We start from the raw sequence: 64,990 nt of genomic DNA, 5'->3' as shown, positions 1-64,990 counted from the left end.
GTGGACTCGGTGGAAACACTTTATGAAAATGCGTTGGTGGCCGGGCCGGGCGGTTTTCTTTTCCTTCTTCATTTTTTCCTTTGTTTTTTCTTATATGTTTGTTTTCGTTTTCACTCTACATTTTCGTACATATGAAAAAAAATAAAGTTTCTATACAAAAGTGCACAATTTTTATGAACAAATTACAACATCTAAATTAACTACACATCTAAATAAATATTACTACACATCTGAAATTTTCCTAATCTTAAAACTAAACTAAACATAAACTAAAATAATCTAAAAAACATGTAAAAACATCTAAGTGCATCGCGCAGGGGCGGAGGGGCCGGCGCCGGCGCCGGCGGGGCGGGGCGCAGGGGTGCGGGACAGGGGAGGGGCGCGGGAGCAGGCTGGTGCTCACAGGGGGCGGCGGGGCACGGTGGAGCAGGGGCGACGGCGACGGCAGAGGGCGGCGACGGCGACTCGGAGGAGCAGGGGCGTTGGGGCAGAGGGCGAAAGCGGCGGCGGCGGCGACGTTGAGCAGCCTGACGGCGTCGGTGGTGGCGGCGACGGCGAGCAGCCTGACGGCGTCGGTGGCGGCGGCGACGGCAACGTGAAGCAGGGGCATCGGGCGGCGACGGCGAGGAGGAGCAGGGGCGTCGGGGGTGAAGAAGTGATGGATTTGGTCGAAACTGCTAAGTGCTTGCTTATATACAAAGAGCATTGGTACCGGTTGGTGGCACCAACCGGGACCAATGCTACCTTTAGTCCCGGCTGGTGCCACCAACCGGTACCAAAGGCCTCTTTTCAGCAGCCCAAAGGGCAGGAAGCGGCGGCCTTTGGTCCCGGTTGGTGGCACCAACCGGGACTAAAGGGGGGGCATTGGTCCCGGTTGGTGGCCACCAACCGGGACGGAAAGCCTTGCACAGCGGCGTGGTGGTGGGAGTTTAGTCCCACCTCGCTAGCTGAGAGAGAACCGCACCTGTTTATAAGGTGCGGTGCGCCTGAGCTATCGAGCTCCTCTCTAAAGCAGGCTTACAGGCCTAACCTCTCTGTACATGCCTGTGGGCCTGCTGGGCCTTCTGCGGGCCTGAATCCTGGCCCATGGATGGGTTTCTAGTCGTATTCACGCCGTGGTGGCCCAGTAGGTGGCATTTTTTTTATTTTTTCCCAGTTTTTTTGTTTTCTTTCTTGCTTTATTTATTTTATTTTGTTTCTACTTACAACGAAATACTTATTTATTTTATTTTATTTTGTTTCTAATTACTTATTTATTTTACTTTATGATAATTCTTTTTGCTATTAAAGTTTCTATCAAAAAAAGTTCTTTATGAAAATTCTTTTTGCTTCTAATGATTTTGAACAGAAAATACTTCGATAATTTTAGTTGCATCAATTTTATATGATTTTAGTTTCAATAATACTAGAGGTTTCTTATAATGTTGAATAGAAAATACTTTGTTAATTTTAGTTTCATAAATTTTATTAAAGTTTATTTTATTTTGTTTCTAGTTATATATTTTAATAAAGTTTATATTATTTTGTTTCTAATTACTTATTTATTTTATTTGTTATTTTTCATGCACCATTTTTCATGCATTTACTAATTATTTGGAGCTATAAGACCCTAAAATTGAAAAGCATTTCAAATAAACTCTGAAAAGGTTGAAAGTTGGCATGGTATCATCATTTCATCCACATAGCATGTGCAAGAAAGTTGAGAGGGTTACGGCAAAAACTAGATGCACTTCGTGTACAAAACGGACAATGGTATCATACTCGTCTGTTACAAAGTTGGCATGGTATCATCATAATAGTTGCGGGAGAAAGTCTTCACTTTTTCTTCGCTTGTGTCATTTGCTTATTGCGCCGTAACCATGGATAATATTCATCGTTTATCAGGATGCTTGGGTCAGCCTTGACTTTGAAGGGAGGAATTTCATGAAACTTTTCATGATTTTCAGACATGTCTGTCTTGCCCTCCACTCCCACAATGTCCCTTTTTCCTGAAAAAACTATGTGGCGCTTTGGCTCATCATATGATGTATTCGCTTCCTTATCTTTTCTTTTTCTCGGTCTGGTAGCCATGTCCTTCACATAGATAAACTGTGCCACATCATTGGCTAGGACGAACGGTTCGTCAGTGTACCCAAGATTGTTCAGATCCACTGTTGTCATTTCGTACTTTGGGTCTACCTATACCCCGCCTCCTGACAGATTGACCCATTTGCGCTTAAACAAAGGGACCTTAAAATCATGTCCGTAGTCAAGTTCCCATATGTCCATTATGTAACCATAATATGTGTCCTTTCCCCTCTCGGTTGCTGCATCAAAGCGGACACCGCTGTTTTGGTTGGTGCTCTTTTGATCTTGCGCAATCGTGTAAAACGTATTCCCATTTATCTCGTATCCTTTGTAAGTCAATACAGTCGAAGATGGTCCCCTGGACAACGAGTACAACTCATCACAAACAGTGGTGTCACCTCTGAGACGTGTTTCCAACCAACTGCTGAAAGTCCTGATGTGTTCACATGTAATCCAGTCGTCACACTACTCCGGGTGTTTGGAGCGCAGACTGTTCTTGTGTTCATTGACATACGGGGTCACCAAGGTAGAGTTCTGTAGAACTATGTAGTGTGCTTGAGACCAAGAATGCCCGTCCTTGCATATTATTGAGTCCGTTCCTAGCGTGCCTTTTTCAGTCAGTCTCCCCCCATACCGCGATTTAGGGAGACCTATCTTCTAAGGCCAGGAATGAAGTCAACACAAAACCCAATGACATCCTCTGTTTGATGGCCCATGGAGATGCTTCCTTCTGACCTAGCGCGGTTACAGACATATTTCTTTAGGACTCCCATGAACCTCTCAAAGGGGAACATATTGTGTACAAATACGGGCCCCAGAATGACAATCTCGTCGACTAGAAGAACTAGGACATGCGTCATGATATTGAAGAAGGATGGTGGGAACACCAGCTCGAAACTGACAAGACATTGCGCCACATCACTCCTTAGCCTTGGTATGATTTCTGGATCGATCACCTTCCGAGAGATTGCATTAAGGAATGCCCATAGCTTCACAATGGCTAATCGGACGTTTTCCGGTAGAAGCCCCCTCAATGCAACCGGAAGCAGTTGCGTCATAATCACGTGGCAGTCATGAGACTTTAGGTTCTGGAACTTTTTCTCTGCCATATTTATTATTCCCTTTATATTCGACGAGAAGCCAGTCGGGACCTTCATACTGAGCAGGCATTCAAAGAAGATTTCTTTCTCTTCTTTCGTAAGAGGCGTAGCTGGCAGGACCTTCATACTGCTTCGGAGGCATGCCGTCTTTTTCGTGCAAACGTTGCAGGTCCTCCCGTGCCTCAGGTGTATCTTTTGTCTTCCCATACACGCCCAAGAAGCCTAGCAGGTTCACGCAAAGGTTCTTTGTCACGTGCATCATGTTGATTGAAGAGCGGACCTCTAGGTCTTTCCAGTAGGGTAGGTCCCAAAATATAGATTTCTTCTTCCACATGGGTGCGTGTCCCTCAGCGTCATTCGGAACAGCTAGTCTGCCGGGACCCTTTCCAAAGATTACGTGTAAATCATTGACCATAGCAAGTACGTGATCACTGGTACGCATGGCGGGCTTCTTCCGGTGATCTGCCTCGCCTTTGAAATGCTTGCCTTTCTTTCGACATTGATGGTTGGTCGGAAGAAATCGACGATGGCCCAGGTACACATTCTTCCTGCATTTGTCCAGGTATATACTTTCAGTGTCATCTAAACAGTGCGTGCATGTGTGGTATCCCTTGTTTGTCTATCCTGAAAGGTTACTGAGAGCGGGCCAATCGTTGATGGTTACTGTAACACCCCGGATGTAACTTTCCATATTTGTAACTCCAACTCTTGCCATTTTCGGCTATGTGTTATGATATTCCCTTCGTGGTCGGGTTTTGTTTTTCGTTTTGCATTTTGTTTTGTCATGCATCTCATATCATGTCATCATGTGCATCTCATTTGCATACGTGGTCGTCTCATGCGTCCGAGCATTTTTCCCGTTGTCCGTTTTGCAATCCGACACTCCCACATGCACTGGCGCACCCCTTTTCGTTTCTTTTCGTGAGCGGGTGTTGAACGTTCTCGGAATGGACTGAGTCTTGTCAAGTGGCCTTGGTATACCATCGGTAGACCACCTGTCAAGTTTCGTTTCATTTGGAGGTCGTTTGATGCTTCAACGGTTAACCGGGTAACCGCAAAGTCCTTTTGTGTGTTGCAGCAAACCCCCCTCCAAATAGCCCAAAACCCCTCTAAGTCACCTCCATGCTCTCGGTCGTTCGATCACGATCGTGTGGGCGAAAACCACACTCCATTTGGAGTCTCCTAACTCCCTCTACCTATAAATACACCTCCCCCTCCGAAATGTCGGGCAAAAACCACCCCTAACCCTAGCAAATCGCCCTCCGCCGCCACCGGACGCGTCAGCCGCCGCAGGACGAACCCGCCACCGCCGCCGGCCTCTCCCGCGCTGCCACGTGGCCCAGCCACCGCGCCCTCGCCGCCGGCCCGCGAGGCCCGGGCGAGGCCCCCGCGGCCCGTACGCCGTCGCCCCGCGGCCCGGTCGCCGCTCCTCCGCGCCCGAGCGCGCTGCCCTGCGCGGGACCCCGCCGCCGACCGCCGGCGCCGCCCGCACCCGCAGCCGCCCGCGCCGGCGACCGCGCCCCGCGCTCCGCCGCCGCCGACCGCGCCTCCCCCCGGGCCCTTCAACTCCGGCCGCCATCTCCCTCCTCTCCACGCCGGCCACCGCCACTGCTCCGGCGAGCTCTGGCGAACCCTAGCCCGAGCCCCGATCCAGATCCGCGAGGAGGTTGACTTTCCCCTCTCCCCGTTTTTCTTCGTCCCCGAACTTTTGCAACATATGGCTCTGTTCATTGCATCATAACTCTCTGCATATAACTCCGTTTCGTGCGTGTAACATATCAAAATGTTCTTCTCGATATGCTCTTCATTTTGTTCCATTGTGCCATGTTTATTTGAGTCCATCTTGATGCCCAAATATCTGGTGCAAGAGTGCTATATGGTGTTAACTGCTGTTACTTATCAGAACTTGGTGATTTGTTATTTTTGTTGCATTTGATGTGTGCATCTTCTGAGTATGAGCTCTACATGTGTTTTGATGTATGCCATGCCATCTTTACAGAGGTGTATGCCATGTATTTTTTGTGATCTATGTGGTGACTAGAACAAGTATACAAACTAGGCTTCGTGATGTTTCTGATTTCAGGGACAGTAATTTCACTGTCTGTTACTGATGTTATTTTGTTGCTATGTATCCATGTGTCTACAGAGAGATCCATGCTCCTTTTGGTGATGTTCAGAAGTATGTTTTGTAGATATAGTTGTGCTCTATCCATCCATGCCCTTGTTTGCAATTATGGAGTGCCCCAGCATGACTCAATATTGCTCTGCTTTTGCTATAAAATATTTCTGGCAGAATGTTAACATGATATTTAATTTTTCCAAAGTTGTTGTAGTTGATCCATACATGCTATGTATTTTCTCTTGCCATGGTTTGCTTCATAAACATTCCATCTTGTTGTAGGTATGCTTGTTTTGTCATGCATTGCGTTTTGGTGAGTGAATCAAGCTCACAAAGATGCCTTCATAAATGCTGTTTCTGCCATGCTCTGTTTTCTACTAAGTCTGGAACCTGTTAACGAAACTTGCTATGTTTACATGGGTGCCATCATATCTTCTGGTCCATTTTGGCTTATGTTCAGTAAGGGACTTTTGTTCTATGCATTTAGTAGATTCATTCAATGCCTTGTTTTGCTATTTTAAGTTCCTGTAGCATGTTGATTGCTTGCTCTGAACATTGCTACCTGATGCTGTTTATGCCATGTCCAGTAATTTCACTAAGTCTGTGAACCTGATATCTTTTGAACTTTTGCCATGCTTGTTTGAACCTGTTGTGGTGTGATCTAGCCATAGCTCAGTGTTCATATTTTGTTAAGCATCGCCTTTAGATTACTTTCATATGCTTTGTTGCTATGTTGGGGTGCGGTAGCATAGTCACTTGTTGCATTCTATGTGCCATGCTGTTAATCGCAAAATTGTGTCATTCTTGTTTTGCTTGCCATTTGCAAACCGTGCATCCGTTTCCGGTGATCTTTATATCGATTTCGACCGAAATCATCTCATCTTTCCAGTGGAATCCTTGGTTTACCAAGTTACTGCCTTGTTCATTCTTTTCTTCCGGAGCACGCATATGCATTGCATATCATATCTCGCATATCATGCATGTTTTGCATCATGTTGTGCATTTCCCGTGATTGATTGTGGTTCCATTGCTTGTGTTCTTGCTGTGGGTAGAGCCGGGAGGCAAGTTCGTGAACGAGGAACCTGTTGAGTACGCTTACGAGGATCAAGCTTTCGACAACTCTGAGACCCTTGCAGGCAAGATGACCACACCCTCGAAATCACTTCTATCTTTGCTTTGCTAGTTGTTCGTTCTACTGCCATGCTGCGCTACCTACCACTTGCTATATCATGCCTCCCATATTGCCATGTCAAGCCTCTAACCATCCTTTCCTAGCAAATCGTTGTTTGGCTAAGTTACCGCTTTTGCTCAGCCCTTCTTATAGCGTTGCTAGTTGCAGGTGAAGTTGAAGTTGGTTCCATGTTGGAACATGGATATTTTGGAATATCACAATATCTCTTATTTAATTAACGCATCTATATATTTGGTAAAGGGTGGAAGGCTCGGCCTTATGCCTGGTGTTTTGTTCCACTCTTGCCGCCCTAGTTTCCGTCATACCGGTATTATATTCCTTGAGTTTGCGTTCCTTACGCGGTTGGGTGATTTATGGGACCCCCTTGACAGTTCGCCTTGAATAAAACTCCTCCAGCAAGGCCCAACCTTGGTTTTACCATTTGCCACCTAAGCCTTTTTCTCTCGGGTTTTCGCGAGCCCGAGGGTCATCTTTATTTAAACCCCCGGGCTTCCTCTGAGTGCTGGTCCAAACTAGAGCCCTTTGCAGCACCACCTCAGGGAAACTTGAGGCCTGGTTTTAGTTGTACGGACTTCTCATCCGGTGTGCCCTGAGAACGAGATATGTGCAGCTCCTATCGGGATTTGTCGGCACATTCGGGCGGCTTTGCTGGTCTTGTTTTACCATTGTCGAAATGTCTTGTAAACCGGGATTCCGAGACTGATCGGGTCTTCTCGGAAGAAGGTTTATCCTTCGTTGACCGTGAGAGTTTATGATGGGCTAAGTTGGGACACCCCTGCAGGGTATTATCTTTCGAAAGCCGTGCCCGCGGTTATGAGGCAGATGGGAATTTGTTAATGTCCGGTTGTAGAGAACTTGTCACTTGACTTAATTAAAATACATCAACCGTCTGTGTAGCCGTGATGGTTTCTTCTCGGCGGAGTCCGGGAAGTGAACACGGTTTGAGTTATGCATGAACGTAAGGAGTTTCAGGATCACTTCTTGATCACTTCTAGTTCGCGACCGTTGCGTTGCTTCTCTTCTCACTCTCATTTGCGTATGTTAGCCACCATATATGCTTAGTGCCTGCTGCAGCTCCACCTCATTACACCATCCTTTCCTATAAGCTTAAATAGTCTTGATCTCGCGGGTGTGAGATTGCTGAGTCCTCGTGACTCACAGATTCTACCAAAACAGTTGCAGGTGCCGACGATGCCAGTGCAGATGACGCAACCGAGCTCAAGTGAGAGTTCGACGAGGAACGTGGTCGTTACTATGTTTCTTTTTCTGATGATCAGTAGTGGAGCCCAGTTGGGACGATCGGGGATCTAGCATTTGGGGTTATCTTATTTTCATTTGGATTTGACCGTAGTCGGTCTATGTGTGGATTTTGGATGATGTATGATTTATATTTATGTATTGTGTGAAGTGGCGATTATAAGCCAACTCTCGTTATCCCATTCTTGTTCATTACATGGGATTGTGTGAAAATAACCCTTCTTGCGACAATATCACAATGCGGTTATGCCTCTAAGTCGTGGCTCGACACGTGGAAGATATAGCCGCATCGTGGGCGTTACAGTTACAAATAGCAACGCGTGCAGGTTAAATTTCTCCTGTTTGTGCTCATCCCACGTACGTACACCGTTTCCATTCCACAGCTGTAAAAGTTCTTCAACTAATGGTCTTAGGTACACATCAATGTCATTGCCGGGTTGCTTAGGGCTTTGGATGAGAACTGGCATCATAATGAACTTTCGCTTCATGCACATCCAAGGAGGAAGGTTATACATACATAGAGTCACGGGCCAGGTGCTGTGATTGCTGCTCTGCTCCCCGAAAGGATTAATGCCATCCACGCTTAAACCAAACCATACGTTTCTTGGGTCACCTGCAAACTCAGCCCAGTAGTTTCTCTCGATTTTTCTCCACTGCGACCCGTCAGCGGGTGCTCTCAACTTCCCGTCTTTCCTACGGTCCTCACTGTGCCATCGCATCAACTTGGCATGCTCTTCTTTTCTGAACAGACGTTTTAACCGTGGTATTATAGGAGCATACCACATTACCTTCGCAGGAACCCTCTTCCTGGGGGGCTCGCCGTCAACATCACCAGGGTCATCTCGTCTGATCTTATACAGCAATGCACCGCATACCGGGCATGCGTTCAGATCCTTGTACGCACCGCGGTAGAGGATGCAGTCATTAGGGCATGCATGTATCTTCTGCACCTCCAATCCTAGAGGGCATACGACCTTCTTTGCTGCGTATGTACTGTCGGGCAATTCGTTATCCTTTGGAAGCTTCTTCTTCAATATTTTCAATAGCTTCTCAAATCCTTTGTCAGGCACAGCATTCTCTGCCTTGCACTGCAGCAATTCCAGTACGGTACCTGTTGGGGAACGTAGCAATAATTCAAAATTTTCCTACGTGTCACCAAGATCAATCTAGGAGATGCTAGCAACGAGAGAGAGGGAGTGCATCTTCATACCTTTGAAGATCGCTAAGCGGAAGCGTTGCAAGAACGCGGTCGGTGGAGTCGTACACGAAGCGATTCAGATCGCGGCCGAATCCGATCTAAGCACCGAACAACGGTGCCTCCGTGTTCAACACACGTGCAGCCCGGTGACGTCTCCCGCACCTTGTGCGCAGCTTCACGTCGCACGCCTGCTTGAGCTTGTCCACCCCGTACCGATCTGCCGCGACCAGCAGGTGCTGCGTCATCGCGACACGGCAGTCCTCGCCGTCGCCCGGCAGCGAGTCCGTGTAGATGAAGCGCAGGAGCAGCTCGAAGACCTCCGGCTCCATGTCGTGTACCTCGACGTGCTCCGCCGCGTCCTTGCGCTTCATAGGGCCGAAGAGCTCGGCGTCGAAGACCGGCGACCGCGCGGCGACCACGCACCGGTGCGCGCGGAACGCCCGGCCGCCTACGTCGATGGTCACGTCCGCGTCCTTGCCATCTTCGAGCATGCGCTGGAGGTGGCCGAGCATCTCCGGCAGCGGAGCGGCGGCTGCCGGGCCGGCCGTCGTGCGCTCCGTGCGGAGGATTGATGACGGTGACGACGCACCTGATTGTGAGGCAGTCGTCGACGAGGTACCGCCGCGATGTAAGCTTGGATCTGCGCACAAATCCTGGAAACGTCGGGCTAATGTCCGCAGCGCAGAAGTGGTCTGTGTCCGACGTCCTCCTGTTTCCCATCGTCGATCACGACTGTGGTTGCTTGACGACGGAGACATACAGACGCCGCTGCGTAGCCCGGGCACTCCTTTTCACGTTGACTATACCTCGAGGTCGAGGTCGACCACCCACCAGGGTAGAAGCTGATAAACCAATCGTGGCCGCCGACGGTGAAGTGACCGGAGGTCACGGCCTCGTTCACGGGAAGGTCCCTGATCTGCGAGTAGTTTACCAGCACGAAGTCGTGCGACACGGACGCGCTCTCTGCGACGCATCTCGACGACGTGTCCGCTTGTCTGGGAGCTTCCCTGTTGGTGAGACGACGCCACGCATCCATCTTGCCGGCCGGCGTCTCACCTGACCAACGATTTTGATCCTTAATTTTGGGCGAAAATTATCTTTCTTTGAGACAGACAGAGGGCAGGCCGGGCAGAGAATCATGTGATGTGATGATATTATATATACATAGATGCATACGTACACACCAGGAGCCCGAGTCGGAAACGCATACGAACCCGACTCGGTTAGCAGGGCAAAACCTTTCTATACAGTAGAAAGGATTCCAAATTCCAACAAAACGGAACACGTGTGTGCCATGCTATCTCATACTCGGGAGCGCATCACAACACAAACATGCAGCATGTTTGTGTTTTTATTTTTACCCCTAAAAAAGCACAAACATGCAGTACACGTAGAAAAATTCAATCTCGTACTGGTTAATTGACATACATTATTTTGGCGGTTCAACTTTCTTGGGTTTTTGGAGTACTATCACATATATTCGTGCATTGCAATGAGAGAAAAACTTGATGTTATGTCCAAGTATAATGTTCCACTAGATCATTGATGGCGCGCGTTGCTGCGCCCGTCCATTTTTTTTCATTTTTCCAATAGGGTGACCATTACTGGTGGCATGAAATATAGTAACCAAGTTGCTTGCAATATAAGGACAACATAGCTACAATCTTCATCTCAAAAGGCATAACTTTGTTGATATATTCATAGAAGATAGCCCATAGTCCACATATTCACTATTTAAACGCATGTGTTAGAGAAATGAAACAAAATAACTAATGACACAAAGTAGTAATGGAACCTCCTCGACTCCAGCACTTGTTGAACTGATCATCAACACATTCAGCTTTGCCTAGCCACATAAAAGCAAGAAAGTGCATAAGCACTTCTAAGAAAATATAGCATAAGTATCTTTCTTTACGTACATCTTTAAGCTCTAACAACTCCACTTTTCCCATTCACTAAATATGAGGCGGCTAGTACCATAATCCATCATAAGCCTGCACCATATAGGTATTTAAGATCTGTGTTTGCATTCAACCAAATGGCAGGGCTGAGGCGCTGAGCTCAGCCCAAGTGTGATGTGATTAGTTGTGTTGGTACAGAAGAAGCATGAACTGGTGAATAGTGAAATGGAAAAGCACCTGATCTGATGTTTTCAAGCTCTCAATAAATGGACATGGTCAACAGGGATGAAAACAAAAAAAAGTCGCAAAGTGAATGCCAACACAACCCATAGGAAAAAGTTAAGTGCTCAACTCCACACCTGTAAGTTTAAAAAGATAAAGAAAACGTACAATTTTATTGTTTTTGCACGAGGAAATGGTCTACTCCTAATTGACTACATAATGAACTCCTTTTGCATGAATGATTCCGCCTTTTACTATTGGCGAGAGGTCACGACTGATTCTGTATTGGTCGTGTATATAAGAAATCCGGCTTTATGTTACAGGTATTGCCGTGTTACATATATATACACACAGGGACGTGCTATTAATATTGTACTCGGATTGAGAAATCCTAATGTGTTTGTGTGTAGAAAAGTAATACAATGAGGACTCGCAGACCTACCAGGATACATAATCTGAATTGTAAAGTGATTATTGCTCATTTTTTTAATAAATTGCTGAATATGTTTGTGACAGAAAGCCCCAACGAAAATACTCCAATATTGGAACACATGAGTCATTGCCTGGAGTGTAGGCACGATAGACGCAGACACATGAGGCTCCAATATTGAAGTGATTATACCAAGAATCAAGGGAGAACAATAACATGTCACTATACCAATGTAAAACGTATATTTTGAAGTTGAAATGTAGATGAACGAACACAATGACTGAAATCTCAAATTTTGTATAATCAACGCTACACAGACTAAGTACTAAATACTGGTCACATGATCATTTAATTTCTAGACAAACGAGACTAGCCACTCAAGACACAGGACACCTTATCTAAAATATCCTTCATGAGCAAAGGGCAGCTTGCCATCAGATGCTTAAATCCATCCGTTGCCATGATATCTCCTAGCCTGTTTTGTGAGGTCATGAACCCAATGCATGCTTCTTTGAGATCTCTACAGTGGTGCTGCTCCGCCAGAACCAACGTGGTTGCCACCGTTTCCAGGTCGATGCTGTCACGCAGCCTTCCTTCGCAGATAACTCTTAGCCTCTCCAACCCGTATCGATCTGCCGCAACCAACAAGTGCTGCATGTTTGTAGTTTTACCTTCTTTGCTGTCCCAATCATCTAGTATAGAATCCGTGTATATAAAGTGAAGAAGCGCCTCGAAGATTGGTGGCTCGATGTCGTCAATCGTGATGCTTTCTGTTGCCTTCTCAGTCGTTGGACCAAAGAGCTCCGCCTTGAAGACCGGAGATCGTGCAGCTAACAAGTATCTGTGGGCGCTGAACAACTGCCCAGATACACTGAATTTCACATCTGCTCCTTGCCCATCCTTCCACATCTGCTGGAGATGGTCTTGCAGATTTGGCCGCGGAACCACGAAAAGGTTCCTCTTGAGTTCCGTTCGTGGTTCTTTTATCACGGTAAGAACACACCGTATAGTGAAGTAACCACCTGTGGCATCCGACGATGATTTCAGCAGCCTTGATTTCTCGACGAATTTAGAAAAGCCAAAATCATCAATTGACGAAGAGAAGGTATGCTCCAACGAGCCGAAGCTTGTTACTAGGACCTTGCCCTCCTTTTCCAACATGTTCAAGGTGAACTTGGTCCTGACGCCTTTCGGTTGGCTGGTACAATACAAAAAGGCTGAAGCATTACCGGCACACTCTGCATTATTGCCATCTGGGTAGAACCTGATAGTCCAATCGTGGCCACCAACGCTGAAGATGCATGAGCTGATGTATTTTCCAACGCCCATGCCGGCGAGCAGCGGGTTACTGGCTACCTCGAAATTGTGGGTGGCGGTCAAGCTCTCCGTGAAGCATCTGGACGAGGTCTCCGATAGGCTCCTGTGATCATGGTTAACGACAGCGGTGGAGTTTTTTGCCATGGCCCCAAAGAGATAGAGAAAAGATGAGAGGACGATGGGTGCTTGATCTTGATACGGCCGTGGCGCACGTCTCTTTCTCGAGAATCACCGGATATTACTTCCCTTTCTTTCCTTAACCACTTATATCCATCCCTGATTACAGTGGCGAAGCTGATCAGAAAAAACTGGGCCGGCCAGACTAAACAAGAGCACAACTTTTTTGAAATTCTGAATGTGAAACCTATGCTGCAAACTGTAAAATGTAAAGAACAATTAAGCAGTCAATTGAGTCGAACAATTGGGCTATCTACTGAAGCAATTGTAATCAAATCAATTCTTCTCTGAGTGTGAGTGGTCTTGCCCGTGGCTACCAACATTGCAATTTGTATAAGATGTAACGAACAATCGAGTGAATAATTAGGCTATAAATTATCAAATGGCTAACTAGGAATTTGGGGAATACCTGCGTGTTCCCAATCTGATGTCTTGCACAGGGGCAGCTTCGTTGTGGGGAGGAGAGCAGTCGTACGAGAAGGAGCGCAAAGGGCAGTGTGCCGGCACGGGGGCACGACGGCGCGACGGCGCGGCCGGGAGGATGTCGCCGATTGCTCGCTGCGAAGGCGACGCTACATCATGGAGGATCCGCTGCTACACAGATAATTGGATCAATCGTGCCCTGGTTAGTTAGTGGGCCGCAAGTAGGCTGGCTCATAGCTAAAAATTCAAAAAAAGACCATGAAATTCCTGGGCGGGCCGCAGCCCAATTTGGCCCCAACAAAGAACCCCCCTCTGCCTGATTAATGGCCCCTCAAAAAAAAACTGATTAATGATTACCAGCACAAATGCCCGTACATTGCAACAGAAGACATTGTTACCAGTCTCTTGTCTCGACTTATTTCCGTTCGTCCTATTATCCTCGTCCCAGTCCGCCATCAACATCTCCTCCACACACTTTTGTATCTCGGCCCTCGATGCCTTGGCCCCCACTGTCCTCCTTCTCGTTTCTAGTGGTGACATTAGCCAGCGAGGTGCAGCGGTGCGGCGTGGCATACGTGGCGGTGCCCAGGGGCACATCAGCGTTCGTGGTAAGTAGTTAAACAGTTAACTAGACTAAACTTTTTATCATAGTACTTTGATAAATTATAAGCGGGCAAGCGGCGGGAGGCAGCGTGGTTGTTGCGGCATGCGTAACTGCGGCGCAACACGGCGTGCGTGCATGGCGGCGCCCGACAGCTGCGGCGTGTGTTGGGAATCGTAGCATAATTTTAAAATTTTCCTACGTTCACCAAGATGCATCTATGGAGTATACTAGCAATGAAGGGAAGGGAGTGCATCTACATACCCTTGTAGATCGCGAGCGGAAGCGTTCCAATGAACGTGGATGACGGAGTCGTACTCGCCGTGATCCAAATCACCGATGACCGAGTGCCGAACGAACGGCACCTCCGCGTTCAACACACGTACGGTGCAGCAACGTCTCCTCCTTCTTGATCCGCAAGGGGGAAGGAGAGGTTGATGGAGATCCAACAGCACGACGGCGTGGTGGTGGATGTAGCGGTTCTCCGGCAGGGCTACGCCGAGCTTCTGCGAGAGAGAGAGAGAGGTGTTGCAGGGGAGGAGGGAGGCGCCCAAGGCTGTTGTGTGCTGCCCTCCCCCCTTTATATAGGCCCCCTGGGGGGGGGGGCGCCGGCCCCAAGAGATGAGATCTCAGGGGGGGGGGGGGGGGGAGGCGGCCACAAGGGGGGGAGGGGTTGCCTTGCCCCCCAAGGCAAGGGGGAACTCCCCCCTAGGGTTCCCAACCCTAGGCGCAGGGGGAAGGCCCAAGGGGGGCGCCCCAGCCCACTAAGGGCTGGTTCCCTTCCACTTTCAGCCCACGGGGCCCTCCGGGATAGGTGGCCCCACCCGGTGGACCCCCGGGACCCTTCCGGTGGTCCCGGTACAATACCGGTAACCCCCGAAACTTTCCCGGTGGCCGAAACTGGACTTCCTATATATAATTCTTCACCTCCGGACCATTCCGGAACCTCTCGTGACGTCCGGGATCTCATCCGAGACTCCGAACAACTTTCGGGTTTCCGCATACATATATCTCTACAACCCTAGCGTCACCGGACCTTAAGTGTGTAGACCCTACGGGTTCGGGAGACATGCAGACATGACCGAGACGCCTCTCCGGTCAATAACCAACAGCGGGATCTGGATACCCATGTTGGCTCCCACATGTTCCACGATGATCTCATCGGATGAACCACGGTGTCGAGGATTCAATCAATCCGTATGCAATTCCCTTTGTCAAACGGTATGTTACTTGCCCGAGATTCGATCGTCGGTATCCCAATACATTGTTCAATCTCGTTACCGGCAAGTCTCTTTACTCGTACCGCAATGCATGATCCCGTGACTAACGCCTTAGTCACATTGAGCTCATTATGATGATGCATTACCGAGTGGGCTCAGAGATACCTCTCCGTCACACGGAGTGACAAATCCCAGTCTCGATCCGTGCCAACCCAACAGACACTTTCGGAGATACCCGTAGTGCACCTTTATAGTCACCCAGTTACGTTGTGACGTTTGGCACACCCAAAGCACTCCTACGGTATCCGGGAGTTGCACGATCTCATAGTCTAAGGAAAAGATACTTGACATTGGAAAAGCTCTAGCAAACGAAACTACACGATCTTTTATGCTATGCTTAGGATTGGGTCTTGTCCATCACATCATTCTCCTAATGATGTGATCCCGTTATCAATGACATCCAATGTCCATAGTCAGGAAACCATGACTATCTGTTGATCAACGAGCTAGTCAACTAGAGGCTTACTAGGGACACGTTGTGGTCTATGCATTCACACATGTATTACGATTTCCCGACAATACAATTATAGCATGAACAATAGACGATTATCATGAACAAAGAAATATAATAATAACCATTTATTATTGCCTCTAGGGCATATTTCCAACAGCGTGGTGGTGACGGTCTAGCGTGAAGGCGCCCAGCGGTAGCCATGACGTGGCATGGTGGAGGCACATCAATTGTGGCTGACGTGGCGCATCGTGAAGTTTCAGGTGATTATCTGCCCATCGGAAGGCTTTTTTCTGTAAACACTTGAGGTGGTAACGATGATTATAGAGGATTTTATAAAAAAATCAGATTTACAGAGCAAACTGTTCTTTTGAGGGTACGGGAGCTATTGCAGTTGCTCTAACGACATAATCATGGATCAAATCCAATTTGGTTACTATAGCACCGTCTATTAAGAGAAGTTTGTTACATGTGTTCATTTTTATTATCTTCCATTGATTTATTTTAAATTTTATTTGCCCAACATCCCATCTCTTTCCTTCGGAAACTATTTTTTTTTCATTTGGTGATGATAAACTAAAAACGTAGTACCACTTCACAATTTGATCATTTTTTGGGTATGTTTAAGAAAGTGGTTTTTCTACATCAAGGGACATTGCACCCACCAATGGCAACATAAAAAAAATCTGAAACTTTGTGACTTTGATTGTAACCAAATGTTTTATTTCTCCGTGACATGGTGGCCAAATGACATGGAAGAGTCCTGTACAAATTTCTCCCAAAATGTTTTTTTTTCTTGCAAAATTTGTGAATAAAAAAAATGTTCTCCCTTTCTTCTCTGAAACTTTGTGAATAAAAAAATGTTTTATTTCTTGCAAAATTTGGTGGCCAAATGACATGGAGGAGTCCTGTACAAATTTTCTTTTTTTTGCTCAAAGTATGTGCACTGTTCGAGTAGAATCTGTACTGCGTTTGTATGGAGATCATTTCATGCTATTTGTCCACCAAACTTGCAAGCACCTAAAACATTTGTTTATAATCATTACCACGAAGCTTAAGATTTTTTTTGATTTTACTGTTCATCATGGGAACAATGAATTTGGGTGTAGCCACCACTTTTTCAATATCCTTCATGAGCATACCGGTGTGTATTGTCATACTATTTTTTTTTTGGCTAGAAAACCTCCCGATCTATTCATCAACTATAAAGGTAGTACAAAGAACATCGAAAATAAAATTACATCCAGGTCCGTAGACCACCTAGCGACGACTACAAGCACTGGAGCGAGGTGAAAGCGCGCCACCGTCATCACCCCTCCATCACCGGAGTCGGGCAAAGTTTGTTGTAGTAGACAGCCGGGAAGTATGTTCTACAGGACCAATGCACCAGAACAGTAATCGTCGCCTATGAAGAGAAGTATAGATTGAAAGGAGCCAACCCGTGACACAAGAACACAGACGAACGAAGACGGGATTCATGTGGATCCATCAAAAACAAACGCCGACCGAATCTCATGAGATCCGTCGGAGACAAACCTCCACACGCCCTCCGATGATACTAGAAGCACCGCTTGGACGGGGGCTAGGCGGACATAACCTTATTTCATCTTCAGAGAGCCGCCACCATCTCATTTATCTGGGTAGGACACAAACCCTAGCAAAACTTAAAAAAAAACATCCAAAAACGGAACACTCCCGCCGGCAAGGCCCGAGATCCGCTGCGTCTCCATGGCCCTAAGGCTAGAGAAGATGAGGCAGACTGGCGGCAGCGCCGGCAGGGGGCACTGGAAACCCTAGCGGTAGGTGCCTTCCGCTCGTGCGAACGTGTCGTCCTATATATTGATGTGATTATACTTATATACCAAGAAAGGGAGAACAATAACATGATTCTAGCTGAAGTTGAAATGTAGATAAGCCAACACACTGATTGAAATCTGAAAATCGTATAATCATCTACTTACACATCATACTGGTGACATGATCATTTAATTTCTAGACAAACGAGACTTTCCACTCAAGACACAGGACACCTTGTCTAAAATATCCTTCGTGAGCAAAGGGCAGCTTGCCATCAAATGCTTGAATCCATCCGTTGCCACGATATTTCCTAGCCTGTTTTGTGAGGTCATGAACTCAATGCAGGCTTTTTTGAGATCGCCGCAATGGTGCTGCTCTGCGAGAACCAGCGTGGTCGCAACTGTTTCCACCTCGATGCTATCGCACAGCCTGTCTTCGCACATAATTCTTAGCCTCTCCAATCCGTATCGATCCGCCGCAACTAGCAAGTGCTGCATTTTTTCAGTTTCATCTTTGTTGTCCCCATCATCTTTGACGGAATCCGTGTATATGAAGTGAAGAAGCGCCTCGAAGATTGGTGGCTCGACGTCGTAGATCTTGATGCTCTCTACCACGCTCTCCTTCATAGACCCAAAGAGCTCCGCCTTGAAGACTGGAGACCGTGCAGCTAACAAGTATCTGTGGGCGCTGAACAACTGGCCAGATACACTGAATGTCACATCTGCTCCTTGTCCTTCCTTCCACATCTGATGGAGATGATCTTGCAGGTTTGGCTGCGGAACCACAAGAAGGTTCCTCTTGACCTCGGTCCGTGGTTCTCTTATCACGGTAAGAACACACCGTATAATGAAGTAGCCATTGTTTGCCTTGGACGACGATGATTTCAGCAGCCTCGATTTCTCGACGAATTTAGAGTAACCAAAATCATAACTTGGCGGAGAGAAGGTGTGGTTCACCAAACCGTATCTTGTTACTAGCACTTTGCCCTCTTTTTCCAGCGTGTTCAAGGTGAACTTAGCCCTCACACCTTCCTGTTGGGTGACACAATACAAAAAGGCTGAAGTGTTACGGGCACAGTCGACCGATTCACCATCTGGGTAGAACCTGATAGTCCAGTCGTAGCCACCGACGCTGAAGACGCAGGAGCTGATGTACTTGCCGACGCCCAAGCCGTCGAGCAGCGGGTAACTGGCCACCTCGAAATCGTGGGCGGCGGTGAAGCTCTCCGTGGAGGATCTGGACGACGTCGCCGGTAGGCCATGGTTATTAACGACGGCCGGGGAGTTGTTGGCCGTGGCCATGGCAAAGATGAGAGAAGCGACGATGGTTGATGGGGGTACGTGCGCCTGTCCCAGCTGATCTTTTTATCGACGATGGACCTTACCTTGTTTCCTTAATAACGACTTCTATCTCTCTCCGTCTCCGGTTATAAAAACCATAAGGTTGGAACAAATCAAATCCGAGTAGTACATATAGTCATCCAATCCAAGTTGATTTAGGCAATTCGATCGACTGTAGACGGAACGGAGTAAATCATCCTGCTGCTATAAGATGCTGCCCGGTGCGCGCATCGGCTCCGGCGTGCTGTCCCTGCCCTGGTCAGTGGCGCAGCTCGGCTTGGTCGCCGGGCCTGCCACACTCGTCGTCTTCGCCGGCGTCATGTACTACACCTCCGTGCTCCTCACCGACAGCTACCACAGCGATGGCGCCGTAGCCGGGAAGAGGAACTACACCTACATCAAGGCCGTCGAGTCCTACACCATCACGGCGAAGAGGATCTCCAAGTGGCGAAGTGTGGTTCTGCGGCCTCTGCCAGTACGCCAATCTTGTCGGAACCGTAATCGGGTACACCATCACGGCGTCGACCAGCGCCGCTGCTCTGTACAAGGCCAACTGCTTCCACAACAGCGGCCACTCCGTCGACTGCGGCGTGTACACCACCATGTACATGGTCCTCTTCGCGATCTCCAAGGTCGTCTTCTCCCAGCTCCCCAACCTCCATGAGATGGCGTGGCTGTCCATCCTGGCCGCGGTCATGTCCATCTCCTACTCTACGATCGGCGTTGGCCTCTCCTTGGCACAGACCATATCAGGTCCTATCAGCAAGACGACCATGGGTGGCACTGTCATTGGGGTAGACGTCGCAAGTTCGGACCAGAAGATATGGCTGACACTGCAAGCGCTCGGCAACATCGCATTCGCCTACTCGTACTCCATGGTCCTTATAGAAATCCAGGACACGGTGTAGGCGTCTCCGGCCGAGAACAAGACGATGAGGAAGGCGAACCTCATGGGGGTCTCCACCACCACAGCCTTCTACTTGCTCTGCAGCTGCCTTGGCTACGCCACCTTTGGCAACATGCTCACCAGGTTCGGCTTCTCTGAGCCCTTCTGGCTCATCGACTTCGCCAACATCTGCATCGTCGTGCACCTCGCCGGCATCTACCAGGTTTACTGCAAGCAGATCTACGCCACCGTGGAGAGCTGGGCCGTGGCACGGTGTCCGGGCTTGGACTTCATCGTCCGCCAGAACCATCCCTTTGGCGCCCACAAGTTCGGCGTCAGCAAGTTCAGGCTGGTATGGAGGACAGTGTTCGTCGTCGTGAGCACGGTCCTCGCCATCTTGCTGCCCTTCTTCAACGACATCCTTGGCCTCCTCGGCGCGCTCGGGTTCTGGCCGCTCACCGTGTACTTCCCTGTGGAGATGCACATCCGGCAACGCAAAGTGAAAAGGTCCTCCTGGAAGTGGGTGGCGCTACAAGGCCTGAGCTTCATGTGTTTCGCGGTAACGGTGGGCGTGACTCTGGCGTCGGTGCAGGGGATCACCCAATCGCTCAAAAGCTATGTGCTGTTCAAGACCAAGTTGTGAACAAGATAGCTTGGTTAAGTGAATATATTCATTCACCTCTGTTTGTGCAAGCCTTTTATCTGGAAAAGCTTCTTGTTTTGTGCATTTGTGCGTTTGGTTGAAGCATTTACATAAACCCAAAAAAATGATACTCTATTTACTTTTTTTGGAATCACGAAGGAGGATTGCATGTCTAATATTAAGAGATAGATAGAGAGGGACAAAAAGGTTCACAAACTAGAACCAAGTGACGACATGACCAAGGAGCACTACCAGATACCGTACCTCAAACCGACCTACCACACACCTAGCTAGGCAATATAAACAAGCTTTGTTGTTGTCAAATACTAGTAGTACCAGAGAGGAATGCCATGAATGTGCCAAGATTTCTAGAGAAAAAGAGACCTGAGACAAGTTTTCTTGCCGTCAAATACTAGGAGTTATTATGCCATGAAGTAGTAACCAACCTGATATGGTAAAAAAAAACTAAAAGTAACATCAAGATGCAAACATAAAATCGTCACAGTATCATGGTAACACGTATAAGCTGAAGCATTGGTAACTGAACATGGATTGAAATTTAGCAATCTGCGTAATTAGTTGCACATATGATACCTTGACCTCTTAACGGAACTAGCCACTGCGGGACATCATGTCCAATAACTCCTTCATGACCAAAGGACAGCTTGCTACCAAATGCTTGAAACCATCGGTTGCCATGACAGCTTGCAGAACATTCCGTGGAGCCATAAACTCGACGCAAGCTTCTTTGAGATCCTTGCAGTGGTGTTGCTCTGCTAAAACCAATGTCGTGGCAACAGTCTCCACGTCAATGCACTCGGACAATTTACTTTCACACATTGCATTTAACCTATCCAATCCATATCGATCCGAGGCAACTAGCAGATGCTGCAGTTTTGCAATTCCACCTTCTCTGTGGTGCTCATCGACTATCAGGGAATCAGTGTATATGAAGTGAAGAAGAGCTTCAAAGATTTCAGGGTGGATGTCATCAATTTTGACGCAGTGTGTTTCCTTCTCCTTCATCGAACCCAAGAGCTCCGCCTTGAAAACCAGAGACCGTGCAGCCAATAAGCATCTGTGAGCTTTGAACAATTGGCCACCCACACTGAATGTCACATCTGCTCCCTGGCCATCCTTCCACATTTGGGAGAGCTGATCTTGCAGATTCGGCTGCGGAACGACAACAGTGTTCCTCTTAACCTTGGTGCGAGGTTCTTTTATCACGGTGAGAACACAGCGTATAATCAAGGAGCCATTGCTGGCTTGCGACGATGATTTCAGTTTCACTTTGGCAACGAATCTGAAGTAGCCCCAATATGACTTTGCTGAGGAAAAGACATGATCAATCTCATCACATTTAGTTAATTGTGCCTCGCCGTCTTTCTCTAGCATGTTTAAGGTGAACTTAGTCCTGACATTATGCGTGTCATTCTGTTGGATGACACGGTCCAGAAAGACTGATGCATAGCCAGCGTAGTCTGCCATCCTCCCGTCCGGGAAGAAATTGATAAACCATTCGAAGCCACCCACGCTGAAGTTGCTTGAGCGAACGTGCTTGCCGACGCCGATGCCATCCAGCAACCGGTAATTGGCCACCTCAAAATCATGCACCGCAGTGACACCCTCCGTCAAGCATGTGGACGATGTCTTGGGCAGCTGGCCATGGCTAACTTCAGAGGTGGATTTGTTGGCCATGGTGAACAAAAATGCAACGGGTGTTGCAGGCTTGCGAAGCAGACAGAACTTCCTCTAACAAAAATTCAGTTTGCAAGCTAGCAAATATGAGCCTTAAACTGAGAGATCAACAGGTTTCAACCGGCGAAATCGGACCTTGAACGAAACACAGCCCAGATTTGAATCTGATAACAATGAGATCTCAACAACAAACACGCCACCATTTGGTTGACGCATAGCAGCTTACCATCTACAAAAGTTGAGGAAAACTCAAATCGGGGAAAATATTTAAGATCTGAACCAAGCCTACCCAACTTGATGGTTCACGATGAACGGGCAGCGGCGCACCGTGGTAGAGAAGGCGACGGAGCTGCGGGAGGGCGGCGCGCCGAGGAAAAAGACTCGACGGGCAATGCACGGCAACGTCGCCAGGCGAGGACGCAATCCCGCACGCTGTGCAGGTCCAACCGGCGGCGAGCCCGCAGGTGCTGGAGGCGGAGAGGAAGAAACCCCAGCCGCCGGCGCCCCTTGGAAGCGTTGGGGACTACCTTGTCGACTAGATCGCGCAGCAGACGGGCTGAGAGAGTCTACTTCGTGGCTGGGCAAGACAAAGAAAAAGTTTTCAGTGAAATCAGCCCATGAGAAATTAGGCTCGCTCCGGAGCCGAATGGGGGCCTTGTTCTCTAGAAAACTATTATTTAGAAAAAAAATAAACACAATACAGAAGCAAACATTCATGCATATACACACATACACTCACCCCTGTTGACGAAGTCACAACAAACGCCTTCATAGTCAACGGAAACGTTTTCTCCCACTGAACGCAAATCGCTGGAAGACCTGAAATAAATAAAAAAAAATATGACCATCAATGTCTAAGGCTAGGACTTGAACCGTCCTGGGCTGGGAATACTGCCGTCCTCTTAACCATCCAACCACAAGCTGGTTCAAGATTCTTTCGAAATTGACTACACAATTAATACAACAAATTTCTCTGGAAAAAAAACATAAAAAGTGATTATACTTCAAAAAATACTCTAAAAAAACTCAAAAAATAGAGCCTTAGAATATTTGAGTTTTTTGGTCGGAGACATAATATCGGTGTGAATTTTGACAGACCCCTGGGTAGGGTGTTGTGAGTAGCCGGAAAGCAAAGAGAGGAAACCGGAGAGAAGTTTACCTTGATTTAGGCCCTCGCTCTAGAGGTAAAACCCTACTCAGACTCTTAGTGTATTGACTAAATGGGGTGTACGAGGTACGAAAATGATACCAGGAATCATAGGTATACGAAAGGGTGATGACTAAGGTGCTTATCGACTAGAACGGACTCGGCTTAAATGACACCACGGGCCTATGGTTATAGAATCCTAGTCAGAATCTCCCGGTTGGTCCGGCCTCCTCATCTTGCACGACAAGGATGACAGTTCCTTCCACTGGAGGGCTACTAGGGCGGACTGACAAGATGAGGCCGTGAGGCGGCCTGGGGGTCTTGGGTCGGCCTTCTGGGCTGACTTCCGACATTTTGAGTCACTCCTGAGTCATAGCACTGCCAGTAACTCCTGAACAAGCCCACAGACTTGGCACCTTCCGGCCTAGGGTTGACCTGATCACATTGTCTTCCCTACCTTGACGAGGCCTTGACTGGTTCACAAAGTTCCCCAAAAGATGGGTTACACGTCGACTTGCTGTTGAGGCAATGTGTGACGCGTTCCGCCAGTCTCTGAATATGGTAGAAGATCCAAGGGTCGGCATTACCGAGTGCACAGCAGCCGACCTCTGGTCTTGTTTTGTTGAACTAAATATCTGATATCTGTGGAATCTTTTCCTACGAAGCCAGCCTCCACGAGTCAATTTCCCGTGGTGTAATTTCGATAATGAAGGCGCGTGCCGGCGGCAGCATCTGGCCTGGTGAAAATGGAAAAAATCTTTCCCTTTCCAGAAACCTTAACAAAAAATGAAATAGATTAATAAAAACACAAAATGGCCCATTTGCATAACGCTCAGAGCTGGGGCATCATGCTAGAAATCATGGCACCCATGCTAAATAAGCATGAAGCCCTGTCCCGGGGTGTCATGCTAGATCGAGGGCGCCATGCTATTTAGCATGGCGCCCCAGCCCCGGGCTTCATGCAAGTGGGCCATTCATGTTTTTTTATCTGGTTCATTGCTTTAATCCAGCAAGTTCAAGGTGAACTTAGCCCTCGCACCTTCCTGTTGGCTGACAAATACAAAAAGGCTAAATTCTTAGCGGCACAATCGACCGATTCACCACTTGGGTAGAACTGAATAGTCCCACTAGTAGAAAACAGGGCTTTGGTCCAGGCCGGGTAAGCCCATTAATCCCGGTTCAGCCACGAACTGGGACCCATGGGGGCATAGGTCCCGGTTCGTGAGGCCGGCCGGGCCTCGTGGGGCATTGGTCCCGGTTCGTCTGGCCCCTTTGGTCTCGGTTCCAGACAAGAACCGGGACCAATGGGCCTCGCTCCTGGCCCACAACCATTGGTCCCGGTTGGTGGCTGGAACCGGGACCAAATGAGGTCCTTTAGTCCCGGTTCCAGCCACGAACCGGGACCAATGAGATGCCTATATATACCCCTTGCCCGGAAGCAGAGCAGTGGAGTGCTCTGTTTTTTTGGCCGGTCGTGGGAGAGCTTTGTGGTGCTCTAGCTCACCTCCTATGCACATGAGGTGTTCGATGAAATACCCGAGCCACACTTAAGGTTTCTCCACTCGAAGCTCCTTGTCCAAGCTCCATTTTCCTCAAGATTTGTCTAGGTTTGGCGGTCCATCATGTCCCATCCCTGTCCTCACCGCCGTCGATCGCCCGCGCCGATCTCGCCGTCGGCACCACCGTGGTGAGCCTCTTGATCTTATCTTCTTTCTAAAAGAAAAAAGTTCTTACTTGTATGATTTAGATAGATACTTGTGTAGTTTTATTACTTTTATTATTGTTTGTTATTATATAGTGCGATGGTTTTGGTATCCGCCTCCGTCGGCTCTCGTCCTGTCTATGACTCGGATGTGGTATATATTATCTTTTATAACTATTTGGTCCATTTAGTGTTTGTGACAATTATGCCGACCAACGTGACATAGATTTTTTTTATCTAGGAGGTATGTGAACCGGAAATTCCAATCGACCCTATTGTCGAGAGGTTAAATTTAGTTGAAGAAGAAACAATTAATTGAAGGAAAAATTGAAAAAAATTGAGGAGGAGAAGATGATATTGGAGTTGCATGTTGCGGATGTCGTCGATGATCACAAGATCAAGATGGATGCAATGCACTAGAAGATTAGAAAGATTAGAAAATATGCCATTCATACTGAGGCTTGGTATCATTATGTTGTTGGATCAATTGTTACCTTAGTTGCGATTATGATCGCATTTGTTGTTGCATTGAAATGTTTTACATAGTTTCAATGTATTGTTTAATTAGATGCTCTAAAGAGCTATATGTTGCACTTTGGTTTTAATGTGATGATGAACTTCTATTAATTTGGTCACTTATCTATTAATGATGTTCTGTAATGGTTTTTGACACACTTAATTATATATAATGCACGCAGATGAACTGGCAATGGATGTATGGTAACAGACGCACCTCTGAGTACATTAAGGGCGTGCATAATTTTCTCGTAGTGGCTGAGGCAAACAAGCAAAATGGTTTTATGTGTTGTCCATGCCCTATATGTGGGAATACGAGGTCTTACTCTGACTTGAAAACCCTTCACACCCACCTGCTTTATAAGGGTTTCATGCCACACTATAATGTTTGGACCAAGCACGGAGAAAGAGGGGTTATGATGGAAGACAACGAAGAAGAAGAGGATGATGACAACTATGTGCCCCCTGAATACGGTGATGTTGCAATGGGGGAAGTTGAAGATCAAGAGGAACCAGACGATGTGCCCGATGATGATCTTCGCTGGGTCATTGTTGATGCAAAGAGACAGTGTGAAAGTGAAAAGGAGAAGCTGAAGTTCGATCGCATGTTAGAGGATCACTGTCGGTGTCAAAACCGACGGATCTCGGGTAGGGGGTCCCGAACTGTGCATCTAAGGTCGATGGTAATAGGAGACAGGGGACACGATGTTTACCCAGGTTCGGTCCCTCTCTATGGAGGTAATACCCTTAAAGGATCGATATAGTTGACTAGAGGGGGGTGAATAGGCAACTAGCAATTTTTAGCTTTTCTTTACCAAATTAGACTTTGCATCAAAATAGGTTGTCTAGATATGCAACTAAGTGAGCAACCTATATGATGCAATGACAACAAGCACGCAAGCAAATAAGAGATATAACACGAGTAAGCTTGCGAAAGTAAAGGGACGAGATAACCAAGAGTGGAGCCGGTGAAGACGAGGATGTGTTACCGAAGTTCCTTCCTTTTGAGGGGAAGTACGTCTCCGTTGGAGCGGTCTGGAGGCACAATGCTCCCCAAGAAGCCACTAGGGCCACCGTATTCTCCTCACGCCCTCACACAATGCGAGATGCCGTGATTCCACTATTGGTGCCCTTGAAGGCGGCGACCGGACCTTTACAAACAAGGTTGGGGCAATCTCCACAACTTAATTGGAGGCTCCCAACGACACCACAAAGCTTCACCACAATGGACTATGGCTCCGCGGTGACCTCAACCGTCTAGGGTGCTCAAACACACAAGAGTAACAAGATCCCAGGGACGAAGCCAGAAAATAGAGATAGGGGGGCAAGAACAAAAAACATCAAAATCTTTGGATACATAGTCACATAACTTAGTAAATATTGGAAGATAAAAATAGTCAATGTACGTATGTTGCTCCATAATAAGAATAAAAATTACATATCTATTAATTTGAAGTCGGATTTACGAGCACCAGTATCAAATATCTCAATAATATCGTCGGAGCTAAACTTGGCTACTATTTCCTTCTCAATGTAGACTATAGTGCAATGACGAAGAAAATCATCTCCCAATTTACTTCGAAGACGTGTCTTGACAAGTTTCATTGCGGAAAAGGCTCGCTCTACTATTGCAGTTGACACCGGAAGAGTTATTACTAATCGTAACAACCTCTCAACCATAGGATAATCAGAAGACTTGCCAGTTTTAATTATCCCTTTTGTCATATCAGCAAGTGATTTGCAATTTTTGATCTCTGGATGGTTCAATGTATCAAGCTGAAAATGTGGTAATTCACACTCCAACCGATCTCTTTCTTGACTAGTAAAATCAGCAGGATAGAATTTTTCCACTAGAGTGCATATCTTTGACTTGTCGAAGGCATCATGTCTAGGGTCCAATGATGAACAAAGATCTAGAAGCTCCGTAACTTGAGAACTGAATCGATCATTCAACTCTATCACTTGTTGATCTATTGCAACATTAAACACATCTACTTTGTAATGATGGATAACGGTGGTGTTGTCATGCTTATTTCTTGATTTTGTTACATCAACATACCTATAATTGCAATATATATGAAAAACATGAATTAGTTGCATGATTTAGACAATAATGAGTAAGTTTGTAAGTGACTAAATCTCTACATTGGCATTTAATGAACATAGAGATAGGGAAAGAGACATACCTTTGATCCATGTCCGGGATATCAATCTCATGTTTCACACAAAATGATTTGACATCTTCAAAAAGACTTTCCCATCCATCTTGTCTCAGTTCAGCAAGCAACGACTTTGTGTTAGAAACACAATCCAGTGCATTAGCAATATCCAAACTTTTATTTTGAAGTTTAACACACAAGATATCCGTGATTTTCATAATTCTTTCCATTAGGTGCAGAATGAAGACAAAATCAAATGTGTTTAATATCTTCAGGGCACCTGCAGCGTCTCCTCTTGAATTCCTTGTAGCGGAGCGATCAGTTGCTACACTTCTTAGAACTGAAATAGTTGCAGCAAACATCTTGAGCAAACTTTTGATTGACTTATAGTGTGAACTCCATCTCGTGTCCCCGGCCCTTCGTAAAGATCCTATTTGATTAGCCCCTCTTCCAGTGTCAAGCTCTCCCAATTCAATCTCTCTAGCAATTTGAGCTGCCTGGTTTTCTAGTAACTCATCATTACGTTTGGGAGATGCACTAACTGTATTCACAACAAAATTTGCATGTTGGAATTGTGAACCTCATTTACCTCCCTTGAAGCGGCAACCAAAGCCAATTGGAGTTGATGAGCTAGACAATGGATATAATAAGCATAAGGACACTCTTGGAGAATTAGAGCCTTTAGCCCATTCCACTCCCCTCTCATATTACTTGCTCCATCGTACCCTTGGCCTCTAATATCTTGCTCATTCAACCCATTATCAACTAGGACAGCAATGATTTTATTCTTGAGAGTCAAAGCACAAGTGTCACTAACATGAACAAGATCAAGGAAACGCTCCCTTATCAACCCTTCTATGTTCACAAACCGAACAACTACTGCCATCTGATCTTTTTTAGACTCATCCCGACATTCATCAACCAGTATTGCAAACTTGCTGTTACCCATTTCTTCTTTAATTGAGGTTTGCACTTTTCGTGAAATTATGCTAGCAATTTCCTTCTGAATAGTTGAGGAGGTGTACTTTGCATTTTTAGGAGCATTCTGTACAACTTCTTGTACATCCTTATTATAAGAAGCCAAAAGCTTAATCATTTCCTTGAAATTACCTTGATTCTTGGAATCCTCAGATTCATCATTTCCTCTAAATGGACATGCTTGAAACATTAACCACCTGATGCAATCAATAGAGAATAATTATTAGATGTAATGTATTAAGAAAATTGTCTTAAATTAAATATATGTTTCTTACCTCATGGCATCAATAGAAGTCTTAAGCCTCAGTCTTGCATCAAGAACCATTTGCTTAGTTTGCTTTTTCATCACCTTGTCAATATGAATTGGATTATTTTTCAGATTTTCGTAACAACGAACTGCAAAGTTATGAGCAGAGCTGGGAGTAGTGCCCATATGTTTGAGAAAAGCACATTCTTTTCCATTGTTAACCTTCTTCCACTTATCAAATCCTTTGACAGTGAATGTGTCCGAACCACACTTCCCAACTGGCTTCTTCGAAAAGAGAAAACAAGGCAAGCAATAGGCACATTTTGTATCAGTCGAATATTCCAACCACCAAAAATTTGTGTACCAATCTTTTTGGAATCGCCGACGAACAACACTTCTATCATTATATTCATAATTATCCAATTCGGGCTGATAGGCCCCCTCACATATGTAAAAACGCCTAGCATCATCTTGCTTTTCTGGAGGGAGTTGCCAAATTTGAGGGCGCCTCCCTGGGTCTCGATCATATTTTGTGGTTATGAGTGTAGCTTCTTCTGTAACTTCTGGCACCGGAACATCTTGAGCATCACCTTCAGCATGACTAGGGTTGTTCTCTTCGCTAGGCTGCACATCATTTGTATTAGCACCATCACCATGTTCACATGGCTGGGAGATTGAACCAATTGGCTTGAAATTAGTATGGATTGATTGAGCTCTCTTCCTCTTCATGTCTACAGAACACAATTTTGGACAATAAAAAAAATTCTAATTAGTTTTTAATGTCTATATTCTTACAATTACATTCCAAGGCAGAAATTATTCTAATGCTGGTGCTGCAAAAAAACTAACCTTTCTTCCTTGTTTGGTCGCTCATCAGTGTGGCCGGCCAGAATACGCCGGGCCGCAGGGGAGTGTGGCCGTCTGGGTCTCAGGGACGATCGGACGGAGGCCTTCCCTTTTGAACGGAACGGATGGAGAGATTACATAGAGGATAGACTATAGAGGCGGCCGGCGGCAGCGAGCAAGTTTTTCGGATCGCAAGAACGAGCAGATTGAAAAGGAAGCAGAAGACCTGGTACACGCTGCTGCGGCACTGCATAGGTCGTGCGTATTGCTTCCAACTCCTTGTCTTCCATCCACGGACCATGGTGGGCTGTGTTTTCTTTTCCCTTTTGCTGATATATTTGGGCCTTTGGTGTTGTGTGTACCGTGTATGTACATGCGGCCTGCGTACATGACTCTGGGCCTCTGCATATGAGAGCATGGGGGGGGGGGCGAGACAACTAGAAATTGTGTGTGTACGAGGAAAAATATCGCTCCTAACTAATCGCTATCAAGGGATAACGAGATCGTTGGGGGGGTCTAGCCCCCTGCCCCCCCTTAAAATCGTCCCTGCAAGATCCGCTAGGGATAAGTGGGGGGAATCAATTTTCTCTTGGTGGAAGTGTAGATCGGGGCCTTCTCAACCAATCCCGAGCAAATCAACAAGTTTGATTGGCTAGGGAGAGAGATCGGGCGAAAATGGAGCTTGGAGCAACAATGGAGCTTTTGGGGGAAGAGGTGAGACAACTTTGGGGAAGAAGACCCTCTTTTATAGTGGGGGAAGCAATCCAACCGTTACCCCCCCACTTCAGCCCCGCAGAGAGCGGTACTACCGCTTGGCCAGCGGTACTACCGCTAAGCCAGCGGTACTACCGTTCCCTCCCGCGGTACTGCCGCTAGGCCCAGAGTGGTACTACCGCGGTGGTCAGGGCGGTACTACCACACACGAGCGGTACTACCCCCCCACTGCCGCGGCAAGTACCGTAAAACCCGACACGGAAAAAGACCCCTCGAATCGAGGCGGTACTAGCACGAAGCCGCAATGGTACTACGGCTGGGGGCTACAGCGGTACTACCGTTGTGGAGCGGTACTGCCGCTTGTAGCACCCAAGCGGTACTACCGCTCCGGCCCGCGGTACTACCGCTGGGACCAGAGAGGGCACACTGAGAGAGGGGAACGAGCTCATCAACGAAGCGGAAAGGCTCGGAGGGTGTGCAAAGGAAGTGTACGTGATGATTCCACCCTAGCCTTTCCAAAGCGGACCTCCTCTTGATAGTACGGTGATCCCTACGAAACTAGTCCACCAAACTAATTCGAAAGTACTACACCGTCTTCGCTTCAAACTCCGAGGGGAGGGAATCGTCTCGTGCCAAAGGATGAATCTCTGAAAAACTCAATGCACACGATTAGTCCGCAAAAGCATTGTCATCAATCACCAAAATATCTTAGGGATAAATATGCCCTTACAATCTCCCCCTTTTTGGTGGATTGATGACAATACGGGATTTGCACAAACGGGAAAAGACAAAGGACATAAGCAAACCCCCAAGTCTCTAAAATATAGACGAGCTCCCCCTAGATGTGTGCCATCAAGATAAGTGCTTTGGACTGCACGACACACATACTAGGATCAACACTCCCCCTGTATTTTAGAGACCAACAACCTAAGCGTGATTCAAGAGAGCAGGATATATAACATAATAAGCATGCAACTCATGAGATACCAAAAGACTAGAGACATAGATAAAGATATGATAAGGATAAGGTAGCATATGTCTCACACCATATGACTGGAACTTAGGTCTCACGGAACACAAAACCAAACAAAGCACAAGGTAGCAAACACAACGAAAGCACAAAGACAAAGACACACTCGCAACACAACGACGCAAATCCCTAAACTCTCTCCCCCTTTGGCATCGAGACAACAAAAGGGGCAAAGAGCTAACCTACGGCTCCAGGTGAGAGCATGCTGAGGATCTCGAACATCAGGACTCTGCGTGATCATCTGCACCACCATCCTCGGCCGGAAACTGCTCGGCATCTGAATCGGTCCACGGACAGTGCTGTTGGATCCACTCCTCCTCCTTAGTGATCTGACCCTCAGAGCCGCTAGTGACTGTCGCACCCAACTGACGCATAAGCTCCTTGCGACGTCCCCTTGCCTTCTTCTCAGCCACATGAGTCATGTACTGACCATGAGACTCCATGCAGAACAGCTTCTTCATCTTGTGTTTGAGCTTCTTTGCCCAAGAGGGCTCTGCCGCAGAAGGCTCTATCCCAGAAGGCACATAATCCTCATCGTCATCATCAGCCTCATCCTCGCCCTCGGTCTCCATGGCAGCAGCAGAAGACGGAACCCCAGATGTAGGAACGGAGGTGCCCCAATTATCCTTCTTCCTTAGACGCTTGATCTCATGAGAAACCAACTCTCCAGTTTCCAGCTGCTCTGCGGGAAAGGAACGTCTCCAGGCCTTCTCAATGAGCAACATGATGAATGGACCATAGATCGGGCACTTGCGCTCAGAAATGGTAGTGAGAAGTTCAGACCACATAACATGAGAGATGTCTAGGGACTCGCCAGTGTTTGCTTCCTTCTCACGCTGGCAGAAGAGAAGCATATCCACGAGATAGGAGTGAACCATATCCAGATTCCCGATGCGAGGAAAGAGGGTCTCTTAAAAGATACGATGAAGGATGTCCAGGTAGGCGGACAACTCATAGGTCTCCTTCTTAGTCACAGGGTGAACCTTCACAGTGCAGTAGGGCCAGAGGGCTTGCTTGTGAGTGGAGTTGATGTTGTGTTGAGGGCGGAAGCCAACAGGAGTCTCAAGCCCGCGATCTTCCACATGAAGTAACTCCATGAAGGCCTTCCACTTGACAGACAGTAACTTGCCATTTGTCATCCAGGTCAGAGTCCTTTCTTCATCAGTTCCAGGATGGACAGTAGCAAAGAACTGAGCCACCAACTCTGCATCAAAGTCCTTGTTGAACTGCATGATTATGAGAATGTTGAGCTGAGTACACATCTGAAGAGCTTCACCAAACTATTCGGGATCCTTCTCCATGGCATCTGTGTCGATGGAGCGAACATTAACAAAGAGATTCTTCTTGGCCTTGATCACATCAAAGTAGATGGCAAATTGAAAGTGGTTCTAGAACGGGCGGTTGACCAAACTGGGTTCTTGGTCTTCCGCATAGGGGTTGCGGCGGCGCTTTGCCCAGAACTCCTTTGCAGACATCTCAGTCATAGTCTTGGCCCTTGGCTTCGGCCTGTTGGCAAGTTTCTTCTGACGTTGAGGATTAGCACTTGAGGAAGCACCCACTGGCGGCGGTGGAGCACTGGAGGAACCACCAGCAGACTCAGATGTGCGGTACCGCTTTGACGTTGAACGCCCGGGGTTGACACGGCAGACTTGTTGCTCAGGATGTTCATCACCTGGAACCAAACACACGAACAGAAAACCAATACGAAAGAAAAAAAGCGTAAGCCTCCAAACAAAACAACATGGATCAAACAAAGGTAGGGAATGATGGAATCTAGCAGACATCGGTAGTACCGCTGGCCACAGGCGGCAGTACCGCCCAAGCGGTAGTACCGCCCCAGCGGGAGCGGTAGTACCGCGCAAGACGGGGAACCGGCGGTTCCTACTGCCGTGGTCAGATCCGGCACTACCGGACTGCCAAATTCAAAAATAGTCCTACCAAAACTTAATCCACATAGTCTAGACGCCTCCTCAAAACTACTCAAGCCGAGATTTAGCCAAAAATCTAAAGATGCAACCACTATTGCCCCAAAAACACTAGATCTGAGAACTAGACAAAAAGAGAGAAAGAACGAGGGCAATACCGGCATCCATGGCAAGAGGACGAGGTGGGGATCGACCCCACCGAAGGGAATGGAGAGGGATGGCCGGGAGACGGCGGCCCGCCGGAGCCCTCCCGCGGCGAGGAGTCGCTGGAGAGAGGGAGAGGGACGAAGGGGTGGTGCGAATGGGTATGGGGGAGGAGAAACCTCCCCCTGCCCCGACATAACCCCCTGATCCCGCCCCCCAGCGGTAGTACCGCTCGGGTGGGCGGTAGTACCGCTTGTCCATATAAGCGGTAGTACCGCGCACCACCAGCAGTAGTACCGCCCAGCCAATACTCCAAAGACTAGACACAGAGGCTTAGCTCAAAAGAAGAGAGAAACAAACGGCAAGAAAAGAGAGCAAAACACACAGCAACAAAAGCATCAGTACGAGGACAAGAACCACACACCTCTACAAGAGAGGGCGGTGGCCGAGGCCACCTATGTTTGAGTCAATTGGTATGGCACCGCGAAGAATTATCCTTGGGCCCATGACCAAAACTCGTCTTTGAAGCACAAGTACCATAAAAATGGCTAATGTGAAAGAGTTGATCAATTTATGCATAATAAGGGGAGGGAGTGTTCATTAAGAGAACAACACTCCCCCTATGTCTATGCCTACACCTAAACAAGATAACAAGTCGAGTATGGTGGGGAGTGCAAGTGCTCAAGCAAGATTGCTCGAATCAATGATATTTAGCTCATGCCTTAACTCGCGAAATCTTGCTTCATCCAATGGCTTCGTGAAAATATCTGCAAGGTTATCATGAGTGTTGACATAGTTGAGCTCGATCTCCCCTCGCCTAATATGATCCTGGATGAAGTGATACCGAATCTCAATATGCTTCGTCTTGAAGTGTTGCACCGGGTTGAGAGAAATCTTGATGGCACTTTCATTGTCACACCAAAGAGGCACTTTGTCACAAATGACACCGTAATCCTTTAAATTTTGCCTCATCCATAAGAGTTGTGCACAACAACTCCCGGCCGCCACATACTCCGCTTCGGTGGACAAGAGAGACACACAAGTTTGCTTTTTAGAAGACCAACTTACCAACGAGCAACCAAGAAATTGACACCCCCCGGAAGTGGACTTCCTATCCACTTTGTCTCCTGCCCAATCGGAGTTCGAATAACCTACAAGCTTGAAGTTTGCTCCTCTTGGGTACCATAAGCCAAAGTTTGGGGTATGAGCCAAATATCGAAAGATTCGCTTGACCGCCACAAAGTGGCTTTCCTTAGGTGCGGCTTGAAACCGTGCACAAATTCCCACACTCAACATGATATCTGGTCTAGATGCACAAAGGTAAAGTAATGAACCAATCATGGAGCGATATACCTTTTGATCCACTGCTTTACCATTGGGATCGATGTCAAGTTGGCACTTGGTTGGCATTGGAGTGGACGCCGGCTTGACATCACTTAGCTTGAATCTCTTGAGCATGTCTTGAGTGTATTTGGCTTGGTTGATGAAGGTTCCTTCTCTTCTTTGCTTTACTTCGAAACCGAGAAAGAACTTTAACTCTCCCATGGAAGACATCTTGAACTTTGAGGTCATGAGTGCGGCAAATTCCTCATTGAAAGCTTTGTTAGGGGAACCAAAGATAATGTCATCAACATATAGTTGGCACACAAACAACTCCCCTTTGACCTTCTTAGTAAAAAGAGTGGGGTCGGTTAGCCCAACTTCAAACCCACGATCTTGTAACAACTCGGTAAGGTGGTCATACCACACACGTGGGGCTTGTTTAAGGCCATAGAGTGCCTTATCGAGTTGATATACATGATCGGGAAAGTAGGGATCCTCGAACCCGGGGGGTTGTTTGACATACACCAACTCATTAATAGGTCCATTAAGAAAAGCACTCTTCACATCCATTTGTTGCAACTTAAAGTTGTGATGAGAAGCATAAGCAATCAACAAACGAATAGATTCAAGGCGAGCAACGGGAGCAAAGGTTTCACCGTAGCCGATAGCCTCGACTTGGGAGTAGCCTTGTGCCACCAATCGTGCCTTGTTGCGGATGATGGTCCCATGAGCATCTTGCTTGTTCTTGAATATCCACTTCGTTCCAATGACATTGTGGTTCCCCGTTGGCCTTGGCACTAATCTCCACACCTTGTTGTACTCGAAGTTGTTGAGTTCTTCATGCATGGCGTTGAGCCAATCCGGATCTTCGAGAGCTTCATATACCTTTTGGGGTTCCACACAGGAGACAAACGCGTGATGTTCACAATAGTTTGCCAATTGTCTACGAGTGCTTACCCCCTTTTGAATGCTTCCAAGTACATTCTTCATGAGATGACCCTTGGTGGAGAGCTTGGAAGCAATCTTGGCGGCACGACGCTCCAATTCCTCCTCGGAGGTGAGTTGAGGAGCGGTCACTTGATCATCTTGAGCGCCGTCTTGATCTTGTTCTTGATCTTGAACTTGCTCGGAGGAGAGAACTTGACCTTGGTCATCACTTGGTGTGTCTCCACCGTCTTGATCATGATTTTTCCCTTGGTCTTGTTCATGAGGTTGAGGGCCTTCACTTTGTTCTTCGGAAGCGTGTGGGCCTTGGGTTGGTGATGGCTCCACTTGAGTGGAGCATTGTCCTTCTCCTTCGGCCACAAGGGGTTCCTCAATGGGTAGGATAAAACCAACACCCATTCTTCTTATGGCTTGAGGAGGAATTTCATCACCTACATCACAAGTGCCACCTTGCTCCACTTGGGAGCCGTTATTCTCATCAAACTCCACATTACATGTCTCCTCAATAAGTCCCATGGATTTATTGAGGACACGGTAAGCATGAGAGTTTGTAGCATAACCAACAAATATGCCCTCATATGCTCTAGCCTCAAATTTAGACAATCGAACACCTTTCTTGAGAATGAAACACTTACACCCGAACACCCGAAAGTACTTGAGGTTGGGCTTGTTATCGGTGAGTATCTCATATGGAGTCTTGTTCAAGCCTTTGCGGAGGTAGAGCCGATTGGATGCATGACACGCGGTGTTGATGGCTTCGGCCCAAAAGTTGTATGGCGACTTGAACTCCGCCATCATGGTCCTTGTAGCATCCATCAACGTCCGGTTCTTCCTCTCCGCAACACCGTTTTGTTGAGGGGTGTAAGGTACGGAATATTGATGCTTGATCCCCTCATCACTAAGAAACTCATCCAAGGTGTAGTTCTTGAACTCGGTGCCGTTGTCACTTCTTATTGTCAAGATCTTTGCATTGTGTTGACGTTGGGCTTAATTTGCAAAGTCAATGACGGTTTGTTGGGTCTCACTTTTCCTCTTGAAGAAATACACCCAAGTGTATCTTGAATAGTCATCCACAATTACCAAGCAATACTTTCTACCCCCAAGACTATCAAAGGATGGAGGTCCAAAGAGATCCAAATGAAGGAGCTCCAAAGTCCTCTTCGAGTAAATGAGAGTCGTGGGAGGGTGAGCCTTCTCATGAAGCTTTCCTTCGATACAAGCACTGCAAGCACGATCTTTAGCAAAACTAACGTTCGTTAGTCCATGGACATGGTCCCCCTTGAGAAGACTTTGCAAAGATCTCATATTGACATGGGCTAAACGGTGATGCCAAAGCCATCCCACATCAACATTAGCCATTAGGCATGTCGCGGTCTTAGTGGGTCGCTCCGAAAATTTAATCACATAGAGACCGTTCTCGACATGCCCAACAAAGGCTACTTTAAGAGTCTTGCTCCACAAGAGGGCCACGGTGTCAATATCAAAGAAAGTGGCAAAGCCCATGATAGCAAGTTGACGAACGGAAAGTACATTGTATGCAAGGGACTCAACTAGCATGACCTTCTCGATCGTGAGATCATGAGAAATGACAACTTTGCCGAGTCCCAATACCTTAGAAGACGAGGCATCACCCCACTCGACATTGGTGGGCATAGATGGAATCTTGTACACGTCCACCACCAAGTCCTTGCTTCCGATCATGTGATTTGTAGCTCCACTATCGAGCAACCATGATCCCCCACCGGAAGCAAACACCTACAAGAGATCAATGCTTGGTTTTAGGTACCCATTTTGTAATGGGTCCTTTGATGTTAGTAACAAGGGTCTTAGGAACCCAAATGGACCATTCAATATACTCATGAGGAGAACCAACAAATTTGGCACACACATTCCCATCACTAGCACGACATAACACATAAGAAGGATTAAAGTCGCCGGCTTTGTTGGATGGGGTGGTATTGCCCTTCTTGACACCGTCACCCTTTGCATTGTTCTTCTTCTCCTTGGAAGCACCCTCTCCCTCCTTCACAAAAGTTTGCTTGAGAGGAGGAGGTCGTTTGGTCTTGTCATTCTTCTTCTTGTTCTTGGGCTTGGGTGCGAACCCAATCCCCTCCTTGGCCACAACTTCCTTTTGGTTTCTCAAAAGGTCGTTGAGGTTCTTCTCACCTTGTATGCATGACACAAGGCCTTTCTCAAGTTGCTCCTTCAACTTAGCATTCTCCTCAACAAGGTGCACATGCTCACAACAAGGGTTAGTAGCATTTGCATTATCAATTAACACCATATGAGGAAAGGTGGCTTTCTCCTTAGTTAGCTTTACTTGGAGTTGATCATGAGACTCCTTGAGGCTAGCATGAACACCCTTCAAGACTTTGTGAGCCTTGTTGAGAATGTCAAACTCCTCTTTAAGTCTAGCAAGATCAACCCCAAGTTTTGCCTTCTCGGAATTTAGCACACGAGACACAACAAGAGCATGATCAAGATCTTTCTTTAACTTAGCATGATCATGGTTGTATGACTCCTCAAGAGCCAAACGAAGACCACGCTCTTCATCAAGAGCATTCGAAAGATCCGAAATCTCATCGGCATAGTCACGACTATGCCCCTCCATCTTAGAGATGGTATCTTCGCGAGCCTCGATCATGTCATTGGCTTCACCAAGTTGTTCCAAGAGAGCAACGAAGTGCTTCTTGGATTTACCCTTGAGTTTACCCATAAAGGTCTCAAACTCATTTTCCTCCACATTTGTCCCCTCATGTCCATCAATGCTATCCATCGAAGAAGGATGATTAATGATGGTAGTTTTGATGTTGGGGGTTACCTTGTTGGTGGCTTTAGCCATGAGGCACTTGGCGGTGATGTTCTCATTGGGTGAGTCGAAGAGAGACACCCGTGGAGTCTTCGCAATGGCAACGGAGGCCATGGCAACCGACTCACCATCTTCATCATCGTCATCATCGTCATTGTACTCTTCTTGTACCACCAATGCCTTGGGAGGAGTCGTCTTGGTGAAGTTGCTCTTGTTGGGGAACGACTTGGCCTTGTCCTTTCTAATGAGCTTGCCACCATTGTCTTCCCTCTTCTCGTAAGGGCACTCCGCAACAAAGTGGCTCACATTGCCACAATTGAAGCAAGTCCTCACTCATTGCTTGCCCTTTGCGCCACTTGAATTGCTCTTGTTGAAGTTTGGCCTTGTGTTCTTCTTGCTCCAAAATTGCCTTGAAGCAAGAGCCATGTGTTCATGATAGGCATACTTCGTATCTTCGAGGTTGCCCTCCTCTTCTTCCTCTTCATCCTCTTCCTCCATACTAACCTTGGCCTTTAGAGCAAGGTTGGGCTTCTTTACTCTTTGAGAGCGAAGAACCGCATTGTCGGCGGTCTTATCCAAGATGCTCATAGCAACAAACTCATCCAACACTTCACTTGATGACAAGGTGTGGAAGTCCGGCCTTTGACGAATTACGGAGGACATGGCTTTGTGGTAGGGCATCATTGCCTTGAGGAATTTGCGCTTGATCCAATTGTCATCCATGTCCTTACTTCCATGATCTCGGAGAGAGACCGCGAGTTTGGTTACTCTCCGAAAAAGCTCACGAGGTTCTTCATCTTCTTTCATTGCAAACTCGTCGGCTTCATCTTGCACCACTTCATAGTTGGAGCGTTGAATGCTTGCGCTTCCCCGATAGAGGGAAACAACTTGGAGCCAAGCATCTTTGGCCACGGTGTAAGGCCGGAGATGAGGAAGATCTTCGGGTGGGATTACTTCTTGGATGATGAAGAGAGCATTCTCATTGAATTGATGATCCACAACTTCTCTAGGAGTGAAGTTACTTCGGTCATGCGGATAAAAACCTTCTTCAATGATTCTCCAAAGGTTAGTGTTCACATGATTTAAATGACGCTTAAAACGATAGACCCAAGAATCAAAATCTACATTCTTCTCAATCTTAGGGGCCGGGCCGACATGATTCAAATGAGTGGAAGGGAGCGGTCCACCATAGACAGGTGGAGGTTCCACATGGGCAAAGATGCCGGTCCCATTTTTACCACTAGAAGAAGGAGCTTTCTCGCTAGTAGCTTCCCCCTTGTCGGAGGTAGCATCCGTCACCTTGTTAGCGGGGTCACCCACTTTCAACGGTGCGGTGGAAAGTTTAAGCCCTTCTAAGAATTTATTAAACATGCTTTCGACCTCGGTCGTCCGGGAGGTTTTCAATGTGTCCAACGCCACATTGAATTCCTCACGAGAAACCGAGGTTCCCCCATCTCCCGTAGACGAGACCGGATTCACATCGAAGTGCTCCTCCACACCGTCTATGACGTCAACCATACTCTTTGGACGGTAAAGTCCTTAATAAAGAGACGAGGCTCTGATACCAATTGAAAGGATCGATATAGTTGACTAGAGGGCGGGGGGGGGGGGGGTGAATAGGCAACTAACAATTTTAGCTTTTCTTTACCAAATTAAACTTTGCATCAAAATAGGTTGTCTAGATATGCAACTAAGTGAGCAACCTATATGATGCAATGACAACAAGCACGCAAGCAAATAAGAGATATAACACGAGTAAGCTTGCGAAAGTAAAGGGACGAGATAACCAAGAGTGGAGCCGGTGAAGACGAGGATGTGTTACCGAAGTTCCTTCCTTTTGAGGGGAAGTACGTCTCCGTTGGAGCGGTGTGGAGGCACAATTGTCGGGTGGTTGGTGCGACATATGCCAAGGGATGGCTTATCATTGTGGGATCCAATAAAACGTCGCCGGTGCCCGGAAACGGGATGAGGCGAAGACATGCACGCTGGCGGATCTTACCCAGGTTCGGGGCTCTCCGAGGAGATAACACCCCTAGTCCTGCTCTGCGGGGTCTCCGCATGATCACTAGATCGATGAAAGGTAGCTACAATCGCTCCTAGAGCTGTTGAGATCAAGGGAGAAGAAGAACAAGGCTAGCTCTTGCTTCTCTCTATCTATGGTGTGTGGGTCTGCTATGCTTAGAAGCAAACTATGCTCAGAGGCCAACCCTTTGCATGGGTGCTCCGGGGGGTTTATATAGGCCTACCCCCCGGGGGTACAATGGTAATCCGGCTAGGCTCTGGTCCCAGCCGTCAGTGTCTACGCTCGCCGGCTTCTCCGCCGGCTGCTGGGTCCCACCGGCTGCCGGCTACTTGGCCGACAGGCCGGCCCCACCGCCTAGGGTCTTGTCGGCGGCTGCTTACTGTAGCCGCGCCTCTGATGACGAGGGCTTTGTCGAGGTAAGCGTGGCTACAGTGGGCCGCCTCGGGGGCTCTCACTGTAGCCTTACCTCGTCTTGTCTCCTTAATGGGGCTCCTGCTTCGAGGAAGGGAGTAGCCGGCTTCTGGAGGCCGGCTACGCTCTTGGCCGACTGGGAAAGGCTGGGCCGCCTTCACGCCTCTCTCTGGCTGAAGGGGCCCGCCGCCCGCGGGCCGTACGGTAGTCGGTCGTGGGTGACGTCGAGGCTAGCATGGCTACAGTGCTGAGTCGCACGGGAGACAGTCGTCCCGTACGGCCTCCTGTAGCCATGCCCGCCTCGGGCTTCGGGGGTAGTGGGCCGCACTGTGGCCACACCCCGTCTTGTCGCTGTTATGTGGGAGTGGCTTGGAGTGGTTGTGGTCTCGGCCGGCTCTTTGGAGTCGGCGTCCTTCTTGGCCGGCTTCTTGGAGTCGGCCACCCTGTAATCGTCCCGGGGAGGGGTTGCTGAGGCAGGGTCGCCTTCCGGGAGTCGGCTTCAGAGGTAGCCGGCCAGGGAAGGCGGCCCGAATGCCTGGAGTGCTTGAAGGCCCAAAGGCCTGATAATTTTTCTGAAGAACCAGGGGTAGTCGGAATGGCTACCCGTGGCCATTTACTCCGACAACAATGCTTCCCAAGAAGCCACTAGGGCCACCGTATTCTCCTCACGCCCTCACACAATGCGAGATGCCGTGATTCCACTATTGGTGCCCTTGAAGGCGGCGACCGGACCTTTACAAACAAGGTCGGGGCAATCTCCACAACTTAATTGGAGGCTCCCAACGACACCACAAAGCTTCACCACAATGGACTATGACTCCGCGGTGACCTCAACAGTCTAGGATGCTCAAACACCCAAGAGTAACAAGATCCGCTAGGGATAAGTGGGGGGAATCAAATTTCTCTTGGTGGAAGTGTTGATCGGGGCCTTCTCAACCAATCCCGAGCAAATCAGCAAGTTTGATTGGCTAGGGAGAGAGATCAGGCGAAAATGGAGCTTGGAGCAACAATGGAGCTTTTGGGGGAAGAGGTGAGACAACTTTGGGGAAGAAGACCCCCTTTTATAGTGGGGGAAGCAATCCAACCGTTACCCCCACTTCAGCCCCGCAGAGAGCGGTACTACCGCTTGGCCAGCGGTACTACCGCTAAGCCAGCGGTACTACCGTTCCCTTCCGCGGTACTGCCGCTGGGCCCAGAGCGGTACTACCGTGGTGGTCAGGGCGGTACTACCGCACACGAGCGGTACTACCCCCCACTGCCGCGGCAAGTACCGTAAAACCCGACACGGAAAAAGACCCCTCGAATCGAGGCGGTACTAGCACGAAGCCGCAGCGGTACTATGGCTGGGGGCTACAGCGGTACTACCGCTGTGGAGCGGTACTGCCGCTTGTAGCACCCAAGAGGTACTACCGCTCCGGCCCGCGGTACTACCGCTGGGACCAGAGAGGGCACACTGAGAGAGGGGAACGAGCTCATCAACGAAGCGGAAAGGCTCGGAGGGTGTGCAAAGGAAGTGTACGTGATGATTCCACCCTAGCCTTTCCAAAGCGGACCTCCTCTTGATAGTACGGTGATCCCTACGAAACCAGTCCACGAAACTAATTCGAAAGTAGTACACCGTCTTCGCTTCAAACTCCGAGGGGAGGGAATCGTCTCGTGCCAAAGGATGAATCTCTGAAAAACTCAATGCACACGATTAGTCCGCAAAATCATTGTCATCAATCACCAAAATATCTTAGGGATAAATATGCCCTTACATACCCTACTTCCTGCTTGATTGATCTTGATGAATATGAGTATTACAAGAGTTGATCTACCTCGAGATCGTAATGGCTAAAACCCTAAGAGTCTAGCCTGTATGACTATGATTATTATCCTCGTATGGTCTAAGCCCTCCGGTTTATATAGACACTGGAGGGGACTAGGGTTGTACAAAGTCGGTTACAGAGAAAGAAATCTTCATATCCGGACGCCAGGCTTGCCTTCCACGCCAAGGAGAGTCCCATCCGGAAACGGGAGATAGTCTTCGGTCTTGTATCTTTACAGCCCATCACTCCGGCCCACGTACCATAGTCCTGACGCCCGAGGACCCCCTAATCCAGGACTCCCTCAGTAGCCCCTGAACCAGGCTTCAATGACGAGGTGTCTGGCACGCAAATTGTCTTCGGCATTTCAAGGTGGGTTCCTTCTCCGAAGACTCCAACACAGTCTTCGGACGCGACGAACGTGTCCGGCTCTGCAAAACAAATCCCACACACAACCGCAGAGAGTATAATATTTCATGAGTCCAATCCGCTGACAACTTTTTGTAATGTGGCACCACGTCACCACCCGGTCATTATTTCGAACCGTTTTTCGGCCTGCCGCCTCGAGATGCGGTCTCATTGGCACGTCTTGTCAAAGCAGAGATCGTGTCCCCTTATTGTGAGGTTCTCATCAATACGGGCGTGGGTAATCCAACCGTGCCGTTTGCACAGCCCTTGGGAACAGGCGATTCTTAAGGCGAGTGGGGAGGCGCTTGATATTCACTGCCTTTATAAGGAGATAAGGATTACCTTCTTTCATCCACGCCTTCTCCCTCTCTCTGCCTTCCCATTGTCGAGCTCCAGTGCCCAAGTCCTCATCTTTCCGCCTCAAGAAAGCACTCGACCATGTCCTGATCTGGAGCACAAGGCAAGTGGATGGCCTCCTCCGTCAAGGAGAAGGACATCAGCAAGCTTCGGGAGGCCGGGTATCTGGCGAAAGAAATCGCCCACCTGCTTTCGGCCATGGGGCAAATCGTCCCCACCCCGAAGCCCAACGAGAGGGTGGTGTTCATCCCCCATTATGTCCGCGGATTAGGGTTTCCTCTCCACCCTTTCGTCCATGGACTCATGTTCTATTACGGGCTAGATTTCCATGATCTAGCCCCAAACTCCTTCCTCAAAATCTCGGCATTCATTGTCGTGTGTGAGGCCTTCCTCCTCATTCCACCCCACTTCGGACTGTGGCTCAAGATCTTCAACGTGAGCCGAAGGTGGTGGATGGCCAGCACGCGGAGTGCGGCGGTGCCATGGTGAGCAAGATGCCCAACGTCACATGGCCCAAAGGTACTTTTGTGGAGACCGTCAAAGAGTGGAAGAAACTGAAGGAAATATGCCCTAGAGGAAATAATAAAGTTATTATTTATTTTCCTTATTTCATGATAAATGTTTATTATTCATGCTAGAATTGTATTAACCGGAAACATAATACATGTGTGAATATATAGACAAACAGAGTGTCACTAGTATGCCTCTACTTGACTAGCTCGTTAATCAAAGATGGTTAAGTTTCCTAACCATAGACATGAGTTGTCATTTGATTAACGGGATCACATCATTAGGAGAATGATGTGATTGACTTGACCCATTCCGTTAGCTTAGCACTTGATCGTTTAGTATGTTGCTATTGCTTTCTTCATGACTTATACATGTTCCTATGACTATGAGATTATGCAACTCACGTTTACCGAAGGAACACTTTGTGTGCTACCAAACGTCACAATGTAACTGGGTGATTATAAAGGTGCTCTACAGGTGTCTCCGAAGGTACTTGTTGGGTTGGCGTATTTCGAGATTAGGATTTGTCACTCCAATTGTCGGAGAGGTATCTCTGGGCCCACTCGGTAATGCACATCACTTAAGCCTTGCAAGCCTTGCAACTAATGAGTTAGTTGCGGGATGATGTATTAAGGAACAAGTAAAGAGACTTGCCGGTAATGAGATTGAACTAGGTATTGAGATACCGACGATCGAATCTCGGGCAAGTAACATATCGATGACAAAGGGAACAACGTATGTTGTTATGCGGTCTGACCGATAAAGATCTTCGTAGAATATGTAGGAGCCAATATGGGCATCCAGGTTCCGCTATTGGTTATTGACCAGAGAGGTGTCTCGGTCATGTCTACATAGTTCTCGAACCCGTAGGGTCCGCACGCTTAACGTTCGTTGATGATATAGTATTTATGAGTTATGTATGTTGGGAACCAAATGTTGTTCGGAGTTCCGGATAAGATCACGGACATGACGAGGAACTCAGGAATGGTCCGGAAGTAAAGATTGATATGTGGATAGTAGTGTTTGATCTCCGGAAGGGTTCCGGAATCCATCGGAAGGGGTTCCGGATGTTTCCCGAAATGTTTGGGCACGAGAACACTTTATCTGGGCCAAAGGGGAAAGCCCACGAGGTTTTTGGAAATTGCAAAAGGAAGTTTTGCGGAGTCCAGGGGCCAGACGCCAGGGTCCCTGGCGTCTGGGTCTAGACGCCAGGGTCCCTGGCGTCTGGGTCTAGACGCCGGGAACCCTGGCGTCTGGCCTTGGAGTCCGAGAAGGACTCTTGCCTTTTGGGTGAAACCGACTTTGTGGAGGCTTTTACTCCAAGTTTTGACCCCAAGGCTCAACATATAAATAGAGGGGTAGGGCTAGCACCCAAGAGACATCGAGAAACACCAAGCTGTGTGCCGGCAACCCCGTCCCCTCTAGTTTATCCTCCGTCATAGTTTTCGTAGTGCTTAGGCGAAGCCCTGCGAAAATTGTTCTTCACCAACACCGTCACCACACCGTCGTGCTGCCGGAACTCATCTACTACTTCGCCCCTCTTGCTGGATCGAGAAGGCGAGGACGTCACCGAGCCGAACGTGTGCAGAACTCGGAGGTGCGTGCTTTCGGTACTTGGATCGGTCGGATCATGAAGACGTACGACTACATCAACCGCGTTGATATAACGCTTCCGCTTTCGGTCTACGTGGGTACGTAGACAACACTCTCCCCTCTTGTTGCTATGCATCACCATGATCCTGTGTGTGCGTAGGATTTTTTTTGAAATTACTACATTCCCCAATAGAAACTGTGGTTCTATATCACAGAGCCCCGCAACACCACATGGGCCGCAGCTCCCGAATTCAAGTCCGGAGCTCCAATGCAGCTCACCTCCTGGCTAGAGAAGGGACTGAATTGGTCTTCATCGGACGAGCTGATAACACTGCAGACGCGCATCCAGAGCATGGTGGACAAGAACATTAAGCTCGTCAATGTGATCCTGGTGATGCTAATTCGCCGGATCCTTCCATGCCAGAGCCGGACTTGCCATTTATGGGTGTTCAATCCGGCCAAGCACCAAACCTTGCAACAGTTCTTCAGAACCACGCATGAGGATATCTGGAAGTTGCTCTTTAAGGGCAACGAGACACCACGGGAGACAACCGAGGACCGTGGGCACGCCCTGGCCCATCCCGCTAGTGCGGTAAGTATTTCACATTTCAAGGCGCACACTTTACTTGTTTAGCCAAGAAAGATATCTAAACCTCACTATTTATTTTTTCAGGTATGGACAGAGAAAGCGGAGCGGATTAAGTGTCTGGCTCCGCTGCCCAAGGAACCAGCCATCCCGCTGCTGACGAAGATGCTGGTCCCGGCGCCCTACCAGGCGCCGGAGAAGAAGGCCAAGGAGAAGGCCAAGGGGGACAGAAGTGGCCTCCGCCATAAGGGAACTTCGGACGTGTCGTCCGAAGACAACAAGACTCTCTCCTCCGCCGCCGAAGACGACGAGGAGGAGGAGGAGGAAGAGAGCAACTCTCCCCCTGAGGGGGGAAGGAAGAAGAGGGCGGCCTCCACAAGTTTGGAGGCAGAAGCATCAAGAGGGGGAAGGGTTCCCTCGCAGATAACTCCGCGTGGGATGTTGACAGCAGCCCAGAGCCGCGCCCCCAAAACAAGCCCCTGGCCGCATCGTAAGTACTAAAAACCCTGATGCGTCCATATATCCGGCCTCTCTTCTTCATAGTTTTAATATGTTGAATTATGCAATTGCAGTCCGGCCCGCGACAGCTCCCTGCGATCCTCATCAGGAGGTTCGCTGGATTCAAAGGCGATGGCCAGCGAGTCACCGCCGGCCGCTCACTCTCCCACGGCCAAGGGAGACGACGAGGTGCTGTCCCAAAGGACCTTCTCGGGCCAGGGAGAGGTTCAGGAGGCTGTCAGGGTGGCACCAGAGGGTGACCCTTCGGTTGTCGGACACCCGGGAGAGAGGACCCCCGTGGAGACTGGCGATGGGGGCCATGTCCAGTTCGGACCCCAGTCGAATACGGTTCCGGAGACCTATACGGCTCTGGAATCCGGCAAGCAGCCTCCTTCGAAAGAAGGAAGTGTGCCTATACCACCGGTGACCTCTGTCCAACCAGAAGCACCGAATAATCTGCTGGAAGCGCTACGAGGCGCTTCCATTGTGGAGGAACACCATATCCTTATGGGTACGGTGGTTGAGAGGGTTCAATCCGTCAAGAGCGGACTGATCGAAGCCTGCACCAGCCTGCTTACAGGCTTTGAGGTAATTGATGCAAAAGATAAGGTCATAGTATAGACAATGTAGCCCCTGAGACACTGTCCGGTGTTCGGAAAGAAAAGCCGGACAGAGGATCAATTAATTTTCGCAGGAAACTAACTAAATATGTCTTATGAAAACAAGCATCGCTGCTGGCCGCCACCTCTCATCTGCTGAGGTCTCTGGACTAAAGCAGAGTCTGGAGCGGGCCGAAGAAGAGCTCGGCCTTGTGAAAAGGCAGCTGGAGGACAAGCAAGGTATGTGGAGACTTGCTGTATATTCGGAAAGAATGAATGATGTGTATTGATCGTAGTGCCGTAATATTTGTAGGAGCGGTGACTGAGGTTGAAACCCTCAAGAAAGCGCTGGCCGAGGCCGAGGAGAGGGCGGCAAAGGAACAAGCCGCCCGGAAAAAGCATGAGGCCAGGGTTGGGAGGTCCAGCAGGAGCTCCAGGACGCTTTAAAGAAATACGAGTCCTTGGAGCGCCAGCATGCGGACCAAGAGTCCGAACTTGAGAAGGCCCGCCAAAGCGCACAAGAGGCCCAAACCGAAGCCCAAGGCACCCTCCAGGAAATCCAGGAGGCGAAGAAGATCGCGACGGGTAAGGCTTTTATTATGCAAAGCAAGTATGTGAAGAAGAGGTATCTCTTACTGACCCGGATTTGGAGTTCTCCAAGGCGTTTGCGGATCTGCCGCGCAGCGTTTCTGACGCTGCTGAATTCTTCTGAGCCGAAGAGGGGAGCTCAACGGAGAAGCTGTTTTGGTCGCAATACCTTGCGCCAGAACATCCGGTGCCCTTGAGCAACCAGCTAAAATAGCTGGTCGAACTGCATAGGGTGGCCGAACTGGCCATGAAGGACTTAATAATCCGGCTGTGGCCAGCCGAAGCTATACCCAGTAGCTACTTCGGTCTCGTGAAGCGGCTACTCGATGCGTGCCCTCGGCTTGACGCCATCAAGTGTTCGGTTTGTATCAAAGGTGCGCGGATGGCCTTCGCCCGTGTCAAGATGCAGTGGGCGAAGATGAATGCTGCCACGGTCGCGACCGAAGGACCGCCCGCGGGCAAGGAGCACCGCACGCCCGAGCGATATTTTAGCAAAGTCTTGGAGGGATCCCGCATTGTGGCGGAGCAATGTACGAAAGATGTAATCTTTGAATGCATACAGTTACATTGGCTCGCCCTGTATTATAAAAACAAGTTCGGCTATGAAATATAATGTTTGTGTAATATTTTACCTCCTGTGCGGCCGTTTTTATGAAATTTTGAGAGTTGGCCAGTCGTCGGCTTCAGCCCCCACGTAGGTAGTACGGGGGTGTTCGGGATGGAATCTAAACACTCTTGATCCAATTTGTTTGGTCCTTGAAGGAGGTGTTTAGCGCAACGAACCAGACAATCAGACTATGTGGCTTTATCACCCTCACTTAGCCATAGGAGTTCTACAATGAAAATTTAGGCACAGCCCCTAGTATCCGAACTAGGGTACTATAAACACCTGATCGGGTAAGAGCCGATTCATCGCATGATGCGGAAAAAATCGCTAAAGATTTGAAACCTCCGAAGAGCTGACCGGCTCTCGCCGCATAATGACAGTCAGTTTTCGGCTTTCTCTACCGAGGTGCTCATCCGGATAAACCGGGACACAATCGCGGTAGTTCTCCCTTTACTACCCTAGCCGATATAGCGGAACGTAAGGTAGTAAGCACAGGAGCCGGGCAACCCAACTATTGACCAAAGACATGATTCGGAGCCAATGCATATAATGCTAAATTCAGGGTGTCGAACTATATTGTGAAAAGAGTTCGGACTTTGTTGCCGTATTATGGGTCGCAGTGAAGCCCGTGGCAGATTAAAGCGTACCAAAGTGTACGGTCGCAACTTTGAGAAGATTATCAAAGAAAAAGGTAAAAGGGGTAGTAAGCTAGTGCCGCAGAAGTTGGGCCGCAAACTGTTTCCATTGTAGTTTGATTAATACGTCAAATCGTATTTGTACAAGTGGTGCAATAAGAAGTCGGGCTATTTAACATGCCGCAACCAAGGGAGAGCTGCGTGCTGGTCCTGGAAGCACGTAGAGTGATCGTTAAAGAGACCATGTAAGAATTCCCTTGTATGCCAGTGCTTCTTGCCATCTTGGTGTATCCATCCTGCCGAGAGGACCGATGATCAGGTCGTCAGAAGAAACCTGCGGAAAAAGACCTAAAAAGGATAAAAAGGAAAATTGAAAGTATGTGTGTCCAGGAGCGGTCGAGTCGTATTATGGATCATAAACTAGTTATGCCTCCGTCTATGCCCATGGTATTTTGAGTGCGTAGTTATGTACGCGTGGTACGAATGCCGCTACTTGGTTGGGACTCGGACGGAGGCCAAATTGCTAATCGAGCTCTTGACGAGCTGGGCTGTCATGCTACAGAGTAGTCCGGACTCGTTTGACCATGTCCGGGAGTTCGGCCGTCGAATTAAGGTTCTGCTTGAGAAGGCCGCTCTATACTTCTGCTGCTAATGCAGCGGTGTGCTCCTCGGTACGGAGGGAGCGTTCCGTGTTTCCATTTACTGTTATGACGCCGCGTGGTCCGGGCATTTTGAGCTTAAGATAAGCGTAGTGTGGCACCGCGTTGAAGCGTGCAAATGCGGTTCGTCCGAGCAGTGCGTGATAGCCGCTGCGAAAGGGGACGATATCGAAGATCAACTATTCGCTTCGGAAGTTGTTCGGAGATCGGAAGACAACCTCTAGTGTGATTGAGCCCGTACAGCGGGCCTCTACACCTGGTATGACTCCTTTAAAGGTAGTCTTTGTGGGCTTAATTCTTGATGGATTAATGCCCATTTTGCGCGCTTTATCCTGATAGAGCAGGTTCAGGCTGCTAGCACCGTCCATGAGGACTCGCGTGAGGTGGAATCCATCAATGATTGGGTCGAGGACCAGTGCGGCTGAACCGCCATGACGGATACTGGTCGGATGGTCCCTGCGATCAAAAGTGATCAGGCAGGAAGACCATGGGTTGAACTTTGGGGCGACTGGCTCCATCGCATAGACGTCTCTGAGCGCACGCTTGCGTTCCCTCTTGGGGATGTGGGTAGTGTATATCATGTTCACCGTTTTAACTTGGGGGGGGGGACTTCTTCTGTCCCCCTGTGTTCGGTGGCCGGGGCTCCTCGTCATCGTCCTCGCTTTACGACCCCTTCTCCTTATTCTCAGCATTTAACTTGCCGGCCTGTTTAAAAACCCAACAGTCTCTGTTGGTGTGATTGGTTGGTTTGTCAGGGGTGCCGTGTATCTAGCATGGGCGATCCAGTATGCGGTCCAAGCTGGATGGGCCCGAATTGTTCCTTTTGAACGGCTTCTTCTGCTGGCCGGACTTGGAGCCGCTGAATCCGGCGTTGACCGCCGTGTCATCAGTATTATCATCGTTGTTTCGACGCTTGTGTCTGTTGTGTCAGGGCTTGCCATTGCTATTTCTGGCTTCCGCAGTGCCAGGTTCGCTTGCATTGTTGTTGCTACGGGCTAGCCAGCTATCTTCGCCCGCGCAAAAGCGGGTCATTAGTGCCGTAAGGGCTGCCATGGACTTCGGCTTCTCTTGGCCGAGGTGTCGGGCGAGCCATTCGTCCCGGATGCTGTGTTTAAAGGCCGCCAAGGCTTCGGCATCTGGACAGTCGACGATCTAGTTCTTTTTAGTTAAGAACCTAGTCCAAAGTTTCCTGGCTGACTCTCCGAGCTGTTGAATTATGTGACTTAAGTCATCGGCGTCCGGAGGTCGAACATATGTACCTTGGAAGTTGTCAAGGAAGGCCTCTTCCAAGTCATCCCAACTGCCGATAGAGTTTTTAGGCAGACTATTCAACCAGTGCCAGGCTGGTCCTTTGAGTTTTAGTGGGAGGTATTTGACGGCATGGAGATTATCGTCGTGGGCCATATGAATGTGAAGAAGAAAATCCTCGATCCATACCGCGGGGTCTGTTGTCCCATCGTATGATTCGATGTTTACGGGTTTAAACCCTTTTGGGAATTCCTGCTCCATTACCTCGTCAGTGAAGCAAAGGGGGTGTGCGGCGCCTCTATATCAGGCCACGTCACGACGTAGCTCGGATGGAGTCCGTATGCAGTTCTCGGCCCGGGCGTGAGTATGATTATTGCGTCCGGCTAGATAGCCGTTAGCGCGTGTCGGGGCACGTCCCCGTGATCCATAGATCGTTCTGTTCTGACCTGCTCTACTGTCCAAGTCCTGCCGCAGGTCATATGTATGTCCCCGAACTATTTTGTCTCTGCCTTTACGGTGAGGTTGGGCGGGATGGTGTTCGGCTTGAGTCGCAGCTTTATCCCGACCACGTGGTGGTCGATCAGCCCCATTGCGCGATGATGGTATGGGCTCCAACGCCTCATCATCGAACTGAGGTAGCAATTTGCGCTTCAGGTAACTTTTGGCTGGGCGCTTTAGGCCGTATTCCTCGGCTGCCAGGACATCAGTCCATCTATCATTGAGTAGATCTTGATCAGCTTGAAGCTGCTGCTATTTCTTTTTCAGGCTCCTTGCAGTGGCTATTAGCTGGCGCTTAAAGCGCTCCTGCTCGAGAGGTTTCTCAGGAACAATAAAATCCTCTATGCCGAGGCTCGCCTCATCCTCGGAGAGCGGAAGATAATTGCTGTCCTCCGAGTCTTCATGTGTGGCCTGTTCATCAGGGCTAACTTGCCCGTTTTCCCGTTCATCTTGTTCAGAAGTTGTCTCAACGGGGTCTTCATTGTCTTTGGCACCGTCTGGAGTGTTATCTTCTCCTGTGCCGGTGTTGCTGTCTTTGCTGCGGCATGATTTAGAGCGGCGCTGCTGACGCCGGCGCTTTGGTTGTATCTCAGGAGGTTTATCCTCATCTGGATCTTCCTTGTCATCGCCGCTATTCTATTTTGGTGCATCCACCATGTATACGTCGTATGAGGAGGTGGCTGTCCATCGTCCGGTGAACGGTGGGTTTTCGGCCTGCTCCTCTCCAGCATCGTCGTCCATACCGTCGATGTCTTCGAAGCCATAATCGAGCATGTCAGTTAGGTCTTCGATAGTGGCTATTAAGTGGGCGGGGGGTGGGAAGCGAGATTCTCTGTGATCAGCCTCCAGTTCGAACCGGATATAATTCGGCTTCGAGTCCCCCGCTAAGGAGAGTGTTTTTAATGAGTTTAGCACGTCGCCTAAAGGCGAGTGCCGGAAGATGTCCGCGGAGCTGAATTCGATGATCGATGTCTGATCAAGCTCGACGTGCGCGGACGCACATGGTTCGGAACATGTAGCCGGAAACGAGTCCGAGGTTCCAGTGACACGGATCCCACTCGAGGTTGGGTCGGTGTGCGGCTCTGACGCCGCTGAGTCTGCGGCTTCCGTAGCGGGGTCGAGCCTCCCGTCCTCGGATGGCGCAATCTGCTCCGGATCTAGGGCCAGTGCAGTTACAGGCGCTATCCCCTCGGCATGGTCCGATGACAGATTTAAGTCATGTTCATCGTGGTGACAGGGAGCGGCTGCCGTGGTCTCAAACCCGTCAAAGATCAAGTCTCCGCGGATATCCGTGACGTAATTCAAGTTTCCAAATCTGACTTGACAGCCAGGGGCGTAGCTATCGATCTGCTCTAGATGGCCAAGCGAGTTGGCCCGCAGTGCGAAGCCGCCGAACACGAAGATCTGTCCGGGGAGGTAGATTTCTCCCTGGACAATGTTGTTGTAGATGATTGACGGGGCCATCGAACCTCTTGACGACGACACAACGGAACTCTCAATGAAAGCACCAATGTCGGTGTCAAAACCGGCGGATCTCGGGTAGGGGGTGCCGAACTGTGCGTCTAAGGTCGACAGTAACAGGAGACAGGGGACACGATGTTTACCCAGGTTCCGGCCCTCTCTATGGAGGTAATACCCTACTTCCTGCTTGATTGATCTTGATGAATATGAGTATTACAAGAGTTGATCTACCTCGAGATCGTAATGGCTAAAACCCTAAGAGTCTAGCCTGTATGACTATGATTATTATCCTCGTATGTTCTAAGCCCTCCGGTTTATATAGACACCGGAGGGGACTAGGGTTGTACAAAGTCGGTTACAGAGAAAGGAATCTTCATATCCAGATGCCAGGCTTGCCTTCCACGCCAAGGAGAGTCCCATCCGGAAACGGGAGATAGTCTTCGGTCTTGTATCTTTACAGCCCATCAGTCTGGACGCCCGAGGACCCCCTAATCCAGGACTCCCTCAATCACAAAAAAGGGTTGTACCCCAATTGCGAAGATGGCAACACAAAGCTCGGTACCACACTGGAATTGCTGTAGTGGAAGGCAGAGAATGGTGTACCACTACAAAAAATTACACTTCCGTGGTGATACGTGTTTGTCACAGTAGGTCACGTTTTCTGTCATGCATGTACATCCATGACAAATTTATGACAGAATCAAGATAGTCATACCTGTGCTGTCGTAGAAGTGTTCCATGACATTACCAAAATTATCATCACGGAAGTGTCCACTTCCATGAGGATAAATCGCGCGTCATAGAAGTGCTTTCATCAAGGGTGACCGACACGTGGCATCCACTGTAACGGAACGCCGTTAAGCTATCGGGTCCGGTTTTGGATCCGATAAACCGTTAACAGCCCAGACCAATGGGGATTTTCCACGTGTAAAATTCTGATTGGCTGACGGAAACACATGTCAGCTCCGCGTTGGCACAGGTGTCACGCATCCAATGGGCGAGATGTGCCTATGATATGCTGACACGTGGACCGGCCCAGAAGTGGCCCATAAAGTTTAAATGGGCCGACCCAACTAAAGGCCCACAAGATTTTGCGGTCCATAATGGGCCAGCCCAGCAACAGGCCCACGAGATTTTTCGTATCATAATGGGCCGGCCCAGCTAAAGGCCCACGAGATTTTGCGGGCCATAATGGGCCGGCCCAGCTAAAGGCCCGCGAGATTTTACGGACCATAATGGGCCAGCCCAAATAAAGGCCCAACATTCTCAGTTAAGGCCCGTACAGCTAGTGTCAAATCGGCCCGTCAACGGCCTGTCCTAAACTTGTCATCATCGCGGCCCATGATCACTTGTGGCCCGTTAATAGTCCGCTAAGTATATGGGCCGAATTACGGACCGGTGTATTTCTGCTTCATTTGGGCCCATTTACAGGCCATTGAAACTTTCGGCCCATAAACGACCGTGAAGGATTTGGGTCATATTCAGCCATGTCTGACATTCGGCCTATTAGCGGCCCACTATAGATTTGGGCCACTTTCAGCCTGTTAACGTCGGGCAAAAACCATGGGCCATATGTGGCCCAATGTCACATTGGGCCCATTAACGGCCCATATAAAAATGGCGATTATCTAGCCCGACCGAACTTCCGGCCTATTAAAGGCCCGTGTATTAGGTCGGCGCATTTACGGCCCGTCCGAATGTCGGCCTGTGAAAGATCCGCATCGTAAATGGGCCCAATCTCACTTTCGGTCTTTTAAAGGACCATGTTTTTTATGGGCTCGAGATATTTACACCTGTAACGGCCTATTGTTACTGAGGGCCCAAATTATGTTTAGGCCTGTTAAAGGCCCACTATGGGCACAGGCCTACCAGAAAAATATGAAATCTTATGCTGATTTAGGCCCAGATATTTTTAGTGGGCTACATGCAAATTTCGGCCCATAATCATTTTTAGCCCAATTGGAATGGGACCGACGAATGTTGGCATGTTGGGCTCCTGCGAAGCTTTCGGCCGAATACATTACTAAGATAAACATACACTATACAAAAATAGCGTCGTAATTATTGCAGCCTTTGGCAGCAGCATAAATGCTGTATCACAACAAAAGCCCTGTTGGCATAAAGTTTACAGTCCTTGCAGAGAAAAGCACCATCAGATGTATAGAAGCACTGATCATTTGACTTGAGTGCTAATGTTTCAGGCTGTAGAATCTGATGGAGCAGCACGATCTTCACCTTTTTTCCGCCATTGCTCTTGAACAATGATGCGAATATCTGATAGTCTAGTTTGAAAACCATTCATACCTTGACGACATTTGTCAACCACTATTCTTGTTTCCAACACGACGTCCATTAGGTATTGGACTTGTGTCTGGAGCACAGATATATCACTCTATCTAGCAGGAAGATTTTGTTCACTAGGCGATTTGGATGAGGTTACCTTGACAACCAACCCAGAATTACGCAGGAAGGTGCTTTTTTGCATTGTTAGTGGAGAGATAGTGACGCACTGCAGCAAGAGGTGACATTGTGCCTGTGGTAGCCTCGTCACCTTCAGGTGGTTGTGGCTGTTCAACCATTTTTTCCATAGCTTCCTGAAAGTTTGAACTTGTAGATTAGTGTACTAGATAAGTTACTATTGAGACAAAAACAAACAAAGTAGGTTACACGTTTATACATAACTTATTTTGGTGAACTACTGTAATACATTAGCATGTATTGTAGTGCCAACTACATAATAAAATCACTTTCGGAACATATGTCCATGTAGCATGCCTATTGTATTGTCTATTTCCTCGCATTTGTTGACATCTAAGGATAAAGAGACATGGTTTAAAGTAGGATGAACATAGTATGACATCATTCATATGATGGGCAAACAGATATAAAACAAACAGGCTATTTTATCATTGTGTGCGCACGTGAACATAACAACTAGAATACAGATCAAGACCAAAATAATATCCTTCATCTCTTTTAAACCATGTAAGGTGAAATGATACTTAAGACAACTGTGTATAAAAGTGAACAGAGTAACTGACATTGGCTGCAAACCAAGTAGTTAAATGAACACATCACAGTACCAATCAGTTCAAAGGTAGGAGGAGTAAGGACTTACAACAGCGGCTGGAACTGGTGTGCTCATGCCCTTCATCTTGCTGGTGTGGCAATCCTTGAAGATTTGCACTGCATTCGGTTCAGGTTCTTTTTGGTCCGCACAGGCTTTCCTCTGTATTTGGAACAAGTCAATATAGATACGATAATATGGCACAGAAAAAAGAAGGAAGTAGCAGCTATTTACAAGAGCCGCGCAGTGTGCAATATAGCTACGAGATCCTGTTGTCTGTTGGAATTTCACTTTAGAACGGTTGGTCTTGTTCTTCAAACAGTTAGCCTAGAAGAAGATACACTTGTAAGGCACTTACATAAATACAAGTTCAATATGTGGTCTGATCAAATACATATAGCCTACCTGATACTTTGGATCAGACCAGTGTTTAACGAGGGTTGTCCAGTCTTCATCTGTAATATATTCCACTAGAGATGTTTGGGCGATTTCATTGTTAGCCTTGCTTCAAAGTGAGATTTTCTAAGGTGGTACTGATACTGTCGCAGAGCAGACTGAAAAACATGAGTGCATGCTTGTTTAGTTGCATCATCTTTCAGATCCAACTTGAACCTCAGCTGTTGAAAAAAGAATGTGAGTCTTATTAGGAGGAAGCTAGAAAGTATGGGACAGAGCAAGACAATATTACTAATTTCAATGAATAACATTACTTACGGATAAATGGTCAAGGAAGGTGTTAAACTGGGTATTGTCTTTCTCATTCCTGTACTGGATCCACGTTGGTAGGATACGTGCATGACACCTAACGGCAACGGCTGCCTCTGATACTAACTTGGCTGACTCTGTAGCATCAAAATGGATCTCCATTCTTCCTCCTTTAGATTTTGTTAATCTGTCAAGCATTATCCCTGATGTCTGTTTCCGCTTGCGTCGTGGTGCTAGTTCAACAATGAATATGGAAAGTGTTAGTGTACATCAAACTGTGAGAGTACATATAAAGGAGCATGCAACTACAACTTGACTTGGTCAGGTACAGTCTTGGTGTTGATGCTCATGAGGTTCATCTGATCTTGCCAAGTCCTGTTGTGTCAGCAGTGCTTCGGAAGTAGTGTTAGGTGTGAAGGCAGCTTGGGAACTGGCCAGTTCCGGAGCAAACGAACGAGTAACTCGATGAGATGCTGGTACAGTTGAAGCGGATGCTGCAGCTGGTGGAGCAGGTGATACTGTGTTTGTAGATTTAGCCGGTGGACTTGGACCTTCTACTGCACTATAAGTACCAGCAGAATCTGGACGGCCGATCCTTTTCCGTTTCACCCGACGAGTAACACCACTCCCTACTATATTATTTTCCTTGCTCTTTTTTGACTTTGCCATGTCAAGCCGTACCCACAACACAAAAGAATAAAATCGCTCTTCAGAACTCATTGATGCATGATACAGATAAGCAATACTTTGATGTAAGTCAACCGTATGAGGATGGAATATGTAAGGAAAACAGGACGGCATGACATATTCACAGCTACGATGTGTAACCTAAGCAGAAGGATTTTCAAGAAAATAGAAGTGATGCAAGCTAGACACCAAATGAAAGATGCAACCAATATTACTCTGCCAAGTTAAAAGTGTCTTGTCATAAGTGGCAATTCGAAAAATTAGAAGCAGTACAACATAGAAATCAATGCAAGATGCAACCACTATCAAACTGCCATGTTAAAAGTGTCCAATCATGAGTGACTGATGCGGGATACACAACAGCAATACTTTGATGTAAGAACATGGTATGATAGATACATGCAGTGTATTCTAGACACAGAACGCCATGTCATATGCACATGTATAACGTATGAACTCAACAGGTGCAATTTAATCAAAATAGAAGAAATACAGGCTAGACAACATATGCAACATGAAACCAATTATCACACTGTCAACTTAGAGCAAGCACCTGCGATGGAGTACGGGAGATGAACTCATCATGTAGACTTGGGACTTCAACTTCATTAGCAGTAGCAGTGGCAAATCTAGGAGTCTCTGTTTCCGTCGGTGCGGAGGACCACCAACATCCCCTAACTTACTCTTTTCCTTCCTATTTTCTGATATTGCCTTATGAAGTCAAAACCACAAGAAGATGAATAAAATTAGCTCTGCATAACTGGTTGATGCATGATACAGACGAACACTACTTTGATGTAAAGCAAGCGCAGGATAGGAGGATGGAATATATACAAAAAAGACAGCGTTTCATATTCACACGTACGATAGGAGGATGGAATATGTATGAAAAAACAGTAAGCGGAAGGCATTTCAACAAAATTAGAAGAAATGAAAGCTAGGCACCATATGAACATGCAACCAATATCACTCTATCAAGTAAAAAGTGTCTCGTCGTAAGTGCCATTTCAAGAAATTAGAAGCAGTACAAGCTAGAAGACAATGCAAGATGCAACCTACATCACAGTCCCAAGTTAAATGTGTCTTATGGGTAAGTGATCGTTGCAGGTATAAGTTGTAAGTTACGCAGATGCAATTCAACATAATCAGAAGCAATACAAACTAGACATCATACAGAAAACGCAACCACATATAACAGTTCCAAGTTAGAGCAAGCACCTGTGATGGTGGAGTAGGGGAGATGTGCTCATCATGTACACATATGTTCTAGAAACAGGAACACGTGTCATATTCACAGGCATTATGTGTAAAGTAAGCAGATGCAATTCAACAAAGTTAGAAGCAATACAAGCTAGACATCATACGCAACATGCAACCACATATAATAGTGCCAAGTTAGAGTAAGCACCTGTGATGGTGGAGTAGGGGAGATGTACTCATCATCTACACAGCTACGTTGACTGTCTAGCCTTGCGTTGTCTTGCGAATCTTGTTGGGAGGATGGCGGAGTAGAATATGTAGAGAACCTCCGTTTCAGTTGCTCAGAACGACCACCATCATCCAATGCCTTGCCAATTTCCTTCAGCTTTATTGATTTTGCATTGTGAGGTCAAACCGACAAGAAAAAGGAATATATTTTGCTCTTTAGAACTCATTCATGCATGATACTGACAAACACTACTTTGATGAAAGGCAAAGCCATGATACGAGGATGGAATATGTACGAAAAAATGGACGGCTTGACATATTCACACCTATGATGTGGTAACTAAGCAAAAGGCACTTCAACAAATTAGAAGCACTGCAAACTAGACACCATATGAAAGGTGCAATCAATATCACTCTGCCAAGTTAAAATTGTCTCGTCATAGGTGGCGTTCATCAAACTAGAAGCAATACATGCTAGAAATCATATTCAAGACGCAAACCAATATCACACTGCCAACTTAAAGGTGTTCCATCATAAGTGACTGATGCAGGATACACAAGAAGAGTAGTTTCATGTAAGAACATGGTGTGATAGACAGATATAGTATGTACCAAAAACAGGAAAGTGTGTCATATTCACACGTATCATGTGTAAGCTAAGCAGATGCAGTTTATACTAATTAGGAGCAATACAAGCTAGACACCATATGCAATATGCAACCATATATCACACTGCCAAGTTAGAGCAAGCACCTTGGATGGTGGAGTAGGGGAGCGGAGACTTGGACCTTGTAATGCACTATCAGTACAAGGAGAATCGGTACAGATGCTCCATTTACGTTGCTGCAGAGGACCACCATCATCGCCTTCCTTACTCTTTTCCTTCCTCTTTCTTGATTTTTCCTTGTCAAGTCAAACCCATAAGAAAAAGGAATAAAATTTGCTCTTCAGAACTCATTGATGCATGATACTGACGAACACTACTTTCATGTAAGGCAGCCGCATGATAGGAGGATGGAGTATGTATGAAATACAGGACGGCGTGACATATTGACATGTATGATGTATAAAGTGTAAACTAAGCACAAGGTGCTTGAACTTGTTAGAATCAATGCAAGCTAGAAACCATATGAAAGATGAAACCAATATCACTCTGCCAAATTAAAAGGGTGCCCTAACAAATGTATTTAACCAAATTAGAAGCAATACATGGCAACAGGCTAGAAATAATATGCAATATGCAACGAATAAAGGTGACTCATCATAAGTGATTGATGCAGGATACAGAAGAGAGGTAGTTTCATGTAAGAACAAGGTTAACACATAGATGTAGTGTGTACCAAAAATAGGAAGGCATGTCATATTCACAGGTATAATGTGTAAACTAAGCAGATGCAATTTACCCTAATTATAAGCATTACAAGCTAGACACCATATGCAACATGCAACCACATATCACACTGCGACGTTAGAGCAAGCACCTGTGATCGTGGTGTGGGGGAATTGCGGTCATCAACTAGAGAGCTACGTTGACTATCTTCATTTAGCCTTGCTGTTTCTTGAGAATCATGTGGGGAGGATGACACTGCACTCTTTAAACGAGTATGGCGTCTCACAGAAACCCACCCGGGTGACTGTCTCATCATAAGTGATTGACGAGGGATACAAAAGAGCATTAGTTTGATGTACGAACATGGTTAATAGACATATGTAGTATGTATCAAAAACAGGAAGGCATGTCATTATCAAAGGTATAATGTGTAAAGTAAGCAGATGCAATTTAACCAAATTGGAAGCAATACAAGCTAGACACCATATGCCACATGCAACCACATTTGACAGCCTGAAGTTAAAGCAAGCACCTGGGATGGTTGTGTGTGGCAATTGAGATCATCAACTGTAGTGCTACGTTTACTGTCTCCAACTGCTGACACTACATCCTTTAGAGCGTTGACACGCTTAGTGCTTATCTTCGAATTACACTGGAGCGACTTCTGTCTTTTCTTTTCAGCATTCATCAACACCGCATCAGAGTCTGAAATACCCATGCATAAAAAACAATAGTGTGAGTATGGGTGAAGTGTGTGCACAATTAGTACAGTGTAAAGGTAGCAGATAGCAGGTCGGTGAGAAATAAATGACGGGAGACATATGATAGCTCTACAACATGCATGGCACACTAAATTACTACAGGATTCTATGAAAATAACATTCGATTGAAAACAAATAGGTCAGTCCATTTTTTCTGCACCGTTCGATGTACAAAGAACGGGCAGATCGCCTTCATCTACCTCCAGCCAGTCAGTGTTGACGATCTTCCTCGAAACGGCAGCGACCACCGGCCCAGTCCCCTGCCTGCGCCCTCCCCTAGACCTCACCGCACCGCCGTGCTTGGCACCGCCCCCCGGCAATCCATTCAAGCCCCGCCGACCTCCAGATCAGGCGCAAGCAGCTCCTGCGCCCCACACCCCTATGATAGACACCGATGCGCCGCTTCCCCGGCGAACAGGAGAACTAGGTGCTCCGCGCGCCTAAGCGGGTGCTGCTTCTTTTAATTGCGGTTCGACTGACCCTGAATTGAAATCCAGGCGGGCTACTGACCTCTAGCAAAGGTGAAATATTAAAGGGAGGAAACCTTGTGCATTTAGCATCACGAAGAAGATGCAGTAAGAAGCGCTCAACTAGTTTCTTTCGTGGGATGAATACGGTGTGAGCAGAGATGTAAGGTTTGCACAAATAAGGGAAGAGGACTACCTCTTTCTGCTGGCAGTGCTGTGTCCTCCTTCTGTTTTTCCAACGATCTTCTTGTGGTTCGCTGGAAACGAGAAGTTGTGGAGGACGGTGCAGCCTTGGACGAACCCATGGCCAAGTTGTTAAGTGTGGTGGTTGGCCGTCTATCGGCGGCGGGGAAGCAGATCCGAGGCGGCGAACGACGGCGTAGTGGGAACAGCTCCGGTGCGGTGGACGATTGCGACAGTGGAGCGGCAGCAGTGAGGCGAGGACGGCGTGGTCGAACTAGTTCTGGTATGGCGCACGTCGGTGTCGGTGTCGTGGAGGTAGCTCTACATCGGCTTTAGCTGCTAAGTCCTTGAGGGCGTTGCGGTTGCGGTTGCGTTGGACGACGATGTCGGGGTACCGGCTCCGGCGTGATGGAGGAGGGCGGCGGTGGATTGGGCGCTATGGGGTGGAGGACGGAGGAGGCTGGGGTTTCGCGGCTGGTGGAGAGGGCGTTTTGGCGCCCACGGAGTATGTATGGGCAAACGGAGGGAGGCGGGGAACTAAGGGGGAACAATGTTTCGGTTTGGGACGCGCTTGTTTGAAATTTGGGGAAAGTTACAAACTTTGCCCCCATCTAAAATTTCGGACATATTGCGGGTTGGGGGTAGGACAGTAATCTCAGGTGTCCCAAATGTGGGGGGGATAGATTTCGGCCGAGCGCATGGGTGTTTAGGCGCCCACGGCGTATGAATGCTTCTCGGAGGCGGTTGAGACTGGCGTCTTGGTGAAGTTATAAACCTACCCGGTTTAGACCTTTGGACATCGGGCCGATAGGCTACACGGGCCAGAGTCAGGACAGTAATTTCCTACCACCAAACATTAGTCTCGCGTGGTTTCGGGTCACCAGAGGCCTATTTGGCCCTTCGTTCAATATTTGGGAGCAGAAGCATTAACGTTTTCGGTTCTCTTGAATTGAACATTCAGGATGTGTCAAACTTCACAAATCTTTACTCTTGAAAATCCTAAAGCTACGATTATTTTGGAATGGAGGTGGTACATTTGAATATACATTGTACACGAGTATATATTAAAAATATGCAACTTACCTTAGTTCATGCATGGTTCCATATATAATCTCCTTGGTTGCAAAAAAAAGTTAGACATGCGTATGAATATATATAGCATGTTCAAACGCACAACAAAGATTGATGCCCCCTTTTACATCTGATTTACAAATGCCATTATCTCGGGTTCAAATAGATGAATGCACTTCTTATGAATTCGAATCTTCGAAACCCCCTTTATGTTGAATTCAACATGTATTCTATTTCGTAGCTAGCAATTTGGAATGTATCCATGCAAGTGACAAATGTATAAAGTGCTTCACACTAACAACATGGAGTGCACTAATTAATGTTTATATATGAACTGGAAAAGCATCCATTGTCTGTATTTCAAACCGCTCTCACTCTATGGATCGATAATATGAAATAAACACATGCACATGCTAGAATTCAATAGAGTATGGGTGTCTGATAGACCGATTTTTGTCCATACGCAATTTGCAAAATTTATGATCTCATCCAAAAATAATAATGCCATTTATATTTTAATTTAATGCGTAGAACCGCCTTTTACACGTAGATGCACTATGCCTCGGCCCGTTCTCACAAATGCGCTATATCTCTCTATCTACCGCATAAGTGCACACACTTTATATGCATCAGCATTTCTCTTTCACACATGCTCACAATCTCTCTCGGGGTGTCGGGAGTCTCACGCACATGCTCTCTCTGTATCTCTCTCTCTCTCTCTCTCTCTCTCTCTCTCTCTCTCTCTTTTTAACTACTATGTACCACTCTTTTCACTAATCTCAGTTGGAAAACACTATTTCTCTCACATGCATATATACACATGCACGGTCTCTACTAGCCCTCTATACGGACATATATGTGCCTACGTGTCTCCGGCACGCACATTATCTTTAGGCCTCTCTCGCACACATTACCCCCCAGACACACCTCTCTCTTAGTAGTTGGCAGATATGATTCCATCATATCATTCGGTAGGATATCCCTGACTGTTAGGCTGGATGGTAATACGAGGCAAAGTTTTACCCTAGTTCGGACCCTTGCAGTTGAGGAAAAATCCTAGCTACTCCTGGTACTGTATATTAGCGATAGGGGTGTGTACAAAGTACACGTGAATACCAGGCATTGTGCGTGTGTGTATACTATCGACGAACTAGATCCCAAGCTTCTATAACATACTTGGGGCCTAGGGTTACAAATCATATATAGTCGGCTTATCCCCAGTGGGGATAGAGTCCTCCGCGACTCTGGTAGCTAGCTTCGTGTTGTACGCCGAGTCCTCCACATGGGTCTTCGTATAATGCGTCTCGATCCAACCTATGTGGCGCAGGATGGAACCGACCCATGAGTCCTCATGTTGACCCACCACAACTAGAAATGATGTGCCCACCACACCACACACGCAATCGGCCACTAAGAAAATAAGCATATACAATAGTACAATGTTATACATGAAAGTTAATTGCATGGTGCATCCAAAAATATTTGTTCTGCATTGTGAATGTTTATATATTCTCCTAAAATATTAGTCACGGGAAAGAGAAACGAAGGGCATATCTCTCTTTGTCTCCACCGGACATCCCCTATTTCTACACCACTTTCACGTACGCACACAAACTATCCCTCGACCCTCTAAAAGTATGCATGCCCACGACACATTCACGCATGACGGTCACTGTATTTCAAGCTAAAGCACTATATGGTCACTGGATTTCAGAATATGCTCATTACGGTCACTGTATACATTCTCATGATGATCATACGGTATCTAGCTCACCATACGTCTCCGTATTTTATTGATGACACTGATGGACTTTGCATTTTATGCGTGCTCCGTATTTTGTTGACGACACTTATGGTCATTGTATTTGAAGCGAAAGCACGATATGGTCACTGGACTTCAGAATAAGCTCATCACGGTCACCACATACATTTCGTCGTGCTAACCAACATGTGGTTGGATGGTTAGGAGGACAGTGGTTTCTAGAGCCCACCAGGGTTAAAGTCGAGGTGCTCGCATTTATCCTGGGTTAATTTCAGTATTTTCCGGCGATGTGCGTTCAGTGGGAGGAGACGTTCCACTCGACTACGAGGCACCTACGGTGACTTCGTAAAATCTCAAGATCATATGCTGGCCCACTCTCTCGAAGGTGCTCATAGGGGTAGGGTCTGCGTGTGTGCGTTTATAGCGGTGAGTGCTTGCACATATATCTGAGCCCTTGCG

The 64,990-nt window shown here is 47.7% G+C and overlaps 4 protein-coding genes and 2 pseudogenes across 4 annotated transcripts; 1 reads left to right on the top strand and 5 right to left on the bottom strand.

The window, feature by feature from the left end:
• Positions 1-9,031: 9,031 nt before the first annotated feature.
• LOC109745422 (BTB/POZ and MATH domain-containing protein 2-like) lies at positions 9,032-9,969 on the bottom strand (annotated as a pseudogene).
• Positions 9,970-11,697: 1,728 nt separating this feature from the next.
• On the bottom strand, positions 11,698-13,544 carry LOC109745423 (BTB/POZ and MATH domain-containing protein 2). The gene has a single exon (XM_045233810.1). The coding sequence runs from the start codon at positions 12,945-12,947 to the stop codon at positions 11,856-11,858; it is 1,092 nt and encodes a 363-aa protein (XP_045089745.1). The 5' UTR covers positions 12,948-13,544; the 3' UTR covers positions 11,698-11,855.
• Positions 13,545-16,501: 2,957 nt separating this feature from the next.
• On the bottom strand, positions 16,502-18,901 carry LOC109745424 (BTB/POZ and MATH domain-containing protein 2-like). The gene has a single exon (XM_020304542.4). It carries the CDS (start codon positions 18,831-18,833, stop codon positions 17,721-17,723), a length of 1,113 nt encoding a protein of 370 aa, XP_020160131.1. The 5' UTR covers positions 18,834-18,901; the 3' UTR covers positions 16,502-17,720.
• Positions 18,902-19,008: 107 nt separating this feature from the next.
• LOC109745425 (amino acid permease 1-like) lies at positions 19,009-20,726 on the top strand (annotated as a pseudogene).
• A 105-nt stretch (positions 20,727-20,831) lies between these two features.
• Positions 20,832-23,262, bottom strand: LOC109745427 (BTB/POZ and MATH domain-containing protein 2-like). The gene is made up of 2 exons (XM_020304543.4): positions 22,427-23,262; positions 20,832-22,328 (listed from the first exon to the last, which is right to left on the bottom strand). Exon 2 carries the CDS (start codon positions 22,097-22,099, stop codon positions 21,014-21,016), a length of 1,086 nt encoding a protein of 361 aa, XP_020160132.1. The 5' UTR covers positions 22,100-22,328; positions 22,427-23,262; the 3' UTR covers positions 20,832-21,013.
• Positions 23,263-26,898: 3,636 nt separating this feature from the next.
• LOC123497258 (uncharacterized) lies at positions 26,899-32,670 on the bottom strand. Its single transcript, XM_073507420.1, has 7 exons — positions 32,361-32,670; positions 29,419-29,579; positions 28,877-29,133; positions 28,349-28,798; positions 28,213-28,253; positions 27,651-28,164; positions 26,899-27,523 (listed from the first exon to the last, which is right to left on the bottom strand). The coding sequence occupies exons 1-7, from the start codon at positions 32,668-32,670 to the stop codon at positions 26,899-26,901; spliced, it is 2,358 nt and encodes a 785-aa protein (XP_073363521.1).
• Positions 32,671-64,990: the final 32,320 nt, after the last annotated feature.

This window comes from Aegilops tauschii, chromosome 2 (genome assembly GCF_002575655.3).
Source record: "Aegilops tauschii subsp. strangulata cultivar AL8/78 chromosome 2, Aet v6.0, whole genome shotgun sequence".
In the NCBI taxonomy this organism is placed as follows: domain Eukaryota; kingdom Viridiplantae; phylum Streptophyta; class Magnoliopsida; order Poales; family Poaceae; genus Aegilops; species Aegilops tauschii.
Note: the sequence above shows the minus strand (reverse complement) of the source record. Positions and strands in the feature narration are given on the sequence as shown.

Excerpts from the sequence above, each read along its gene's own strand:
- LOC109745423 (XM_045233810.1), bottom strand. The coding sequence starts at position 12,947 with ATGGCAAAAAACTCCACCGCTGTCGTTAACCATGATCACAGGAGCCTA.
- LOC109745424 (XM_020304542.4), bottom strand. The coding sequence starts at position 18,833 with ATGGCCACGGCCAACAACTCCCCGGCCGTCGTTAATAACCATGGCCTA.
- LOC109745427 (XM_020304543.4), bottom strand. The coding sequence starts at position 22,099 with ATGGCCAACAAATCCACCTCTGAAGTTAGCCATGGCCAGCTGCCCAAG.
- LOC123497258 (XM_073507420.1), bottom strand. The coding sequence starts at position 32,670 with ATGCAGTTCAACAAGGACTTTGATGCAGAGTTGGTGGCTCAGTTCTTT. Across the intron at positions 29,134-29,418 it reads GTGATGCTCAAGATGTTCCG|AAGCCAGTTGGGAAGTGTGG; the intron begins GTGCCAGAAGTT and ends CTCTTTTCGAAG. Across the intron at positions 27,524-27,650 it reads ATCCCGGACATGGATCAAAG|GTATGTTGATGTAACAAAAT; the intron begins GTATGTCTCTTT and ends TTGCAATTATAG.